The 71489-nt window shown below is 45.5% G+C and overlaps 2 protein-coding genes across 3 annotated transcripts; one reads left to right on the top strand and one right to left on the bottom strand.

The window, feature by feature from the left end:
* Window positions 1-5663: 5663 nt before the first annotated feature.
* Window positions 5664-21555, bottom strand: M6PR (mannose-6-phosphate receptor, cation dependent). Of its 2 annotated transcripts, XM_053303027.1 has the most exons (8): window positions 21414-21552; window positions 19868-20037; window positions 19438-19593; window positions 18436-18605; window positions 18232-18341; window positions 17130-17260; window positions 14055-14181; window positions 5664-7333 (listed from the first exon to the last, which is right to left on the bottom strand). In XM_053303027.1, exons 2-8 carry the CDS (start codon window positions 19870-19872, stop codon window positions 7211-7213), a joined length of 822 nt encoding a protein of 273 aa, XP_053159002.1. In that variant the 5' UTR covers window positions 19873-20037; window positions 21414-21552; the 3' UTR covers window positions 5664-7210. The 2 variants fall into 2 exon arrangements, with proteins under 2 accessions (XP_053159002.1, XP_053159003.1); XM_053303028.1 differs by lacking the exon at window positions 19868-20037 and having other exon boundaries at window positions 21414-21555.
* Window positions 21529-46519, top strand: LOC128343708 (uncharacterized). Its single transcript, XM_053293145.1, has 13 exons — window positions 21529-21671; window positions 23812-23933; window positions 31434-31451; window positions 41219-41251; window positions 41384-41410; window positions 41710-41733; window positions 42135-42188; window positions 42750-42839; window positions 43079-43152; window positions 44097-44151; window positions 44691-44804; window positions 45406-45567; window positions 46467-46519. The coding sequence occupies exons 1-13, from the start codon at window positions 21529-21531 to the stop codon at window positions 46517-46519; spliced, it is 969 nt and encodes a 322-aa protein (XP_053149120.1).
* The last annotated feature ends 24970 nt before the right edge of the window (window positions 46520-71489 follow it).

The raw sequence follows: 71489 nt of genomic DNA on the forward strand, positions 1-71489 counted from the left end.
AGGAAGCTTGTAGGGGAAATCTCACTTGCGGTTCTGACCAGTGGAATTTGTGGATTGACTTCATACAGTTAACTAAAACTGTATGCACCCCACTACAACTTTGGAAGGTGTTGAACAAAATGAGCAATACTCGGAGTAAAAACGTTTGTGGCATCTTAAAATATATTCATTGGCCAAATTCATCCATTGTCTCACAGACATTCATGGTCTAGAAATCATATTATCAAATGCAGTGAGTGACTTGGCAGGGGTGTATATGTATGAAGCTAGCCATGAAACTAGCGTGACTCTGGGCCAGTCACTTCTCTCTCAACCTAACCTACTTCACAGGGTTGTTGTGAGGAGAAACACCGCTCTGGGCTCCTTGGAAGAAGATATAAAATGTGTGTTTTTTTAAAGTAATCTGAGTAAGTACATAGAGCTAATGGAACTTCCTTTCCATCTGTTTTAATAAGGTGACTCTTACCTAGCCACCCCCCACCCGCCTCATGTGCTGTGAATTCTGTTTGCATCTGTTAATACAAAATCCAGTTTGTATCTAACACAAAGGAATGGTGATCTTCTAAGCCTTCTTCCCTTCAGAAAGTAGGTATAAAAATGGCCATGAAAATGCAAAAGGCATAATCTATGGAAAGTCTATAGAATAAAAATATAAAGCTTAAGTAGTGATAACTCACAATAGAAATAATTGGTGGTAATAAAATCCTCCTAGCATTGATTAACTGCCAGGAGGCATTAACTCTCCTGCAGTGGGAGAGAAAATCATTGGATATGTCCAGTTCTCACATGGAGCCATGACTGGGGCTTGTTTAGCAAACCACCAACTATCACAAAATCTTGATTTATTTTGTCATACTGTGTGCATTTAGGTCCCACCCATTCTCCTTATCTCCTATAATTTAGGCCTACAAGAGCCCACCAAGGACAGGTCTACTGAAATATAGCAAGATTAAACCATGATTGTGGCTTCAGACCTCACGCAAGGGCATGGTTAAGATGAACAAACCAACTTCAAGCCATGAAACTTCATGGTTTCACTGCCCAAAATAAACCATGGTTCAGTGTTAAGTTTGGGCCTGTCCATTATCTCAGTTTAAGCCTGAGCAAACAGAATTGAGCCTCTTGGCAAGTTCTAGTTTAGCACATCTGTTTAAAATTGCAGTCATGGTCAGGCTCCTCCTGGGCTGCTTTATTCAGATTAAAAAGGGTTTTCCTTCCTTCTCCAGTTGATTAAGTTAACTTATCTAAAGGATTTTATTTTACTTTTATGGGGATTTTAGCCAGGCAGTCTCTACCATCTGATCCCATCTCCAATACATTGGCATTGCATGGGAGATTCTGTATTGTTGGTAAGGGAATCTGTGTGATTGCTTATTTTCACTTTAAAAAATATAATTCCTCAAAAGGCCTGGGGGGGGGCAGTATTGCCATGATAGTTCTTCTTGTTTTTATATTTGATTTTTATATTTGAGTTGATATGCTTAAGATGGGGGTAAAGGCAAAGTGTGCTGTCAAGTCAGTTTCAACTCTTGGCACCCACAGAGCCCTGTGGTTTTATTTGGTAGAATACAGGAGGAGTTTACCATTGCCTCCTCCCACACAGTATGAGACAATGCCTTTCAGCATCTTTCTATATCGTTGCTGCCTGATATAGTACCAGTGGGGATTTGAACCAGCACTCTTCTGCTTGTTAGTCAAGCATTTCCCCACTGCGCTATTTAAGGTGGCATGTGGCTAAAAATCAATATAAATATGCATTCACAACCTGCCCTGTGTGGTAGGGCAGGCCAACAGAGTTGTGGCCAAAGCCTAATAAAACACTAACCATTGCACTGCATTGTCTGTTTTCAATTGTGTGGGGTATTAATTGCAGAAGACTTCAATCCCTATTTTAGCTGTGGCATTGCTGCGGAACTGATCTCTGCTAATCTGAGCTTGATCTTTTTCATTTCCATATATTAATTGAGGCTGCAATCCCATACTTGCTAACCTTGGAGTAATCCCACTGACCACAAGTACCTAGCCTCACCCTTGGTGGAGTAATGTTTACTGCTGCTTTTTGCAAATGGAAGTGCTCTGTGCCTCCAAAAAAATCCCTAAAAGTTGCATAGCCCTTTTTAGCAGCTACATCATGCTGCTGGCTCATTTTTAACTTGTCCACTAAGACAGCTAGGTCCCTTCCACATGTACTGCTTCCAAGCCAAGTCTCCCCATCAAATGCAAGACTTCACATTTGTCTGCTGAATTCCACCTTATTTCCTTGGCCTAAGCCCTATTGATCACAGCGGGTCTTCCAAGCTGACATGTATAGGATTGCATTGTATTGTAACAGACTCCTTTAAAAAACACAATTATCCTTGGGGAGGGGGCGGGCATGACCCTTGGGCCTTTAATGTGCCTCGCCCCTTCTTTCAGATCAACAGCAAAATGCACACTTATTCTTTTGTACAGCAGCTGACATATTTGTGTTCTTCATCATGGTGGTGAATTGAGTTTGATGGTATTGTTACTATTGAACTTAAGAACAGCCCTGCTGGATCAGGCCCAAGGCCTATGTAGTTCAGCATCCTGTTTCACACAGTGGCCCACCAGATGCCTCTGGGGAACCCACAGACAAGAGCTGAGTGGGCTCTTGTACCCCTGCAACTGCTATTCAGAGGCATCTTACCTCTGAGACCGGTGGTGGCCTATCGACACCAGACCAGACCACTAGCCATTGACTGACCTGCCCATCCATGAATTTAAGCCCCCTTTAAAGCCATCCAAGCTGGTGGCCACCAACACATCCTGTGGCAGAGAATTCCATCTAAGAATTTAAGAGTTTGGGACCTGTGATATTACCGAGTGGATACATGGGACTGTTGGCATATGGACTTCTTGTAGGATCTGATGTGTGTGTTTATGTAGTCTGATATTGGTTTTGTATGTTTGCAGTGGCATAGAGAGAAATAATTCTCCAGGCTAGGTTGCCTGCCACAAGCACTAGTGGTCTATTGCTTTCTTGGCCAGATCCAAACATCTGAGGAAGTGGACATACAAGCTTGTGTGACAATCAGTTTAGGGTGCCACAAAATTCCTTGATTTGCTAAAACCCTTTTAGAAGTGGTTCTTAACATAGGTTAGGACAACTAAGTTAATTCTTAATCATTTTATAGATTTTCCATGTCTTCCTACTGACTCTACAGAGCTGTACACATTTTTGTTCCAAAGATACCATTACAAAGGAAAGGTTAGACAAAGCTTTAAACATTTTTTCTCTTTGGAACAGAAAAATGCTTTTCTAAAAGCATCAATTTTGCAATACTAAGCTTCAACTATTTTTTAAATTGTAAGATCCAAATGATTGTTTAGAAGGGAACCTACAGTACACTAGAACAGGGGTTCTCAACGTTGGGTCCCCAGATGTTATTGGACTTCAGCTCCCATAATCCCGTCCCAGTGGCCTTTGGTTGGGGATTATGGGAGTTGAAGTCCAATAACCTCTGGGGACCCAGCGTTGAGAACCCCTGCACTAGAATACAGTATCTCTTAACCCTCCCTCTGTAATAGCTATGGCTTAGACCACTACATGTTTTTGATAACCCTACCATAATCTGAATGGAAGTTTTCAGACCTGAAGAAAATAGCTCTCCCAACCACAAAGGGGACATCATGTAGAATTCTATATTCATGCTGAGCATGAATATAAAGTACCAAGAACTGGGACTAGTGCTCAGCTAAGAACAGTGTTTCATCTGTTGATAGTGATCAGTGTTTTAAAATCTGAATTGGAATGTTGTCACAGACAGTCAATATAGCTTGTTCAATTTGGTCTTCCTTAGGACTGCCCCTTAAGTTAAAGCAAGTAGCAAAAAATGTTCTGCCATTATAAGCCTCAACATTACTTATGAGATCTGAGCCAATTTGAAACTTTGCACATGGTCTATAAGTGGACCTAATTTCAAAAGTTATCTGCAAGCTAAAGTAGTGAAAAGTGAAACAAACCCTTTTTATCCATTTTTAGACAAGTATCTTTGAAAATGACTGAAATTTTGAGCTACGATTCAAAAATTAGATTTTCCTTCCCCATTAAAGTCTCTGGTTAGCAAGTCCTGGCAGTTATACAGAGCATGGCTTGTTTGTGAGTGAAGCCATGTTTGCAGAGAGCGCCAGCTAGTGGATTCTTTTGCAAGTGCAATGCCCGTTTTGTAAGTGATGGAATGTGAGTTCAGGGAATGGGGGAGGTAGAGATGGAATGGACAAGTGGGGAATAGCACTGTGGGGGAGAACCTGTGGTGGAGAAGCTGTGGTGGTATGAATTTGAAACAAATGCCAACACATGCATACAAACACACAACAAATGTATGCAAAGCACACAAATATGCATGTACATATATGCAAATATGCATGTACATATATGCAAATATGCATGTACATACAAACATATGTAATGTACACAACCAGAAAAACATGCATGCAGACATACAAACAACTGTGTGTACACGATCAGAGCAGACAGGTAGATGTGTACAAATGAAAAAATGCAGATATTGGCTGCAGTCCCTCTGTTCATAAGAGCTTACTTCAGAATTGCAGTATCTCTTCTCTTTCTCCAGCCTACATTGCCAAGCAGAATGACTCCAATCAAAATTACCTCATACTACTTTCACTTTCACAAAGAGCCCTTGGTGGCGCAGTGGTAAAACTGCTGCCCTGTAACCAGAAGGTTACAAGTTCGATCCTGACCAGGGGCTCAAGGTTGACTCAGCCTTCCATCCTTCCGAGGTCGGTAAAATGAGTACGCAGAATGTGGGGGGACAATATGCTAAATCATTGTAAACCACTTAGAGAGCTTCCAGCTATAGAGCGGTATATAAATGTAAGTGCTATTGCTATTTCACTTGATTGTATTTTCGCTCACTATCAGAATGTAACTGTACTGTACTTTATTTGTGATAAGGTCCAATTGACTTAAGGGAGTGAGCCACTAATTTTAAAGCATCTTTTTAAAAAGCCATAGAATAAGTTTGACAACTCATACAAGTACTAGCTTGCTAATTTCTCTCTACTAGACCTTAGAGGGGGAAAGGCTGTACCTGCTGTGAACAAAGTTAAAAAGGACGCTGCCCTCCGTACACTAGCATGGACAAGGTGTGATTTGGATCTCAAAGGCAAAGAAAATGTGGGGGTTGTAGGTGAGCACAATATTACTGATCACATGACATCGGTTGAGGTATCAACCTTGGGTTCCAATTTCTCAGGTTTGTGCAGCTTGACCCAAAACTAAAGCGCTTCAACTGTGGCAAAGCAGCCTGCTGGTTTAAGACTAAAATTAAGGCTAAAACAGGATGGACCTGATCAGCACACAGGAAGCTACAAATTTCATCTAGAATGCCCACTCTGCTAGTTTGAGCTCTTTCCCAACCTTGGGGAAAGGAATCAAGAGTTCTTTTCAACTGAACCTATCAGGAACTGACTCTGAAGTCAACTGCTTGCAAAGTATGTGCTCTACTACTGAGCCATGGGCCCCTTCCCCTAATTTGGCTAAGATGTCACGTAAGCCACTTTCCAAAGAAAGGGCTAACAGCAGCATTAACCTTTAGTAAGAAAGCAGGCTATAGGGATTTTCTCAAAAGCTCTCAAGTCAGTTTTTCATTCACAAACTCAAATTACTGAACACACAGTTTAGGGCTTTCAAGCCATTTTAATTTTAAAGTTGTCTTTGTACAAAGTCTTAAATACCACCACGGGAAGTGACAGTTGCAGTGACCCCTGTCTCACCCCTCTTTTGGAGCAGCAAGACATAAGGCTGCATCAAATCTAATCTCACCCCAGCAAGAGAGCCTGTCTCTGCTCTTCCATTAGTCATGTAGAACAGTAATTTGCCCATATGTATACCCTCCTCTGACAGGTAGCAAGTAGAGATACAAGTGGCATGTTGCTCCCTCACAAAAGAAAGCTGGTCTCACTAGCCAATTCAAGTGAATTCAGGAATCCTTTAAGTTTTATTTGAACTGTAGCTGCTATTCTCCAGCAGCAAGCAGCATCACTGAGCTGCAGCTCTGACCTCTTTATTGGGCAACAGCCCCACACACTCTATTCTTGTAGCTGCCACCAAGAAAAGGAAGCGACCTGCTAAGCTAGCAAACATGCTATGGTCCATCCCTTCAGAAAGCAAAAGCAGAAACAGATTAGTTTTGACATCTCAGCTAAGAGCAGACAGTAGTCCTATCTGAGCTAGTCTTCGAGAACAAAGAAGTCTCTCCAGTTGTTGCAAACAAAACCCTGCCAAAAGGTTCACCTCTTCAATTTGTGCTGTGCTTTCTGAAGCAGCCAGCCAGAAAAGACATACATGTTCTCCATGTTCAGTCTGCCCCCTTTCCCCCCGCTACCTCTACTGCTAACCAAGTTCTGTTGAGCCATATATGTTAAGAGGATCTGCCTTTCCTATATTTTTCAGACTTGGCCACTAGCACATTCATAACTGAAGCTGAATGACTCCTCTTAGTAAAAAGGGGATGTAGTGGTCTTCCACCAGTCTCTTAAATGTATGAACTGGTGTTGGAGAAAAGGAATTTCCTCTTAACCCCTTAAATCTTCACCTTTTTCTGTCAGGCCATTTAAGAAAATATACAATTAGTGGCAGTCATCTTTGCCAGTGTTTACAAAACACAAAACAAAATCTCAATTATCTGATCCAGGCTTTGGTTAGAAATAGACAATGACTATTGCAAGAGGAGGATTTCAAAATGCTACCTGAAGTTAAGAAAATGTACAACTGAATTGTTCAAAATAGAAATCCAGTGTGTTGTAAAATAAAGACAACAGAAAATAAGCAAATGCACTGTGTCCCAGCAGCTCTCTAAACATATCAGTATCACCACCCCCACCTTTGTTTAAACTCCATGTACTGCAGCCCCAGCTACTCCACCTCTGTAGTTAGATCTACAAGGCTCTCTTAGTCAGCAGTGTTCAGAGATTTTGCTACATGGCGTAAGTAGAACCCCCTTATTCCAAAGGTCACTACAGAGCTTTACATTCAATAACAGCACCCCCCGCCCCGCTCAGGATTCATTCATGTCAGAAGGGAGGAAACACAGGGGCAGCCATGGTGAAAGCAAGCAGCTTAAGGGGCAATCGGAAGAGAGAGAAAGGAAGGAAGTTGAGTGGCTGGCTAACACTTATGTGAATGCTGCCAGGGGCAAGGAGAAAGAAAGAAAGAAGAGGCAGATCACATAGGCAGCAAGTGGTCATCCCGCTCTTCAGACTCTTCTCCAAGTTGATCATCACCAACACCACGATATGCAGCTGGCACGTTTTGAGGTCTAGACCGGCACAAAAAGTCACAACCATCCTGCAAACACACGTTAATGAATTAACATCTGCTCACAAGCAATGATTGTGATACTAAACAAAGCCCTACCCCCCTAATCAATTTAGAAAGATTCACTTATATTCAGAATCCCCTAGTCCACTCAATGCCAATTTTCCCCACAAAGAGTGAACAATGCAGCTAGCTCTTCAGTCCTCAAAATACGGGGCAGTACGTAGTACAAGGCAGCATCCTTAGCTTATAGCTTAGCCAACAATATACATTTAATATGGGGAAGTTTTAGAAATTCTTATTTTCCAGTGCAGCCAAAATTTTGAAGGTGAAGCAGCAATGTGTTGTGGTGAAAGCTAGTCTTTCACATTCTTTCTCTAATAATTAATGCCTCATTCAGTCTTGCCACTCTGTTCCTCAGAGCCAGCTCAGAGTTCCCATTCAGCATGAAAGCCAGTGCAACAGGACTTTGTTAGCGACAAAGAAAAGAATCTCACAGACATGGCCCTTTCCTGTCAGACAGTAGGTCACTCTTCCATGTACTCCAAGGCCCTGAGAGTGAGAGATTGGATAAAGCAGAAGCCGACCCCCATCTCTTTGTCACCACTAGGGCTGTGCATTGTGTCAGAACCAACATGTCCTCTGTTGGGCATTGTCAGAGGGAATTCTGCAATGACAGCAGGGAACCTCGAGTCAGAACTGTCCAGAGCCTCCCACCTGTCTTGGTGGAACTCCATCAGAAGTCTGCCAAACCTTACCCTCAACTTTGCTGCCATCTCCTTTACCTGTGACCAGGTGGGGCAAGGGGACAGCTGGTGTTGCTGCCCCTTCACTCCAGAGAACACTTGAACAGCTGCTTTTCCTTCTGCAACTTACGTTTAAGAGGGAACGTTTCTTTAACTTGCCTTCCAGCTCCCTGAAGGACCTTGGTACATCTGGCAAGGCAGTCTGTCTGAACACCACCACCTCACCTTGGACCACATGTGCCTTGGGACTGGAGTGGGGGGGGGGGACTATTAATCCCAGAAGCACCCAAGCCACTCAGGGATCTAGAACGGAGCATTGGTTCACTCATCGTGAAGGCTTTTTCTGGTTGGTGCTGACAGGGACATCTCATGGGTTATCCTTCTCCACTAACTCCAAGGCAGGACAGATCTGATTAGCTGAAAAATATGTACACACCCCCTGAGGCTGAGGAGAATAACCCCGCCCCAGTTCTTTCGGGCCGAGACAGTAACAGCGAAAAGAAAAAACAACTAGCAACAACACAGTAAGGAAAACGTAGTAGTAAACCATAACAATACAGGTAATCAGGACAACAGGAACAGGCCCTGAAGACCCTACAACCAAGGATTTATCTCCTGACACTCCCCTCCTGGTGTAAGATACAAACACTCCTGGAGTGCTATTGAAAACACAGATTCTATAAGGAAGACTTCAGACAGGATCAGGCAAGAGAGCTAAAACAGGCGGGCCGAGATGGTGAGTGAACCAATGCTCCGTTCTAGTTGGTGCTGACAGGGACATCTCATGGGACATACCACAGCTTGGCCGACAATAAAAACCTGGGCGGGAGCACTCTTGCCTAATCTGGTGGAAGTACCTGCTGCAAAACCCTCCTGCCAAAAGCAGCCTCAACGGCCGAATAAGGGTCAACCTTATAGTGCTTGGTGAAAGTAGAAGGAGCTGACCACGTGGCTGCCCTACAAATGTCCTGCACCGAGGCTTGGTGGAAAAATCCGCTGTAGTTGCCGCTGCCCAAGTGGAGTGGGCAGTGACACTGGAGGGCAGTCTTAGATGTTGGACCTCATAAGCCATGGTGATGCAGGCCCGTATCCATTTTGTGATCGTTGTAGATGAAACTGCCGACCCCATCGAACGAGGGTGGAAGGAGACAAACAGAGTCAGTAGTCCAGAAGGACGCCGATCTTTGTACGTATGCCTTGAGGCAGCGCTGAACATCCAGCTTGTGCCAGAGCTTCTCCTTGTGGTACACTGGCCAGGGACAAAAAGATGGAAGGAACACGTCCTGGGACTGGTGAAAAACGATACAGAGGAAAAAATGGGTCAGGGATCAATCTCACCGCTTCCTTTTCAATGATACAGAAAGACCTGTGCACTGACAGAGCTGGTAACTCCAATATATGTCTGGCCGACGTTATGGCCACCAGGAAAGCCAATTTGAAAGACAAAACCTTAATAAGTATTGTGAATATAGGCTCAAAAGGCGGAAGCTGAAGCGCCCACAGGACAACATGCAGGTCCCAAGTAGGGAACTTATGTACCGTTGGAGGAGATAACAACATAGCCCCATGTAGGAATCTTTTTAAGGTGAGGATAATCCTTATTTCCTGGTGTCACCGGAAATAAGGCCTACAAGGGAAGAAGCCTATCACTTACGCGTGTTGGGTCTTAAATCCTGCTCCAAGCCCTCCTGCAGAAATTGGAGAAGGTGGCGCAATGAAGCGGTACCCCTGGACACCAAGTTGCGGGAAGACCACTTCAAAAACGCCCTCCACGTGCACTGATAAATGCGACTAGTGGAAGGCCAGCAGGATATGTAGAACTGCTTCAGAATATCCATGCCTGCTCAGAAGTCTCCGTTCAGTCTCCAGGCAGCAAGCCGCAACCAGCGGAGACTGGGATGCCGCACTGGTCGCTGAGTGATGAGATCTGGCAGAATTGGGAGTTCCCATGGTGGTTCCACTGCAAGCCAGATCAGTTCAGCAAACCATGGGCATCTGGGCCAGAATGGAGCTATTAGAATTACTGACGCACGCAGCAGCCGTATCCTCCATAGCACTCTGAAGAGTAGGGGAGTTGGTGGATAGGCGTAAACAAGCCTATCAGGCCATGGAGAGGACAAGGCATCAATTGCAGCCGCTGTCTTGCAAGGGAAACGGGTCATGAACCTTCTGGTTTTTGCGTTTGCTGGGGACGTGAATAAGTCCATGACTGGGAGTCCCATTCTTTGCACCACCTGAGTGAACACTAGCCTGTTTAAGGACCACTCCCCTGGGTGAAGGTCCTGCCTGCTTAGCCAGTCCGCAATTAGATTCAGATCTCTCTGCAAGTAGTGGGCCATCAATCAGCTGATGTTCTGCTCCGCCCAGGCAAACAGTACCATCGCTTCCTGATGAAGAGATCTGGAGCGTGTGCCTCCCTGACGGTTCACGTGGGCTTGACCAAAACGTGCTTTCCCCGAATTACCCAGTGAAAAGCTAGAAGTGAGAGCCTTATAGCATGGAGTTCCCTCCAGTTGATGCTGTGATGCCTTTCTGAGGAACTCCACAACCCGAGCCAACAGATGGAGACAATAAGCTCCCCAACCCGTCGCTTGCATCGGTTGTAACTATTAGCCTCTTTGGGTCCAGAAATTCCCTTCCTTTGAGCAGATTCTTTGGGAACAACCATTACTGGAGTGCATTGCGGAGATGTACCAGAATTTTGAGATTCAGTCTTTTCTTGTTGGCAATGGCTGTCTGATAGGGCAGTAAGAACCACTGGAGAGCATGAAGATGGAAACGTGCCCAGGGGACCACCTCGATGGTGGCAACCATCAGACCCAGTAGCCTTGCGGGGCAGGAGATGGGAACCTTTTGACATGCCAGGATCTGAGCCACCTCTGAGGTCAGGGTCTCGAAACGAACCTGAGGAAGGAAGAGAAGATCCCTTTGAGTATCGATCAGAACATCCAGATGTTGAAGGATGTGAGTGGGAAACAAGTGGCTCTTTTCACGATTTATCAGGAACCCATGTAGTTCCAGAGTGCTCAGAGTTGTTTGGAGATCTAATTCCACTTCCTGAACCGATTGCGACTTCAGAAGCAGGTCGTCCAAGTAAGCAAAAATCTGAATGCCTTGAACTCTTAGATGAGCCACCAAAGAGGAAAGTACCTTTGTGAAGATAAGTGGCGCGGAGGACAGACCGAAAGGGAGTGCGTAATATTGATAATGTTGGCCTGCATATTTGAAGCAAAGAAATTTGCAGCTTTCTGGATGGATAGTTACATGTAAGTACGCCTCCTTGAGATCGATGGATGTCATTAAGTCTAGATGTTGAAGAGCCTCCGACACCAACCTTAGAGTCTCCATTCGGAAGCGCTCGTGCCGGATCCATTGTTTCAAAAATTTTAGGTCGAGGACTGCCCGGCTTGTTCCGTCCTTCTTGGGAACCATAAACAGAATAGAGTAGACGCCCCCGCCCTCCTGCTCCCCCTCCTCCACAGCCCCAATATCTACAAGATGGCGAATTGCGTGGACAATTTGCGAATGTTTTAAAATAGAGCGAGGTCTTGGGATTGGAAGAAACCTGTGAAGGGAGAGGGCATCCAACTCTATTCTGTATCCGTCTTGGATAATCTTTAATACCCAAGAGTCTGTAGTGGAATTTTTCCAGGCTGGCAGAAAACTGCTTAACTGACCTCCCAGCTTGGCTGGTGATGAGTCATTGTTTAGACTTTGGTTGCTTTTGCTGGCTTGATTGCTGCCGGTTACCCCCATAACTCCTGTAGGAGAAGCGGTACCTATTCCAGGAGCCTCTCTGGCCCCTGCCATCTCTTTCCAATCCCCTAAAGCGACGGTAACCCCAAAAGGGCGGCAGCTGCTGAAAACCCCTCTTTGGATTGTTTCGGTCGGGCTTGCACTGTATGGCCGGCATGGTCTTTTTCTTATCTTTTAAAGGACCAGAATGTCCTTTAAAGCTGTCTCTCCAAACAGCTTAGTGGCATCGTATGGAACTGCTGTCAAATTATTCTTTGAAGTGCTATCCACTTGCCAGTTTTTAAGCCACAAGTGTCTGCGCCCAAGTACCGAAGCCGCTGTCACCCGGAAACAGAAACTGATTGAGTCCAAATTGGAGTCGGCAATGAACGCCTGGGACTTTTGCAGCTTCACCAACAGTAAACGTAGCCTGCCAGGATCGAGAAAGGGTTCAGAAAGGAGGTCATCGAGCCACAGAAGAGAGGCACAGGCCACTATAGATGCTGCAGCAGATGCTCTTGTAGCGAAGCATTATCATGCGCCCGTTTGAATGCTAGCTCTGCTTTTTTATCTGCTGGGTCCTTTAGCGCCATTTCACCGTCCCTTGGGATGACCAGCTATGCGATCGGAGCATCCATGTTAGGAGTTTTTAACAAATCTGAAGCCTCCTGCTCAAAAGAATAAAAACGACTAGTAGTATACATTGGCTTTCTATTAGCTGCTGGAAATAGCCACTCTTGCTTAACAACTTCTGCAAATAAATCGGGAAGAGGCAAGAGCATATCCTTAGGCTTGGCCCTTGGAAAGACGAACAATCCCTTATCTGAGGAAATAGGCTCAGAGGCCACCTTTGTTTGAAGCCCAATAGTCTTTATGACTCTGGACATCAGAGGATTGAAAGTCCTCTGCTAGAAATATGCGCTGAGATATGTCTTTTCTTGGGGGCCGGACCTGATAGATGGTATCCACAATTGCATTGCGGAACCAGTCCTGCCATTCGGGTGGCACTGACCTAGGTAAAGCAGAGGCAGTGCTCACACTAGAAGAATCCCCCCCTTTATTTGCATTAGAGGAATTCCCAATAGACTTATGCTGCTCTGCCATGGTGCCCACTCCCTCCCCTGAAGACAAAGGGAGGATGGGGTGGTGCCACCTGCTGCTCAGACCCAGAGGCCTCTTGTTCCAAAATGGCGCTCGCAACTGTTTTTCGCGCTGTTTTTGGTGCCGCCGCCATTTTTACAGTCTCCCCGAGGAAGGACTCCGTAATGGTGTGGATCTCTGCTGATGAAGGGGGCGGATTGGCTAGGAGGGCTTGGCGGAATACAACCTGGCCACAGCGGCGTGTTGAAGACCGGGTCTCGTAGCCCGGCGGCGGGTTGTCCGTTGCACCCTCAATCGCAACCGGCACAGGCGGCTCTGTGGCAGCCATCGCCGAGGCTGTGCCCTGGAGCGGCCCGGGCAGCAGAACTGCGGCTGTCTCCCAACTGTTCCGCGTTCTGGTCTCTGAGTGGCACGGGTGAATGATTGGAGGCCGTCTCCACCTCAGAGTCTCGCTCCCTGGAAGGCTGGCCCGACAAGAGAGGAGTCGCGGAACTGCCCAGTGGACTGGAAACAGGAGATCCGCCAAAAGGTCTAGATAAGCTGGGACCAAACAAGCTCTGCCGACAACCGCGCAGTACTAGGATCAGCCTGTACCACAGGCCCAACTCCATGCAAGGAGGAAGGGGGGGACAGCAACAGAGGAGAAAGACTAAGAAGAAAAAAACAGGGCTTTTAAAATATATATATTAGAAGTAAAAAGAATGGACTAGAACAGATATAAGAAAAACAGAATAGATATCAGAAATATAAACAAAAGCTATAGAGAGAAGGAAAAAACTGCCTGGAGCTGAGCGAGGACAGAAAGAACTGGGGCGGGGTTATCCTCCTCAGTCTCAGGGGGCGTGTACATATTTTTCAACTAATCAGATCTGTCATGCCTTGGAGCTAGTGGAGAAGGATAACCCATGAGATTTCCCTGTCAGCACCAACTAGAAGGCAAGTTAAAAGGGAACAAAGTTCAAGTCACAGAAAACAGAATAGCTGCTTGAGTAACAGGTAAAAGAAGAGGGGGTTGAGTCACACTCTGAATTTCCGGCATGACAGTGTAGGTGGGGGCACCATAGGCCATTCTGACAGTGTCCGTGTCATTCTGGATGATGGCATTGTGGACCACACACCGCCCCGCCACCATATTGCAAGCTGTGCGATATCCCTGTTTTACCACTTACTGCCACTAGGTTTCCCAGATCTTGCCAGAAGACAAGATGTGGGAACTGCTCCATGCCTTTTGCTCCCACCACCAGACGCTGGTAGAGGAATCCCCCAATGATGTACACAGCAACCAATGAGGCAAACCTGGAAGAGAATGTCAAAATAAGAATGTACCAGTGAAGTAACTGGTGAAGAGCTAAAAGTTATTGCAATAATGAGGTACGGATGGCTACACATTCCTTTAAATTACCATGATGATCATGCCATGACCCCAAATGCTAAAAAAAAACCCCAAAACCCTAAAGATGTGTAAGTGAAGAAATAAGGTTTGAGCCTTCATGTTCTGTGCAAACTGCTTAGAAACTGGTACTAATTCACTCAGTTCAGGGCCCAGTCACTCCCTTCAGTCTCCATGGCACCCCAGTGTTTTAGTCAATTCCTAATCTAAATTCCAGTTTTGAGGAACAAAACCTCTCAAGTCAAGCAACCATAAATTCATCCAATCTGCACAATTTACCCCATCTCCAAATGTAGACCCACTGACATAGAAAAAAAGATTGAGGCTACATTGTAGATCTTGCCTGAATTCTCTGTATCTGTTTGGCATGGCCAAATTTTGTGAAGTTTGCTGGAGCGAATCACAAGCTATATTAGAACAAGGATCTAGATATGCGAGCTGTTGGACATGGCCTCCTTCAATGCACATTACTTTATGTGGCATACTCTCTTGGATTCAGTCCCCAGCATCTCCAGGGTTGCCAGGAAAGATCTCTATCTGAAACTGCAGAGCCCATTAAAGCAGAAAGTTCTGAGCTGATGAATCAACAGTCTGATTTGATAAAGCAGCTTCATATGCTTGAATTTTTTAGTTCCTGCTGGTACTTCCTATTCATAGGCCAGAAAAGCAGACTGGCAGCATGAGGGAGGAACAAGTACCATAATCGAGGACAGCAAGTGCCAGTATTGCTGATAGGATGCACAGACGCCAGGACAGATGTGAATGAATAAAGTGATACCTCTGGTCCCCAGAATGCATAGAAGAACTGACATCAGATTAGGACAAAGAACAGTGTCTAAAAGTACATGAGCCAGCTGGAGTGGTCAGTGCCATTTGGAGGGATGAATGCTCGTTGTGATTTTGGATGAGGTCTATACCACTAGAGATGGAAAATAGGCGATAGAATTGTAGTACTTTCAGTGTGTTACCATGCTTTTATTGTCCTGACCATCAAATTGCAGAAGCCAAGTTTGCAATGGTGCTATAAAAGCTTTAAAAGTTTAATACAAACACTACTATAAAGTTTTATTGATGTTGCCCGAGGAATGGAAATGCAAGTTACAGGAATGTCTCCATGAAGAAAGTGCAATTTGTTCATTGTAACCCTAACTCTTTCCTCTGTGCAAAAATGACTGCAATTTTATTCTAACCGTTTGGGGCAATAATATACAGATATCTGTTAAGTGCAACAATACTGTCACCTATATTCAGTCTCTGCGGTTAGACGTGGCAAAAATCACTTTGAGCCATCATTCCCCTACGATGGTACTGATGGGCAAGGTTTGTGGGCCTGGTTCTTGGACTGCGGTTCCTGTATACGGGAACATGATATACTGCCCTGTCTGCCTATAAATACAAATAGATAACCAGAAATGAAAGGGGCTTACAGAGCTAGATGCAGCTAAAAGGCACACAGCCTCATTTTTCAAAGTGAAGAAGTCAGGGAGGGATGGCATGGCAGTTACAAGTTTGTAACAGGCCCCAAAAAACTATACTTGAGCATTGGCCTTCGCAGTAAAGAAGAAACTTGGCAGTGACAGGAGAATTCCTGCATTCTGTGATAGGGATGTGCAAAAGCCAAGGTTCATGCACCAGTTCAGCACTGCAGGGAGGTGAGCTGACCGTGCAAACGGTGCCGACACATGCATAGATGCCATGTGCATGCTGGCGCCACATGTGGGCTCCTGGACAAGCACCGCCCCAGCAGGAAGCTGCATGGGTCAGCGGAGAGCAGGTAAGGACTTACAATTTTTTTTTTAAAGCTCCTGCTTGCCTCCCTGCAGTGCAGAGCTGGTGCATGAACCTCGGTTAGTGCACATCCTTATTCTATGCAAACTGCACCTCATAGCAACTAAGAAAACCTGACATTTCTTAGCCTTATTTTGGTACTCTAAGAGAGGAATCGCTTTTCCTAATTTTGCACTGTTTGAGCAAGGAAATCTGATACTGTGGTGTGAAGAGATCCGCCAGTGATAAGCCAACACTATTACAGCTTTCAACAGCAGGGTCCAATTGCATTTATGAACTCCTGGGAATAACAGGCATTTTAAGAGCAGCAGACTTATGTGGTTGTAAACTTGAAAACACTGGGCACAATCTAACCAAAGTTAAGCACTTTTAAGCCCTATTGATTTCCATAGTCTGAGTGTCTATCTTGGTCTGGACTACTGTAAATATTTTCTTCAGGCTTAAAACTAGAAAGTGGAGTGGGGTGGTGGGTGACCCATGGATGACACTTTCACTGTATTCTGTCCCTTTCTGTACTGATTAGACTGCTGCAATGCATTGCACATAGGGCTGCCTTTGAAGACTTCTCAGAAATTGCAGCTAGCCCTAAACTATGGCTGTTTATCAGGACGGGTTAGATGGAATTCATCATACCAGTTCCTAAACAGATTAACTGTCTGCTGGTCCTTTTCCCAAGCACAAGCCTTATATGGCTTGAGATCTGGGCATATGAAAGACCACATTCCCACATGCCTTTAGCATTTGGGCAAGATCATCTTGTAAGGCTGCTTTTCCCTGGGCTCTCTTTCAGAGTTTAGGAGGCTGACAACCAGAGAAAATGCCTTCCCTGAATGGTCTTCCCAGGGACTCTTGTCCTGTGCTAAATCTCATTACTTTCTAGTGCCAACTGAGGACTTATTTTGAAAAATACTTTTAATTGCATTATTAGATTGGTTTTATCTTCCTGAATTGGTCTGATGCTCTTTTTTAATAGTATTTTAAAGACTGACTTTTGAACATAGATTGTAAATTGCCTGGAAACTGTTAAACTGAGTAGGGTATTAAATACAAAAAGAAACAAACTTACGTGATGAGTAATATGGAGCCAATGCTTAGATGAGACTCCTCCAGAGGACAGGCCAACTTGCTTTCAAACTCAAAGACGTAAGAACAGTCCTCCTCCTTCTCTCTCTCCTCTGTCACTATGGTGAAGCCACTCTGTGTTTGGGGGAAGATAATTGCCTCAGCTCAAAAACAAACATCCCTCACTCTACAAAGGATAAAGTCCACCCCCAACCAGTACCCTAGTCTAGAGTTGTGTTGGCCACAATCTTCCACCATAGCAGATCTCCTCTGAAGTAGCACAGTCTCCTACTAGTGAGCCACCTAGATAAGAGGCTTCCAAAAGCACATGGTACAACCCACCTGGACTGTGCTACTTTAGAATGCATGTTTGAATATCCTCAAATTCACTGTATGTGGGAAAGTAGTTGGACGGTGGTGGGGTGCACTCCAGTGTAGACTTCAGGTTTATTTTCAATGCAAGGATATGTTCAAGCATGCAGCATGCACACTCACAGTATTCAGAAACTGTAGCATTCCTGTTGGGCTGTATAAACTACCGTTCCTGAACACGTAGCCCGGCTAATGAAGACCAGAAATGTTGTGGCGAGGATGGCTCGCTAAGCCACAGGCTAATTTATTTTTTTAACACTTATTAGATGCCGTGATGTCTCTATACCTACAAAGATTAGAATCGTTCAGACAATGGGTTTTCCCGTAACACTCTATGGATGCGAAAGCTGGACTCTGAAGAAGCAAGATAGAAATATTGATGTTTTTGAACTTTGGTGCTGGAGAAGACTTTTGAAGATACCATGGACAGCCAGGAAAACAAACCAATGGATCATAGAACAAATAAATCCAGAATTTTCACTCGATGCACCAGGCTCACACTATCATACTTTGGAGACATTATGCAAAGACCCAGCTCCCTTGAAAAGTCCATAGTGCTGGGGAAAGTTGAAGGAAAGAGAAGAGGACGACAGCAATGAATGCACCACTGAGAGACCTTAAAGGCCAAGCTGAAAACATATCATCCTGGAGAGAATCTATCTATGTGGTCTCTCAGAGTCAACACTGACTTGCCAGCACTTAATCAATCATTTCCCTCATTAATGGTTACTCACTGAGAGTGTGTTCCGGTTGCAGGTGATCATTATTATGGCTTTTCTCTTCTCGTTGCCACAGTGGTTATTATAGGAGTCACCCCCCTTATAGGTCAGTATAATCCACTTACCTGCCAAGAAAGAAATACAAGAGTCAGTCTGTGAGGAATGACTAGTGCTGGCAGGGCAATGAAGGAGTATTTTTGAGGGAATAGTCTATCTTACTTCCACCAACGATGTGTGTCTCATTGATACGCCCCACCACTGTCCATTTATTCATCTGCTTATTGAACTGCACCAAGCCGGAATTGCTCATATTGCTGAAAACTTCTTGACACATCCGAAATGTGTAGACGTATTGCTCATTTTCACCCACATTATCTGTTATATTAAAACTGTGGGGGGAATAAAGTGATTGTACAATTATCCACATTTACCCTTGAAGTCTTTTTGATAACCTTCGATTGCTCCTTGCATATGAAGAGAAGAAGCAAGTAGTAGCCAGAATCTCTGTTAAATTCCAAACATTGTCAGAAGCTGGGCATGGCTTTTCATCATACTGTTCCACAAACTCTGTTCTAGACCTAAGCAATGCCCCAAGTCTTATACTGGATTTTACTGCCTATTCCAATGTGCATGATTCCTCTGTTATTTTTTGCGATTTTGGGCAGGTGCTGTCATCAAATAGTCATTAGATATGGAGATTCATATATTTATTCCCAATTACCATGTGGAACAGAATCTTGCCACTCTTAAGATTTGGTTGTTTTAAAAAATCTTTATTAAACAAATCTAGAAACACAAACAGCAAAACATAATATGGCAAACCCCAATTCATCAATCCATATACACTTTAATATTGTCTGGGGTAGGAAAACCACCATAATTTTCCCGATTAGTGTAAAGACTAAAATCTGACCAAATTACATAAGAAGAGTCATTTGTAGTCTGGTATTATTTATTTTAAGATTTGTGAAGAAGTTATTAGATCTCCCAGAAATATTTTAGCATCATTAAATGCTAAAATATGCCTGCTGCAGGCATTCTGAGCCAGCAGGAATCTATGATTATTATCAGTCCTAGCTACAGGACTGAAAAGCAGCTAGGGTTATTGTATTTTTCCAAAAACAAATAGCTCAAAAATCCTCTAGCCAGCCTGGTTAGAGTCAACACACCTGCACACCACCCCCACACCCTGAATGGGCCTCTTAGCAACAGGCACTGTACCTGAGGCCCTTAAGTTGCTCCAATCTCTTAAGCAGGGCTAGTTCTTTGGGGGATTCATTGCCTTCTTTTCCAACTGGATCACACTTTTGTTCTGCTATCACAGTAGTTATGATGGCTAGCAGCACAGCATGAAGGCAAGGGTAAGCCAGGAACATGCTATAAGCAGTAGTTCAGAGAAAAGGGATATTAAAAAATAAACACAGACAACAAGTTAACAGTTCTGTCTGACACATGAAACTTAAATTCTAGAAATCAAAAGGACACTTCCAAGTAATTTATAAATATTTATCTTACAAATAAGATAAAGATAAGGTATTTGTCTTATTTTATTTTTCTTATTTATTTAATGGCTTGCGAAGAGAAAGGTGAAGACCCTGGAAACAACATAGGGTGCCCTAAGACAAGTGAGGAAGGCTGGAACATCACTGACCCCATGTAAGTGGCCAGCCAGAATGATCTGGCACAGGGAGAGAACAAAGTATGGTCTTGTACGAGATTTACTGCGTCAGTCTCCAACACAGTTTCTCTGGAATCAGGAGCAGCATGAGATATGAGGTGGTAACCATCAGCACATGAGGCCAATTAGCAATCTGTTCAAGCCTGCAAATAGATAACTGGGGTTAGTCAGACTAGGTTCACTTAAGATGCCTAGATCCCAGTAACTGAATAGTCATTACTCCCCTGTCCTTGCAAATGAAGATCTGAAAGTAATGCACAGAATTACATTGCACAATATTATAATTATGAATTATCTTATTATAGAAAACAGGGAAGTGCAAATAAGAGGGATTATGATGAAATGCCTTCAGTTAGTAAAGAAGCAAGTAGCAGGGCTAAGCAGCCCGACAATTATTGTAGTTTTAAAATTCTACTTGGGATCAGAGGTTTGTACTAGCTCTAACCTAAAGGTCATATGACAAGACATTCTCAAAAGGGAGCATCCTCCTTGCAGAACAGGCATTTTCATTTCATATGTTACCCTTCAGCTAGAATGACTGAAAGTGACTTCTTGTTTGTCAGCAGGAAACACGGAATGCAGGCCTCTTTGGCAGATCAGCCACAAGATTTGGTCATGATTAATAGTTCAGATGGTCTTAAAGAAAAATGAAAATTCATGGGGAACAGACAATGGGCCACAACAACTGAAATAGATCCTCCATCTTCAACAAAAGAATAACTCTAGTGCCAGACTGGGATCAAACTACAAAGGCCATCTTCTTCATGTCCTGCTTGAGAAAAACCAAAAACTAGTGAATCCAAAAACTAGTGACAATTATTCATAAAGGGCCTTCACAGAGCATCCCTACCATTTCAGGACCAGTTACTATTTGCGGTCTTGCACATTTGCTACAGTTATTTACAAGCAAGGCAGCTTATGGCTTTAACAATTTCACCGAGGCCGCTCAGCTGGCAGAAGTACAGGCACAATGGCCATTTCATGGTAAACCCTGATAAAAAGTCCTCCCATTTTTTACTATGCTCAACCAATTCAACCAAGTTTGAGCACTTTTAAGTCTCACCGATTCAGATGGAAAGTTCAGCATCTGCTTGCCAGCTGCTGATAGACATCCCTAGGACATGACAGTGCTCAACTTTGTACGGGTTGATGACTACCTGTGGCAGTCAAAGCAAGGGACAGACTCCGCTGGCAGACACGTGAGTAAGAAGCACGTGGCTTGCTCCGAGGTCTTGGCTTGCTGGGGACACTGAAGGCTACGGGCCTGGAGGCCACGAGCCACTACCCCCCCGCCCAGTCTGACCCTCCACTTGCCAAGCCACACACGGACCACCTGGATGCAGCTCTAAGGCGAGCCCCGTCCTCCAAGGGGCGGCCTCGCCATAAGCCCTTGAACCTCGAGGGAGAGGTGGCGGCGGCATCTTCGTCATCGTCGCCGCCATCCTCCTCCTCCTCCTCCTCCTCTCCAGCACAGGCGACGGTTCCGGGGAGGAACCAGACCCTTCGCTCGCTTGCTCACCTGGGGCTGCACCGACCCAACAGGGCACTTGACCAGGTCGTGGGATGTCTGTCACCGAGGCCGAATCCCGCCGCTCAATCGACGCCGCTCCTACTGCGGAACTACCGCCCTATTCATGCCGCCGTACAAACGACAACTCGCCGGCGATTCTCCTCCCTCCGCAATTCGTGCCTGTCGGAAGAGGAAGCCAGCGCCCCCGACCGGGCCACCTTCTTCCTCTGAGGGGTGCCCGATGGGCCGGAAGCAGGAAGCGCCGAGGTAAGGAAGCAACGGCGATTGGCTTCTGCAGGCTGTATCCGCCAATGGGATAGAACAACAATGCAGGCAGCGCCGCCTTCCAAGTCTTCTTGTCCAATGAGAAATGGAAAGCGGCGGCCCCGGAAACCTTACGGGAACCTCCAGGGAAGACAGACGCTACTGGTGACAAGTATATCTCGAGGTCTGGGCGGCGTGAGGGCTTTCTTGCTCACGCGCTGCAGGAGGAGGAAGATACGAGGCACGCGCTCCGTGTCCTGGGAGCAGAGCGGCAGTCACGCGCTCCTACGTCCCCTTCTAGCTATTTTAACTTTTTTCATGCCCTGTAAAGCAAACCAAAATTTTCCGTTTTTTGGAGTTCGTGACCCCCCGAGCATCCCTGTTGTTGCTGGCGTGTTTGGCCTGCGGTACTTGCTTTATTTTCAAATCTCCCTCCCTTGTGCAATCCCTCAAATCATCCTTGCCACTGCATGGAATTTGGCGGGGTGGCGTTTACTGTACAGATTATATCTCATCTGCCATCAACCTTTGTTTTTGGATGGCAGCTTTCTTGCCACAGAGTTTTTTAAAAAAGGTTTTGGGGTGGGGGAGTGTGGTGTTTTTGGTCAATCAATTCCTTGATCCAGCCCACCTTTTGAATGAATTACTTATCTCGGGGCCGGAGTAGAGGCGGGGCTAACAAACAGCCTGCAGCAAGAGTACTGAAAAGCAGCCTGTACTTGGCTCTCTGTACATCTATCTATCTATCTAATTCTCCTAAACATACTTGTCACTAATCCCATGTGTGGCAGCTCTCCTGAGAGTTTGCAGGCACCTGCCCGGGGAACATAGGAAACTGCCATATACTGAGTCAGACCATTGGTCGGTCTAGCTCAGTATTGTCTTTGCAGACTGGCAGCAGCTTCTCCAAGGTTGCAGCCAGGAATCTCTCTTAGTCCTATCTTGGAGATGCCAGGAGGGAGCTTTGAACTTATATGCTCTTCCCAGAGCAGCTCTATCCCCTAAGGGAAATGTCTTGCAGTGCTCACATTTTTAGTCTCCCATTCATATGCAAGCAGGGCAGACCCTGCTTAGCTAAGGGAACAAGTCATGCTTGCTACCACAAGACCAGCTCTCCTCTCCATAGCAACGGGGATGGGGAGACAATGGCTGTGGCAACCAGTTGGCTGGAGGAGGCGGCCTGGTGGGAGGAGGAGGCAGCGGCAGCAGGCTGCCCTGGCTGGCAGGAGGAGGTAGCCACTACTGGGAGGAGGTGGCAAGCCGGCTTATGGCCGGCCTGCCAGCCAGAAAGCATGGGGTGGGGGAGAGAGGAAGCCGAATGGCCCGCCAGAAAGCGGGGGGGGGGGTGTGTGAGGGGTGGGTGGGTGGGTAAAGCATCCGGTCGGCCAGAAAGCAAGGCGTGGCAGGGAGCAGCGGCGGTGGGTGGGCTGGCCGGAGACACAGATGCTCTGTGCCCGGCCCAGCTAGTAGTATCTATTTCATTAAACTGTTAATATTCCTGATTCCACTCCACTGCCTTGTCCTTTGCAAACTACTTACTCTTTCCCTTAGATTCTACAGGGAATACTACGCACGTCCTACTTCTGGGCCATTGCCATCAGCTCTTCCACTGAGCCATGCTAAGCCATCCACTGCCCCCTCCACTAACCCCAACAGGTGGATTGCCTCCAGGCATGAGGGTCACCTGGCAGTCCCTCCACTCCCTTTCACCACTCTAAACTGGGCTGCTGCTGTGAAGGCCAGAAACCACCCCCTCCACCATGCCTAGTAGGGTCAATACTGGGCATAAGGGCTACGCACCTGCATCCCAACATGTTCATCAACTGGGTTGCTGCTGGGAATGAGAGTTTCAGGCCTAGGGCTGTCCCTTTCGGGTGCAGAGCCCAGACAGTAGCATGGAGATGCAGGACCTTGACAAGACCAAGCGGTGTGGAGATTTCAGCCTGGAATCTCCTGCCAAGCAGCTGCACTGTGCATAGTGTGGTTCCAGGTGGCTTGCTCTCCTTTCTGGGCAAGCCAGACAGGAAAGCTGCCCATCCAGAGCTGCCACTGCCCACAGCAATCCTCGGAGGATCCAGAGGCCTGCAGAAGAAGGTCCCTGTCTGGGCTGGTTGTTTGCTAAGCCTATATTTACTGCTTTCAGACTTCAAGAAGAGGGGGCAGCAACAACAGACTGTATCTCACAGCCACAGCCAAGAAAGAAAGAACTCTCAAACAAACAAGCCAGCAACTGCAACCAAAAACCTCCATTTGGGACACATGCGTGTGAGCAAGTCTCTGTGACTCTTTTTATTTTGCAAATTCTGTTTGTGTTAAGCAAGATAAACTTCAAAGTGCAAATGTATCATTTAATTGTTGTTATAATTGTGTTCATTTCTATGGAAAATTTGAGGAAAAGAAATCTCACAAGGCAAGATTACTCTGCCAATTGTAAAATAACTCATACATAGTGTAAAGAAAGTGTTCTACTAGGAGACAGGAAAAGAAAGAGTCAAGAAGCATGGAACTAGGTCATTGGAGACAAGAGGAAGGAGAAGGAATACGGAAGAGATGGAGGAGAGGGGTTGAAATTATAGAGTTCACACAAATAAGATGTGGTAACGTTCACTAGCTTACAGATGATTCTGAAACAATTAGACAAATTTGTGGAGGCTGGAAAGTGAGACAAGGAGGGCCTGGGGAAGGGGCGAAGGGGCTAGGTAGCTCAGTCTACCATCGAGGTGGTGACTTTCAGTTCCATAGAAGATGGATTCGCTTCTGTTAGTCCAAAGAGGGCAATACAGCTTGAAATATGGCCAGGGGCTGGATTTCGCACAGCCCTCAGACCTGTCAATCACCTGTACCACCCAGCCCACTTTGGTGTCCCTAGCACCTACCCATGGGTTGATTCGAGCTCCCCATTGTTCCCTATAGCAGAGTGCACACAAACCCTGCTGTTTGTGCAGAGGTAGGGCAAGTGATTCCCAACAACCTCGGCTTTCCCTGAAAGGCTCTGTGCAAGCAGAGTTGGGGCTTCACAGTTGGGCCTGATTCAATTCGACCTTGAATTGAATTGCAAAAAAATGATTCGTGCACATCCCTACTTTCCCCTGCCCTGTTCCCTGGAGCTTTGCTGACCAGTTAATTGCTCAGCTAGGTCTGTATATACGGTAAGTAACATCTAAGACAATGAGGACTAGTAATCGTGAAAAGGTGACAATGCACACTAAATGTCGCTTGGTTTTAAATACCTGCGTCTTCATGCCAATGATGATGAGGATTTGCTGCATCTGTCTGTGGCACTAGCCAAAAATATTGGCAGGGAATGACTTATGTTGAATACATGTTCTCGTCCTTTTAAGGGTTTGTGGGCAGGGGAGGAACTATATAGAAAATTATATAGTTTTCTTTGTAGAAAAACACTAAATATTCAAAGGAGTGTGTATGTAGTCAATATATTTATAATTTAGTTAGTGCTAAACCATTCCATTCCTCTTAGAAAGCTAAGGATTAATCTGTGGCTCAGAAACGGACAGATATGAAAGCTGCTGTGATCACGTACATCCCTCAAACATACACATGAAGTGCCGTTTGAAGGTATTTGAGCAGAGACTGGATCGTCAGCTGTGCTGGGGATTCTCTAGCTCCGGATTCCCTGCGCCATGCAGGAGATTGGCCTAGGTGGCCCAGGCCGACAAGGCCCCCTCAAACTCCCCCATTCTACACTCACTCCAGACAGCATCTATGCTTCCCCTTTGGTTACGAATATCTGAAGGCAGGTCTCCTGGTCTTCTTCTGTGTGCCTGATTGGTCTCTTTGTATTATGATACCTCTAGGAGGATGCTTTTTGAATTTTCGGTTCCAAGTCAACCTCAGTGCTAAACTGCTGTTTTTTCAAAATGTACCTTCTCATTTATTCTCTCTACAGAGGAATTTAGTTGTTTCTCAGGGAACCAGTCAAGGCACAGAGCAGAAATCCTGTTTTTTTTTTCTCTGTTACTTCAGTTTGCCAGAAACAGACCCATATTTTAAAAACAAATTCTCTTGCAAGAATCATTGTTGGTGAGGCAATCTCTTTTATTAAACCAACTCCTGTTGGTGAGAGCATACAAGCTTTTGAGTTTCCTTTTGATTTCAGTAAGACTGAAGGGCAACTAACTTTCTTTGGAAAGGAACAGTAGTGCATTTAAAAGTGTGAAACCCTGTCAAGTGCCCATTGCTCCATGCTGGCTGATGAACATTTCAGACTCACGTAAGGACAATGATAACACAAAACCAGAGGTTGCCGAACCGTGATTAATTTTTCTGACTATACCTCTGGTTTCAGGGTGGGATGCCCCCTCTCTCCTCCTCAGCTACCGAGGCCGCCTTCCAGTCAGCTACGTGCCACTCATGTCGCCAGATTGCGGGCTGGTTGTCAGCACATCATCAAGGTGGCTGCCACTGGCCAAGATCCCTGAGGGATCGTGTCCAGCACGGTCAGGCCTTTCCGACTTTGCCAGCCAGCTTCGTAAGGGCCTCGGCAGTTTAACCCCTTCCCCACTCTACTCACAGCTATGGTGGAGATGCCCACTTGCCATTCTCCTGGCCATGGTTGCCAAATATCCTGTAAAAGGATTGTGGTTGTTGTACGGAGAGGAGGATCCATGCCTCCCCTGGTGAGGGTCCTCTTTTGGCTGCCCCTGGGGGATGGTGGACTGCCTTCACAAGTCCACAAGGATGGGGCTTTTGGCCCCCTCCTTCCAACCCCCCTGCAAGAGCAGGGTGTTCCTCTCTCTCCCGGCCTCGAGGGTAGAATTGGAGACTGGATTCATGTTGATTAAGAAGCAATGTCTGCCAGGCACCTCTCCCCCCCCCCCCCCACGTGCGCGCAACGCACTCCACGTCTTCTGGGCCGAGAGGATCTTTTATTTATTATTTATTTATTTGATTTGTATCAGTGCCCTTCCAAAATGGCTCAGGGTGGTTTTGTCCCTCATGGGGCTGCCAAGGAGAGAGGCTGCATGCTTACACCACGGGGCTAAGCCTGCAGCTGTCTGAAGATGGGCAGCTGGGTCCCTTGCGGAATGCACTCTCATCTGCTCCCTGGAATGTTTTCTGTGCTTCCATGACTGCCATCCCAGTACTTGATCAGGGACAGCAGAAAAGGGGCACTAGACCGGTTCCTATGGCGACAGAGTTTCCCACGTAACCCTTCGGTTTCTGACCCATTGATACACCTCCCAGTTCATTTAGAGTAAATTCTCTGTGACCCATGGGCCAGCAGCACCATCCATTCAAAACAGTGCAAGTGGAGGGTGGGCAAAATAGATCCTCCCCAGGTGCATCAACCCCCCTAAACGGTTTATTGGGGGGCCCCCATTGGCCCGTTCGTTTGGGTACAAATAGCATTTGCATTTTGAAAGAGGCACACAGGTTTAATGTGGGCGGCAAAAACTTCATTTAAGATTGATAAACTTGCAGCCTCTCAGTTGGTGCTGCAGAGACAGGTGTTCCCTATCTCTGATTCCGCTGATACTGTAGCTGTGAGCAATGACCCTGTGCTACCATCCCTGGCTTGAAGAGCGGCTGCCCTTCCAGAACCATGCACCTGCCCACCTTAGTGATAGGCTGGTGGGAGATGCTCCCAGGTGTGTTTTGCGAAGGCTGTCCTTCCTGCCCGTGCCTCCCTGCTGCCACCAACCATCATCTGGAGGGGGGCTGTGGGGGCCACCGGCACACCATCTCTGTCTTTCACGGAGGATTCCCCTTTTACAAGTATGTATTTATTATACCATTCTTTATATTAATAATTGATAAACAATATGATTTATTTATTATTTATATTCCACTCTTCCTCCAAGGAGCCCAGAGGCTAGGTTTCATACATACCTACCTAAGTTTCTCCTCATAACAAACCTGTTAGGCTGAGAGAGAAGTGACTGGCCCAGAGTCACCCAGCAAGAACCAAGGCTGAATGGGGATTTGAACTCGGGTCTCCCCGTCTCTAGTCCAGCATTCTAACCACTACTCCACCTGGCTCCCCCACGGTGGGGATCCAGTAAATGTTCAGGGGTGGCTGGGCAGGGGTGGTGAGAGAGGAGCCTCTGCTTCTGCCCCCTGCCCATTGCTGTGCAAAGTGTGAGTGCAGCTCCATTTAGGAGCCATCCCCTCTCAGCTGCCCCTTTGCTGCCCAACTGGTTCACGTGAACTGGGCTTGGTCCAGTTTGATTGTGGACTGAACCACCCCTGCTTCAGTTCAACTTCATGATCAAACCTTCGAAACTTCCCGGTTTCAGGTAAACCGGTTCGGTGGCGAATGGTTCATGCAGACCCCTACCCTCCACTCCTGGAGGCGAATCTGTGCCTCCCCCCCCCGCCCCATCACTAGCTTCATCCAGTCTTCCTAAAGAAGGGGTGAAACTGAGAGGGCTGCTGCATTTCTCTGCAGAGTCACCACGGCAGTCCTTGAGCCTCAGTCCTGGATGCATCAGGCCGTTGCATCTCCTGGAGACCGCAAGGAACTTTGCTGACTCCTTGTGGGAAGCTGCTACCCCCGTGGGCCCAGCCCCTCCCAGCCCCTACAACTGCTGGGCTCTGGGTCTGGCTTCCTCCTCCATGGTACTCCAGACCGTCTCCATAGCGCTGTGCCCAGCATTCCTCCAGTGGCTGTTGCTGGTGTCTATCTTATGGTTCTTTTATCAGATTGTGAGCCGTTTGGGGGCAGGGAGCCATTTTATTTATTCACTTATTCATATCTACATAAACCACTTTAGTGAGCTTTAAAAATCAACAACAGGGTATAAATATTAGGTTGTCATCATCCCTGATGGAGCATGGTTGGGACAGCCTCAGCACAGGGAGCAATAGGCTGAGGCCATGAAGCGGTGATGGGTTTCTCTCGGGTCGCTCATGGTGTGAGCTTGATGAAACACTGAAGCTAGGATTGGAGGGGGGCATCTGTTACTGGCAATGCTTTCCTGCCAGCTCCCAGGAGCCCCGCCCGCCTGCCCGCCCCTTGTATTTGAGTCTCCAGGCTTGGAGATCTCACTCTTGATATGTTCAGGAGAATCACAGCATCATGAGCTCTCCATTTGTGGCACATGGGGACAGGTCACTTAGTTGACAGTGGGCCAGTCACGCCTAGATTTTGTTGGAGATGGAGTTCCAGTGCAACCACCTTTGGCACCAACTATCCTAATGACATTGGGAGTAGAGACAGTGAGTAAGCATCTCCCTAGCTGTTCTACCTGTCTCTGCTCTATGACCCCTGATATGACTCTTCAGGTATTTCCTGTTGAGAGTCAGGAATCCCTTCCTTTCCTCTTAGAGAGAAGATGGAAACATCTCTCTCTCCCCCTACCTATTCATTATGTAGTTCTTTAGATTAAGGATTAGGTCTTTCCTATCCAAAGGTGTACTTCTCCAATAGATCTACTTAGTATTTTATTCTAAAAGAATCTCCATGTGTCTTCTCTAAATAGCTGCAGCAACTAAACTCTGCAAACTGTTCTGTAGCTAGAATGGGTAGCTTCTTTAGTGCTCTGCTAATTAAACTGGGGGATAAAAATTACAACCCCCAACATATTTGGCTGCTAAGAAGCAAATTGGAAAGGGGAGCAGATGCATGCCCTCCCTATGTTGGGATACCCTAAGTAGACCCCAGAAGTTAACTAAAGCAGGTGAACTTCCAGCCAAGCCCACTCTGCACTCCAAGCCAATGTGCCAATTAACTCAGCAGGAAGAATGCAGATAAGGCTCGCAGAGGTAAATCCTGCCCCCCTCACAAAAGAGGTGGAGTCAGCAATAAAGACCTCGAGGTGCACCCATACAAAGTACAGATTGGACCCTCCATCCATGCAGATTTCCCCTTCTCATGTCTATGCAGTAGCTGCTGCCAGTCAGTGTACTGAGCTAGGTAGAACAATGGTCTGGCTTGGTCTAAGGCAGCGTCTTCTGTTCCTATCCAACCCTGAGCAGGAGCCTGTTCTTTGGTAGAAGGCATGGGCATCACAAGAGGGCAACAACACACGTTGGATTTCTTTTTTTTTTTAATGAATTTTTGAAGTGTTTAGATTCTTTGGTGTCTTCTTGACACACCTTCATTTCTTCTGTTCATTTTGACCCCATTGCTTTGCAGGTGAGGGTGGGGAATTAGCCACTGGGTACTACGTTTATATTTTTGGAATTTTTGAGGTGTTTATACTCTTTGGTGTGTAATGAATCCTCATAGGGATTCATTATGAGGAAAGGTTATTAGACACAAAAGAGCCTAAACACTTGCGGCGGGGGGCGGGATCCTAGAACATAAACTGAGTAGTATCCCACTGCCTTGCGGGTAGGAGTGGGTTGTAGTTGGCACATGGCAGTTGACAGTTGGCACTGTCGAAAAGAGTCAAAATGAATAGAAGAAATGAAGGTGTGTAATGAATCCTCATAGGGATTCATTGAGGGGAAGTTATTCTACACCAAGGAATCCAAACACTTGAAAAATAGTGACTACACATTTTGCTCCATATCTCCACTTTGCCAAGGGCTAGAGCTTAGCTTTTTTTAAAAATGAAAGCTGAGAATCTGGGGAAATTAATAGGAGGGATCTAAATCTCGATTCAATTCGAATCAGACCAGGCGCAATTCGATTTGTCCTCAAATCTAGCCAATGGACCACAGGGGTGATTTGTTTTGTCTCCAAATCACCCCAAATCAGCTAGATTCAGGTACAAATAGATTTCTACCCAAATCAGTTTGCACATACCTATTACACTGACCCCAAAACCTGAGGAAAAGAGTGTTCCTGTGAAGACAATCTTTTCTCTGGCATGGCTTTGCTCACTTGGCTTTTCCCCACCCCACTTGCATGTAGCCGAAAGGTCAGCTGTGCACCTGGAGGCTCCCTTTAGCCACCCTGACTAATAGCCATTGAGGGCCCTGTCCTCCATGAATGTGTCTAAACCCCTTTCAAAAGTCACTGACACCATCTTGTGGCAGTGAGTTCTACAGGTTGATTGCATATTGTGTGAAGGAGACTTTATGTGTATCCTGACTAGAGGTAGGGCTCCAGTGCCAAGTGGCAGAGGAATTTCCCCAACTAGGGAATTTCCCCAACTAGGGAACTTCAGCATGAGATTTGGGGGTGCAGGGAAGAAAGCAGGAAGGGGAGAACAAGTGATAGGGGTGACTCACCCCAGGTAGTCTGGAACTTTGATCTGCATCCCTGAGACAGAGATTGGATTCAAACCAAAACACAGCCAGTCCTTTACTACTGGCCACAGGATTCTGAGATCTTGGTTGCCCTTGGAGACCCACGAAGGTTCTGTGGGATGGTCATTCGCCACCATCTTCAAGAGCGCTAAGTTGGCTTGTTCAACTATTCTTAAAGATGAGTGGCTGTTTTGGCTGCTTTCAACCAAGGTAATGACTGGGATGGTGGGATGGCTCCCCTGTGATTGGTGTTGATAGATGTCCTTCCCTTGCCTGGGCTGTGAGATCCAGAGTCCAGCTGGGTGTGTTCACCCATCGCTTTGCTCTCCCCTCTTAACTCAATTTCATCTCCAGTATTCATACCATGCAGCTTCTCCTCAGAAAGAAGGGGGCCCTCAGAGGTTGCCTGCTCGGGTAATTGCCATTTGATTTAGGCAATTAAGGTTCTAGGCTGTGAGAAGCAGCAGCACCCAAGAACCACCTGAGGATTTGTGGGGAAATGAGCCCTCCAGCTGAAGCTGGCTTCAAAAGCTGCCCCTAAGCATCCCCCCTCCATGTGGTTTCCATGACCCTTGCCTAAGTTTGTCTTCTTTTCTCTTCCTCTAGATCCTATGCAGAAGATAGGTGAGTTGTACTTTTTTCCAAATCTTGTCTGTGGGAGTTGGCAATAGCTTTATTTCTGGATCCCAAACTGCCTCTGCCCTGGGACCCTTTCCTTGGGCATCCCAGGTCCACTATTATATAGGGGGATGCTGTGGCCATGCAGGGAATTCTGATAGTCTGCATAAGGAGTAGGCTTGTGCATTTCGATACAAAACGTTTTGTGCCCGAAAATGGTAATTTCGGAGATTTTGTAACCAAAACAAAATCAAGATTAAAAAACAGAGATTTTTGTTTCCAAATCGAAATGACTGTGTTTCGGACAGAATGCTTTGTTCTTTGGAAAAGCATTGCAATTCAAATTGACTTCTCTGATTCTCTCCACTCCAGCTGAGGCACTGAGTGATTAGCAGAAGATAAGATATGCAAAAACTGTTGAGCATGAATAGTTTAGTTAAGTGTTGTATTCAGTGTGATTTGTTGGAAAGTTAAAGGACATTGCGCTGTCTCTTGTCTCAGACAGTGGAGGACAGACTAGTAAGTCAGAGGGCTAGAGGGTCAAGACATTTGTCATCACTTCTCCACTGCTCTGATGCTATCCTTTTGAAATGTAGATTGCTAATCTCAGGGATTCAAACTTCCTTCCTCCTTCTCTCTCTCTCTCTCTTGCTACCTGCCCGCCTACCCTGCAACATGGCAAGTCTCTCTCCCTGCACCAAATGTGCAGAGAGGATGCAGAATCCATCTGCATCCAGTTAGATAGATACAGTGGTCCCTCGACTTACGAACTACTCGACATCCGAAGTTTTTGACTTACGAACGACAAAAATGACCGGAAGTCGTTGCCGGTTTAGATGCGGCTTTCTCGACTTACACATTTTTAGATGCGGTTTCCTCGACTTACGAATGTTTCCAGACCTCCGTGGTGCGCTTTTCGACTTATGAAAATTTCGACCTACGAACGTGCGTTCGGAACGGATTAACTTCGTAAATCAAGGGACCACTGTAGATTAGAGATCCTAAATCCTCACTTTCCTATCTAGAATGGAATTCCTTAATAAATGCCTTTTATATTGATTTGAAACTATGAATTGGCTCCAAGTTACTTTACTCTCAGCACATATGCATGCCTAACTAATCTACCGCTGTGTTGTGCCTCTGTGCACTCTGCTATATTGAGAAAGGGATTCTCTCACCACAGAGAATTTCCAACAGGTTATGGGAGCCCAGTATTGCTGCGTGTGCTGCAACTAGAGAGTTAGGTTTGTTCCAGGAGATCCATTGAGATCTAGCGTGGACACTTTGAATTGCTAATCTACAGCAACTGCCTTTTGGAGCCGGTGAGAATGGCCACTTACCTAGAGGGAAAAACTCAGGCTTACGATCCTGGATGCAGACAACTATTTGGAATGGAAGACTCGACTGAGGATTGCACTGAAAGCAGAAGGACTCCAAAATGTTATTGAGGAGACCCCCCGCCAGATGGATCCACAAATGCTGAGAAAACTCTCAAAGAGAAATGGTTGCGCCAAGATGCAAAAGCTGGAGCGATGATTACAGCTTCTGTGAGTAAAAATTACCTTTATTCTATTTGTGAACTTGGAACCTCAAAGGAAATACTAAGCAAGCTAGATTCCTTGCATATGAAAAAAGGGTGGGCATACACCTTTAATTTACAAAAGAAAATTTAGGATCTTCAGTATAAAGAGGGGGACTGTTTTTCTACTTTCGTGGGAATTTTGGAAGATTTCTTTTTTCAATTTAGAGAGGCAGGAGAACGATTTTCAGATAGTCAGAGGCTGGAAGCTCTGTTCCTGAGCATGCCTCCCAGCTATAGCAGTATAATCGGCCAACTGGAAACCCACACCAATCTAAGCTTTGAAAAGGCTGTGGAAACATTGTGTTCCGAAACAAGCACAAGGAGAATTTTGAACTCATGCTATGAGAGTGAATTGGCAAGTAACTTTGCTCTTAAAGCAACAATTGATCATTCTAGACGTAACCCGAGATGGGGAGGGAATGCTGCAAGAGGAAACCACATGGGGGCCCCATATTTACATACAAAGAGATCTGACCAAAGAAACTCAGCCCAGAGAGAGAGGTCACATGACCGCCAGCAGGTCAACTGGGACTAATGCCTTTAGATGTTTTCTATGTAACGAATTTGGCCACAGGGTGGCGAACTGTCCCAAGAATCAGACAAAGGCTTTTGATCAAACAAAGGGTTCTAATCAGACAAGAAGGACTGATTCTACTGAAAGAAATGTGGATCATTTTAATACAGAAAGATATTCCAACAGGAACAGAAATTATAATGTTAATCTAATACAAGGTGATGAAAAGTTCATTTTAGATTCTGGGTCATCTGTGCATATCTCTAAACATCTAAGTTTCTATACTGAACTGTTTGATATTCCTGAAGAGACTGTTTTTTGGGGCAATAATACTACAATTAAAGCCAAGAAGAAAGGCGAAGGAATTTTGTATTGCAAATTGCTGGATGGATCTGTTAAACCATTTTTTCTTAAGGATGTTTTGTATATCCCTGACTTCTCAAGCTCCTTGATTTCATTTTCCAAGCTAGAGAAACAAGGCTGTGAACTGTATATTAAAAATGGACAATGTGTTGTTACCCAGAATGGAGAAGTTTGCCTTGTAGGCTCTAATTTGAAAGGTCTTTATTGTGTGGAATCTACAGACAGAGAAAGACCAGCCCATTCTAAACCTAACGAAGTGAACCTTGCCAAGTCATGCCTACATGAGAACTGCTCGTGACTATGGCATAGACAGCTAGGACACAGGAGTTTTGAATCAATCCAGAACATGAAGGAACAGGGATTAGCTAATGGGATTGATTTTGTACCATGTGACATTGTAACTAACTGTGTTTCTTGTCTTGAGTTCAAAGCAGCTGACAAGCCATATCCAAAGCAAAGTGAAAGGAAAACTGAAAAACCTCTGGAATTGATCCACAGCGACATATCTGGACCACTACCAGCAACCATAGGTAATCAAAAGTATTTTCTAACAATAACAGATGATTTCTCACGATACACGTGTGTTTTTCTACTGAAGGAAAAAACAGAGATGCTGGAGAAATTAAAAGAATATGTGCTGATGGCAAGCAACAAATTTGGCTGGAAGCCAAAGATCCTACGCACAGACAATGGAGGAGAATATATGTCCAACGCCACACAGCAGTTCCTGAGAGAACATGAAATCGTGCATCAAACTACAGTACCTTACTGCCCGTCCCAAAATGGAATCGCAGAAAGAAAGAACAGAACTCTACTGGACATGGTATGATGCATGCTTGCTGATGCACACCTCCCACAGAAATTCTGGGGAGAAGGCATCATGACATACAAAACAGAATGCACACAAAGCCTGTAGGAACAACACCTTATGAACTTTGGCATGGTCATAAGCCGTCAATGATGCACCTGCGTGTCTATGGAAGCACGGCTTACTCATACATCCCAAAGGAAAAAAGGACTAAGTTAGGGGCTAGGGCCACAAAAGGGATTTTTGTAGGCTACGCAGCACAATCCAAAGCCTACAGAATTCTGGATCCTGACACCAACAGGATAACCATAAGCAGAGCGGTGTGTTTTGAAGAGAATGAAAGAGCTACACCTTCAGAGGGGGCCTATACCGAAGCAAGCAACCAGACCAAGCACCCTGATGACTGGATTATGCTTCCTGATCTCAGAGGAATTGAGGAGGGGGAGACAGCAGATCCAGAACCAACCACACTCGACACAGAGACCCCCAGCGATCCACCAGACGCACCCAAGGTAATGGAAGAGACCACAGAGGGTGAGGTGAGGCGATCAATGCGCTCAAACAGAGGTGTTCCAGCTCCGAGGCTGTCCTACCTCGCAAGAACGGCGGAACAACCAGAACCTTCATCATGGGAGGAAATATCCCAGCTACCACAACCAGAAGATTATGATGAAACCTTTGCACCAGTGGTTAAGCATACCACAGTAAAGACTCTGTTATGTATTGCTGCTAGCAAAGGAATGTATGTTGAACACCTAGACGTGAAAACTGCATTCTTGCATGGTGAACTAAATGAGGACATTTACATGCAACAACCATGGAATATAAAACTGAATGATATGCTGCTTCAAGCAAACTTCAAAAGAAGCAACGCGGATCCCTGTCTATACACGAGATGCATAGATGGCAAGTGGACTTACATTTTGGCGTATGTTGATGATTTGATTCTTCCCTATGAAAATCCAGATGACAGCAAGGAAATAATGCATCATCTGAACAGAGAAGTGGAAGTCAAGCAACTTGGCAACATTGCACACTACTTGGGCATTCAAGTACAAAGAGAGAAAGATGGAAGTTTCCTAATCAACCAAGAATAGAAAATTAAAGATTTGATAAACTTGCTGAGACTGGAAAATGCAAATCCTACACCAACTCCAATGGAAGTGAACTACATAAAGCAAGAAGATCAAACTGAGCCACTATCTGACAACCATAGATATCGTGAAGCATTGGGTAAGCTTTTATACATTAGTACACTCACTAGGCCAGATGTTAGCACAGCAGTTGGCTTACTTTGTAGAAAGACTGCATCACCAACAGTCAAGGACCAGAATGCAATTAAAAGACTTGTTAGGTACCTAAAGGGTACTGCACACTTTAAGCTCAAGCTGCCAGCTAACAGTCAACCAAAACTAGAAGCATATGTAGATGCAGACTGGGGTGGAGATATAACAGACAGGAAATCCACCCGTGGTTACATAATTTTATATGGAGATGGAGCGATAAGCTGGTCAAGCAGAAAACAAGACATAGTAGCATCATCAACCACTGAAGCGGAATATGTATCCGCTGCACAGGGCAGTCACGAGATACAATGGCTGTGTCAACTACTGAAGGACCTAGGTACAGATGTACCACAGCCCATACCGATGTATGACGACAACCAAAGCTGCATTCAACTCTCCAAACAAGAAGATGTAAAGAGGAGTACCAAACATATTGATATGAAGTACCATATAGTGAGAAGTCTGCAGAAAGATGGACTAATCAAGCTGATCTACTGCCTGACAAATGAAATGCTTGCAGACATACTCACTAAGCCACTACCAAGACCCTGCTTTGAAAAGCTGAGAGAGAAAATGAATCTTGTGAGCTGAGTCACGAGACATCGAGAGGGGATGTTGGAAAGTTAAAGGACTTTACACTGTCTCTTGTCTCAGACAGTGGAGGACAGACTAGTAAGTCAGAGGGCTAGAGGGTCAAGACATTTGTCATCACTTCTCCACTGCTCTGATGCTATCCCTTTGAAATGTAGATTGCTAATCTTAGGGATTCAAACTTCCTTCCTCCTTCTCTCTCTCTCTCTCTCTTGCTACCTGCCCGCCTACCTTGCAACATGGCAAGTCTCTCCCCCTGCACCAAATGTGCAGAGAGGATGCAGAATCCATCTGCATCCAGTTAGCTAGATAGATTAGAGATCCTAAATCCTCACTTTCCTATCTAGAATGGAGTTCCTTAATAAATGCCTTTTATATTGATTTGAATCTATGAATTGGCTCCAAGTTACTTTACTATCAGCACATACGCATGCCTAACTAATCTACCGCTGTGTTGTGCCTCTGTGCACTCTGCTATATTGAGAAAGGGATTCTCTTACCACAGAGAATTTCCAACATGATTGAAATGCAAACGGACCTTGCAAAGGGATTTGGAAGACAGCACTTTGAGACAGAAATACCCAAATATCTTTGGGAGCTCAATGCAATTCCAAAGCTCTTGCAAAAAGCCGTGGTATAAATTGTGTGGAGAAGCTTTTTGAGAAACTGGTTAGGAAAGTTCTGAAATTAAACAGGTTTTTCTTTCCAAAGGTTTAGAAAGAATCTCTTGACTTGTTCAGGGCTCTTTTGAAGAGCTATTTGTTTTTTCTTCTGATTTTTATGAGTTATAGTGGTGTCTAAGTTTTGTTGCCCAAGTTGAGCAGTCTAATGTAATTTAGGCCACAATGTAATTTGGTGGGACATGATGTCTAAGCCAGGGGTTCACAACTTTTGCCATTGCAGGGACAGGTCATCCACATGGGACTACAAGAGACAAAAGGAGGGGGGTGGGGAACACACCTGTCAATCTATTGACATCCCCAGGAATCTTAGTTGCTTCTCTCTTTCTTGTAACCGTGATCCATGGTTTTGCACTTTCTTAAATGCAGTGATGATAAATCTCAACAATTCTGAACAGTAGGCTGATTTGTTTGGGCTACGGCTCACTCCAGTTCAGTTAAATGAACATTTGAAGCTGTTCCATAGTACCAAGGCAGTTTTATTTAATTTTTTTACATTTTATATCCCGCTTTTCTTCCAAGGAGCCCAGAGCAGTGTACTACATACTTAGGTTTCTCCTCACAATAACCCTGTGAAGTAGATTAGGCTGAGAGAAGTGAGTGGCCCAGAGTCACCCAGCGAGTATCATGGCTGAATGGGGATTTGAACTCGGGTCTCCCCGGTCCAGCACTCTAACTACTACACCACGTTGGCTCATTGGTCATTCTCTTCACTCTTTCAACTTGTTTATGTGGGGCTTCAGGGGCAAAACATTGGGTTAGGTGGCAGTGCCCCAAGGGTGGTGCACCCTGATTACAAATAGGGCAAAGGGCTGGTTTCTTAGGAATTTTTGAGGTTTATGTATCTTTTCCCCCATAGGGAATAATGGAGGTTTCAGCAGCCCCATAACTCCACCTGGGGGGCACTGGGATGGCCCAAAGCGAGTGGTGGTGTAGTGCATAGAGGGTGCCAACCAACCCCCTGGATTGCTAACCCATTGGGGTACTGGGCTTTGTTATTTCTGAGGTGTTGAGTTTAGATTCTCTGGTAGCAAATGAGATTTTTAATGAAAAACCATGAATCCACTCTCATATGCTACCAGAGAATCTACTCTCAGAACACCTCTAGAACAAAACCCTGTACTTCATGGGTTGGCAACCCATGTGGGTGGTTGGCACCCTATGTGCACTACACCGCCAATTGCTCTGGGCAATTGCTCCTCAAGTAGAGTTATGGGACTGCAGAAATCTCCATTATACCCTACAAGGAAAATCTGAAAGACACATAATTTCATTAATTCTTTAAAAATCAGCCCTTTGCCAAATTCCTCTGAAAAAATTGTGGTAGCTTCCTTGCACCAACTGGGTACTACCACCAACCACACTCCTTTCCCCCCACCCCGCGTAAAGCTATGCTTTTCCTGAAACCTCCATCATACCCTATGGGGAAAATCTGAAAGACACGCAAACTTCAAAAATGAACCAAAAATCAGCAGTTTGCCCAATTCCTTTGAAATTTTTGTGTTAGCTTCCATTCATTGGGCACTATAACCCCCACCCACTCTTTTGACCACATGACCCATTTTTAAATCTGAATTAATTCGGATTCAGATTCAGATTAATTTGAACACAAAACAAAACTGGGCTGATTTGGAAGGCTTAATTTTGGACAAAATACAAAATGGGGTTGATTCAAATTTGGTACAAATCAAAACACAAAAAATACAAAACACACAACCCTAATAAGGAGCCTTCAGCCAACCAGGACGTAACCCTGACCACATGAGGGCATCGTTCATTAGGAAATTCCTAGAGGTTACTAAACTTCCAGCACAGTCTGCAAATAGAGTTCTTCGTGCCAAAACGTAGGTTCCGTAATGTGCCCCACCTTGAAATGTCTTGGGCCAAACATGGTCAATCTCTAGGCCATCCTCCCTGACCCCACCTAATATTACAGGCAGAAGACCATATGAACAGTTTCTGCAGAATAGATCATTTGGATGCTGAGGCGTAGACATCGCAGCCATAATCTACAACCGATCTGATAAACCATCAAGTTTGTTTATCTATGTGCTACCTGAAATACTCCTTTCCAATCTCACTTTACACCTGTTTATTGCATATAAAACGTGTGAGGCCCATTTTAGCCCAGTATCAAAAATAACTCCCAGGAACTCAAACTCCAAAGCCCTTTGGTACCATACAGTACTATACAGAAGTACCATACAGAAGCCAAGAAACGTTGCCCATTGATCACTTTCTTACCATACCCAAAGAGAACCAAAAGCCCCAAGAGGTACCCCATGTCCCCAGCTTGCATAATGTCTCATTTAATTTGCTCTCTGCCCAGTCAAGATTCCTACCATGCACCCCCTCAACCCAGAATTTGTGCCACAGATTTCCAGGAAACACCAGGAAAATGTTTCCCTGGAGGGAATCTCATCCAGATTGGAGTGTGCCAGTCCAAATATTAGCTGCATTTATCCCGACATCTCTGCGGGCTATCAGGGCCCAGTACAGACATGACTCTGTTCCCCCCCCCCGAATCAAGGCTGTGCGTTCTGGCTTAGCCCAAAGTATATCCAGCTTTCAAAAATCCTCTAGTTTCAGCAGCTTTGGGGGGGAAAACAAAACTCCAAGGCTTCTGTTGTGCCCCACTGCTTTTCCTTTGATGTGTGTAGTGGCCATTGCCAGTAATTAGGAGTTTTTCAAAACTCAGTGAAGGGGAGTTTGACAGTTGTGTTGGGTATGGTCTGCTCTGAGTGATTTGCAATTGCAAGTGCTGGTGTGTGTGTGTGTGTGTGTGTGGCAGGGGCATTGAAGCAGATTGGTGAAATTCTGTGGAGGGAGTCCAGAAGGGGAGGGAGAAATTCCTGAGTTAAATGCAAGCACAAGCTGCGAAATGTGGGTCTTAACGTAGGCTTTAGATATGCAGAGTGGAGGCTACAGCTTGATGTAACCTGAGACCTTTTTGAAACTTCCCTTATTCTGATGGTCTGGGATGTGTGGGGGGTGGGTTCTGAGGTGATGAAGGCATTCAATCACAAAGGCAAGTTCATTATAAAAATCAGCAAAGTTTTGGGTCAGATTCAGCAGGCTTAGGTTAAGCGTTTTGCTGTTTGATCCACCTGCTTGGCAACACTCATCATCCAGATCTTCCATTCTTAGCTGTCAAACTAACTAACTAACAACAACAACAACAACAACAAAAGCTCTCTTGCTCTCCTCCTCTCTGATGTGATTTGTGATTGGTTGGAGGAAAAACTCGGAGTAAGCCAGTGGGAACGCACTGGAGAAAGATCTACCAGGGATTGCGGAGAAGAGCCAACCCTATGTGAACTGTCCCTTTAATCCCCTGAATTAAATGTCTTGCGAATCTGCTGCGAAGCGGATTCGCTCTTCAGATACGCGACATGAAGGCATGTGTGAATAACTCCCTGCTGTGGCAAAGGGGTGCCTTCCTGTGGCCATTTATTGCACTGCAGATAGCTGAGGCTTTGGTGTACCTACTGTACTAATGACAAAGGGTTCTATATTTTCCTGGGGTGGCAAAAGAGTGCCCTCCTGTGGCCACATTTCACTTTGCAGGAAGATGTATCATTGCAGGAAGCATCAGAAAGCCACCGCAAAGGATGATGGAGGTGGGCATGTTAGAAGAGGGGGCCGGGGGCACACAGCACTCCCTAGCATCCCTGAAAGATCCCTCAGTTTCCTGTGATTTACTAACAGGAATGTTTCTGTTCCTCTCTACAGCATTCCAGCTGAGGAACAAGGTACTGATACCAGTGGAGGCCCCGAGATCCTGGGTAGCAAGGAAAAGACCTTCTTTGCCCGATACCTTTGGGCTGTGTGTGGGCGAGTGGAGGTCCCCCTCTGAAGGGTTCTGGGTCTCTCATGACCAGGGTGGGCTTGGCTTCAGTTCGTCAGAATTGGCTCCATTCTGACATTCCACGTTTGTATTACTTTTCAGCTGAACATCGGGCGCCTTGTTCACCAGGGGAAGGTAAGACTATCTTGTGGGTCTCTTCTCCACCCCACCCCACCCGCCGCCATTGCCCGCTGTTGACTTCCAAGTTTTGCATCAGTGCACTGAGCACTTCATTCTAATATTCTGCTTTGGTTTTTCCCCCACCAGTGCACATCTGCCTCTCACCAGGCGAAGGTAAAGAATCCCTGCCCCCCTCCACCCGATCGGTGTTCACCCAGGGAAGCTGGCGATGCCCTTTCCCAGTCGGAAGTGTGCTGGATAGCTCCCCGAAACAGCCCTGGGTGGAAACATTCTCCTCTTCCCCCCGCAAGAGGTTGTCCTGGGCCCTCTAGTCCCCAGGGTTGGCCTGGCCGCTAACATCTGGAACCCCCTCCCTTTGAACCCTCTCATTTCACATTGCTTGTTCATCACTTGTACGTGGTGCAGGGCACGTTTAATTTTGACATGCTGTTTTTCTTTTCTTTTTTCAACAGTTCGCTTCCCCTTCTGTCTTGGAGGTAAAAAAGATCCTGTTGCTTCCTGCCCCTCCCCACACACCCCACTATTTAAGATCTGGAGGGGGCCCTTTTGCAAAAGGAGGCATTTGTCTACATGACTGAAGGGACATGCAAGGCAAACGTCTCTCTCTTTTGAGTCCAGTTTATGTTGAGGCCCACAGAGTCCAGAATGCCCAATTCTGCCCATTTTGCCCTGGAGGACTTCAGCCCCTCCTCTTCCTTGGAAACCTGATGGGGTCCCTCTGCCATAAAACACACAGGCAAACAGTCCCTCCGTGTGGGGCCAAGCCCTCAGAGCGCCTTCTGGTCGCTGCCTTCTTGGCTGCGTATTAATAGGCTCCTGTGGCTTCAGACTTTTGATCATGGTTCCTCTCTCCCCCCACTCCTGGTCTCCAATGCAGCTGAGATGATGGGGAGCATGACCAGCCTCAGTGGGTCTTATTCAGACTCTTTAGGTAATGTAAAAATAATAGACATTTTTGTTTCATTCTCTCTCTTTTTTGACATTAGTATTTTTTAAAAAAGATATTATTAATTTATTGAAACGGCCATTCCATAGGTGTCTCTCCTTCCCTCTCCACAGTTACCCCCACACACACATACACAAAGCTTGCCATGATGTCAACAGCCCCCTCCCCCACCTGTGCCCCCTGTGGGTGCTCAGCTCCACAGGTGGTGAGGGTCTCTTGTGGGAAGTTGAGTGAGCTTGCTTAATAATGGCTAGTGTGAGCTATTTGGGGTGCTCCAGGCCTGGACGGTCTTTTGGGAGTTGATCCCGGCTTTTGATGTCCACTCCAGTGGATGGGTGGGTGGTGGATGCTGCCCTCTGGCCCTCCCGCTGGGGAGAGCGGCCCGGATGGTGAGCCCCCCTCTGCCCTTTGTAAGCCCTCTCACCCAGCACATGGAGGATGGCCAATGCTGTCCACATCGCTCTATCAGGGAAATGAGGAAGCGCGCGCACACACACACACACACAAACAGAGCAACTTACTGCCTTTGTCTTTCCCCCCATCGAGAATTCCAGATCTGCCAAGATCTCCATTGCTTTTCGGAGGAGGAGCAGGAGGAGGAGCAGGAGCAGCAGCTGCATCACCAAAGCCATACTGGTATGACTTGAATGAAAGGGGTCCGCTCTGGGTGCAAAGTGAAGAATCAGGCTGCCCACTCCCTTGCACCTTGGCTGGCCTCAGAGTCAAAGGGAAGGTGGCTTACAGCACCCCAGTCTGAGCTGACCCTTCCTTCTCCCCCTCCCGGCCCACATGCAGGTGACTATCCCGCCCGCCCCCCGCTCGCAACCCCCCCCCAACCTTCTCTATTCAAATACTAATCTGATCTCTTCTTCCAGCAGACAGCAATGGGGAGGTTCAACCTATCGGCCAGGCATGGGACCTCCTGGACACCAAACGCCGGAGAATAGAGGTGAGGCACTCCTTGGGCAAGCCAGGGAGTGACCCCTTCTTGCTGGTGGGGGTGGGAAGCCCTCGCCTTCCATCTTGGGGTCAAGGGGAGAACTGCCTTGACGGGGCCTGCCAGTCCTCGGTGAGGGTCTCCCTCCAAGCAAGCCAGTGTGAGGTTCAGGACGGGCAGGACATGAGAGCGATGGGTGCATCCTGCTGGGGTCAGACTCCAAGGCAGGGATTGGGGAAGAGGAGGAGGAGGAGGAGCTCAGCCAGGCAGGGTGCTCACACTGGAGGGGAGCTGCTTGGATTGAGAAGCAAGGTGTGGGGCCGGGCCTTTTTCTGCCTGCCTTCAGCTTCCATGTGAGACAGGGCAGTGAGAGAATGGGGTAGGTGTGTAGGGAGAGAGATGCAACCCTGCCCCCCCCCCCAGATGGGAACAGCAGAGAGTATGTTTGTACCTGTCAGAGTGAACGAGTGGGTCATATTGAAAAGGAGGGGTGCCTAGAGGGAGCAAGGGATCTGCGACTAAAAGAAAACTCCTCTTCAGCGAGCCAGCGTGGTGTAGTGGTTAGAGTGCTGGACTAGGACCGGGGAGACCCGAGTTCAAATCCCCATTCAGCCATGAGACTTGCTGGGTGACTCTGGGCCAGTCACTTCTTTCTCAGCCTAACCTACTTCACAGGGTTGTTGTGAGGAGAACATTAAGTATGTAGTACACCACTCTGGGCTCCTTGGAGGAAGAGCAGGATATACATGTAAAAAATAAATAAATAAATAAAAGAGTGAGTCTGCCTTTTACCGCCTGCTTTGCATGCCCAAAGGCCCTGGTTCACCCTGTGGCATCGGAGAACTGCTGCCAGTCGGGGGGTGAGGGTGAGGGAATCTGCTAGCTGGGTCGCTCAGGGTCTGGCTTGGCAGAAGGCAGCTCCAGGTTCATCTCCCTCCTTGGCTTTCTTTTTGTAGGAGCTCAGGATGGAGCTGAGAAGGGCGACGGAAGCCATCCTGACTGCTGAGCCAGGTAAGGAGCAGGGCTCTGTCTCTAGAGTGCCCTCCACTGCCCTCTGGTGTGGGTGCCACTCCCACCACCACCCCATCTGCCTGTAGGGCGTTTGGAGCCCTGCCTTTGCCTTCCCCCACCCTAGAGAAGCTGGAACTGCAGCTCCAATGCAGGGTTTGAATGGTGGCTGGAATGTGCAGCAAGTCTGGGGCAGAGAGATGCTGTGGAGGGTCTCATTCTGTTAATGCTTAGACGTCTCTCCTTCCTTCTCCACAGTTGCACGCCCCCCCCACACACACACACAAGCTTGCCATCACGTTAGCAGTCCCCTGTGCTCTCTGCTGCCCCAGGATCTGTGCATTGGTGCTCAGCTCCACAGATGGGCCTGTCCAGATGGAGGGCTCTTTTGTGGGAGGGGGAGTGAGCTTGCTCAGGATTTGCCTGCGTGAGCTATTTGCCAGGCTTCAAGAGGCACTTTGCGCACACCCCAGCAGCGTAAGGAGTGGTAGGCTTCTGCTTCCTTGAGAGTTAGAGCTGCCATCGTCTTTCCCCCCATCCAGTATCCCAGTCCCGCCAGCTGGAGGATAGACACTGCCATGGGGAGGAAGAGGAGGTGGAGGAGAAAGTAGAAGAAGATGCAGAGTGGCAGGACGGGGACCATCAGAACCACTATGGTATGATTTGAAAGGGGTCTGATCTAGGTGGAAGAGCAGGGGGGATTTGAATCGGAAAGCCAGTCTGATGAGAACAGAGCCCACAGATGAGATTGGAAAGGCTTATTCCGAGAAGTTCCACACTTGGACAGAATGCCTGTGCCCTGTACTAGCTCCATGGCGGTGGGAGGAAGGACTGGAGGAGGGAGGGGGAGAGAGCACTGTGAAGGGAGAGTCCTAAGAGGATCAGTCCACCAATCACAGAAGAGTTCGAGCAGGAATGCAAGAATGGGAGGGAACCAGGGGCATGCCTGTACGCTCTACTTCGTGGCCAGCAGAGGCATAGTGGCGATGCCGATGGAGTCAAATCTTCCTTGCACCTTGGCTGGCCTTGAGTCAAAGGGAAGGTGCCTCACAGCACTTAAGTCTTCGGGCTCCCACCTCTCCACCTTGCAGCTCTGCTCCAGGCAGGGTGGGGAGTGCGGGGGGAGGGGGTCCGCTCCATCCTGCCCTCCTCATCAGCCCCAGTGTGTTTATTTCTCAACACTCAGACCCTGCCCTGTCTCCCTGCCTCTGACCCCTCTTTCTTTCTTTCCTTCCGTCCGTCCCTCCCTCCCTCCAGCTGCTGCCAATGCCTTCGGAAGCCCAAAGGCCCTTATGCCACTCCAGGATGTGGACAAGCTCTCCTGGTCCGCTGGACCACTGCCTCTGGGAGGCGCCATATTGTCCATGGCACTGGGCCCGGCCATGTTCCATACACTCTGGGTGGCAGACCCTGGAGTCAGTAAGTCTTCCCTCTTTCCCAAGCGGGCGCCCCTTGGGCAAAAAGACCTTCAGTGTGAGGGCCATTTCCTATTACTGGGTGGACCTCCACACAGGGCTGCACTTTTCTCAGTAGTGGGAGGGCCCTTCAGGAGAGACGGAGGAGCCCTCTCCTAAGAGCTCCTGGAGGGATGCCCGGGGACCCCGTTGGAATGTAATAGGCTTCCTCCAAACATGGCGGTCTGGGCAAATGGTCCCTCCTGGTCATGCCCCAGCCTACCCTGCTGGTAGCAGCCCTCTTTGCTCCCAGCTGGGCTCGTCCAGAGGATGAACACTTGTCCCTCGTGTTCAGCCGGACAGTTGGCTTTTTCTGTTGAAGGTATGCTGGATACATCCCTGTAACAGGCCTGAGCAAAGGCTCTATTTCTGAGGAAGGGCGGGGGCAGGGCTGCACAACTTAGGCCCTTTGGCTGGTTTTGGACTACAGATCCCATCATCCCTAGCCACAGCTGCCAATATGGACGGTGGGAGTTGTAGTCCAGCATCTGCACGAGGGTCAAAGTTGTGCAGCCCTGGGTTAGGGCGATTGGATGCCAAGTGGGATAAGCAAGGAGCCTGGAGCCTTAACAGTTGGGCCCAAGGGAGGGATTTTGGTCGATCCTGCTTTTCTCACCCCTCACCTGGGATCCCTCCAGGGTGCTTTTCAGATTGCAAGCTTTACACTGGTAAAAAGTGGTGTAACCTGTGTCGTCTTGCTGGATCGGGTTGAAACCATGAATAAAGGGTGGTTTCAATGGTTCGTGGTAGGGCTGTGGTAGGCCACAGCCGTATGGCTGTCCGTTGCAATGTGTTTTCCAGGCAGGGGCTATTCAAATTCCCCTTAAAATGTATTCTCCGCTCTTTCCTCCTGTTCTATTTTAGGCCAATGGGGTCTCAGAGGGAGCGAGAGCTCATCCCCCTTGCCAATGACGTGACGAGGTGTGTGTGTGTGTGTGTGTGTGTGTTTTAAACAATTCTTGACACAACTGCCAACAGAGGGAGCAACATTCCACTTTTCTAGCTTGCGCAAACTTGGGCAGTGCCCAGAGCCCAGCACACATCAAAGCATGGGGCGGGGGAGGGCACCAAGGGTGCTTCTAGGAGCAGAGTGTGTGCATATCACCAAGAACCTCCCTGCCAAGAGATCCATGTGTGCAGAGCTCACGACTTACTGGGGCCAGTTTCAGTCCCTCAGCTCTCCACACAGCAGGCAGCATCTCCATGATAAGGCTGAGAGAGACTCTTGCCGGCAACCTTGGAGAAGCCAATCTGGGTAGATGCTAATACTGAGCAAGATGGACCAATGGTCTGACTCTGTATAAGGCAGCTTCCTATGCTCCTAGCGAAGTCCCTGTGTTCCCACACAATCCACAGCCTACAGCCAGGCCCTAAGAGTTTGTCATCTTGGTGCTCCCACCGTTGATTCCTGAGTAATCTCAGTGGTCCTGCTGTTCCATTGTGCTTGTGCAGAGCGAGCTTCACGCACATTTTTGAGGCAGGAAACATAAACAGAGAGTTCCTGCCCTGCACAATTCACTTGGCAGAGGCACAATATGTGGGATTGGAACTAATTTATTGGGTGCATTTGTTACAGGGCTAATTCTTTAGTACTGTGTGTAAAACAGCAACAGCAGCAGCAACAAATATTTATATACCGCTTTTCAATAAAAGTTTCCAAAGTGGTTTACACAGAGAAATAATAAACAAGAAGGGAGCGCTACCGCTTTGAAACAAAAAAATAGTTCCGACTGCTGTAGTCCACCCTTGCGCAGGGGCACAGTTTCTGGAAGCACACGGTTTCCTGGGTTCTCTTTGCGCAAGTCCCTCGCTTCCTTGAGAAAATGGCGGCCAGGAAAGGCCAGGCCTGGCTCCTTGAGGAAGTGGAGTGCATGCTCTCCCTGTTCCTCAGGCAGAAGAAGCATGCCGGTCAGTTCATGGGCAGCTCCTGCCTCCCCTCTGAGGCCATATCCTTCAGGGTTCTGGACCAATCACAGATACGGTCCAAATTTAAGAGGCTGAAGGCCTCCTTCTGTGATGCCCTGCAGGGCTTCCAAGGTCCATCTGCCCCTCTCCCCCCGCACTACTGCACCATGAGGCAATTGTGGGATCTGGCAGGGAAGCCAACTGGGAGTATAGGTGCCCAGAAAGTACGTGTGATTCACTCTTTGCTTTTGAATGTTGGTCTGGGCCCTTGCCACTTGGCCCACCCCACTTAACAAGAAACCCATCAGAACATTTAGAAATCAACATTCAACCAGGAAATGGAATGCAGACCTGTCTGGCATGTTGCCACCTATCCCCCTTTCCCTGCCCTCTCATATATTTTCTGAAAAAGAGTGCTGTCAAAATGCATCCACTGTGCATCCTGCACAATTTCCCACCATCTTTGGTCTTGATTACCACATGGTGGTGGTCTTTGTGCTCAGGCTCTCCTCCCTGGGTCCCACCAGATTTATGCCAGATTTGGGGCATTTGGAGCGACATGAGAGGCTGATAAAGGGGTGGGGGGTTGAGAGGGGGAGAAGGGAGGTTGGCACTCAGGCGGATAATTTAAATATTTGTTGAGTGCACAGCCTCTTGGCACACACCTTGTTGCATGTGGCAAAGCTGGCAAACTGCTGGCCTTTAGAATCAAACAAATACAAAATCGCTACCATATAGCAGGCATCAAAGACAGTAATGGGCATTTACATACTGATAATAAGGCAATTAACCCAGCATTTGAAAAATTTTACTTAGCACTATATAATCATGTCCCCTACTATGGGTGTGAAGAGATCCAACACTTCCTAGATAAAATTCAGTTTCTGACCCTCACAAGCCACACATCTTGCCGCACACATATCCTTGGCTGAAATCCAGGAAGCAATTAAAAGAATTAAACCTGGAAAGGCCCCAGGCGAGGATGGGTACCCATCTGATTGGTACAAACCATTCTCTGATAACCTAGCCCCACTACTGGGTGAGGTGGCCACAAATGAATTGCCTAAAACGATGTATGTAGCAAATGTGTCTCTTATACCAGAACCACAAAGGAACCCGCAGAAATGTGAAAATTATAGACCAATATCATGACTGAATGTTGAGAGCCCCTGGTGGTGCAGTGGTAAAACTGCCGCCCTGTAACCAGAAGGTTAAAAGATCGATCCTGACCAGGGGCTCAAGGTTGACTCAGCCTTCCATCCTTCCGAGGTCGGTAAAATGAGGACCGAGAGTGTTGGGGGGCAATATGCTAAATCATTGTAAACCGCTTAGAGAGCTTCCAGCTATAGAGCAGTATATAAATGTAAGTGCTATTGCTATTGCTATTGATGTCAAAATCTTTGCTACAATCTTGGAAACCGGTCTTAATAGCTGTGTACATACAATTATACATCCAGGGAAGGTTGGCTTTTTCCCTAAGCGGCAGGGAGCAGACAATATAAATTTGGTTCATAATCTTATGCACATGTCCTGTAGGACCAACCAGGTCCTGCTTCCTCCGCTGGGCTGACCTTCCGCTGAGTTTGTTGTACAAATGAAAGCTGTTGTACAAATGAATGCCGCTCGGCTTACTCACGAGTAGACCCCTGTCAGTTTACTCACGAGTAAATCCAGGTAAGTTTCCTCATGAGTAGACCCAGGCGGCTCCCTCGTGTGTACCCCTCCTCGGCTTACTCACGAGTAGACCCCACCAACTTACTCGTGAGTAGACCCCTGTCGGCTGATTCGCAAGTCGACTTATGGAATTACTATACCAATTTGGGAAAACTCTCTGAATGCAAAATTAATTGTGCAATGTGCTTTGGGAAATGGCCCCACTCTCAAAGGGATATGCTTTGGCCCTTTACTTGGAAAACAGACTCTGTGAAAGACTTTGGTATTCTAATTACTAAACAACCTATTCTAATTGTCAAAACTAGCTTACATCATTAAGATAGACTTCCTCCGCTGTGCTGACCTTCCGCTGAGTTTCTGGGATAAGAAAACAGTTGCACAAATGAATGATGTATTTATACTTTTAGTTCACTGAACTAGTTTGAACTAGTTTTCAGCTTTTAGTTACAAGTCGAAGTACACAGTGGTTGCAAGAACACGTCAGAAAGCACACTAGATCAGATTGGGGTGGCACTCAGTTACCCAGTTGCAAAAAACATGCCTGTAAGAAAATACAAAAAGATCTTTAACAGAGTAGAGTGGGCCTCTCCATCAGCTACTCAGGAGTAGACAACCCCCGCCCAATGATAAACGAATAGAACCTGTTGGCTTACTTGCGAGTAGACCCATGTCAGTTTACTCACGAGTAGGTCAGGGTAAGTTTACTTATGAGAAGAACCGGTCGGCTCTCTCACGCGTGTACCCCCTCGGCTTACTCACGAGTAGACCTCCCAACTTTCTCGTGAGTAGACCCCTGTCGGCTGATTCACAAGTAGAATTATGGAATTACTATACCAATTTGGGAAAACTCTCTGAATTCAAAATTAATTTTTCAATGTGCTTTGGGAAATGGCCCCACTCTGACAGGCATATGCTTTGGCCCTTTACTTGGAAAACAGACTCTGTGAAAGACTTTGGTATTCTAATTACTAAACAACCTATTTTAATTCTCAAAACTAACTTAGATCAGTAAGATAGATTTCCTCTGCTGGGCTGACCTTCCGCTGAGTTTGTGGGATAAGAAAGCAGTTGCACAAATGAATGATGTATTTATACTTTTAGTTCACTGAACTAGTTTGAACTAGTTTTCAGCTTTTAGTTACAAGTCGAAGTACACAGTGGTTGCAAGAACACGTCAGAAAGCACACCAGATCAGATTGGGGTGGCACTCAGTTACCCAGTTGCAAAAAACATGCCTGTAAGAAAATACAAAAAGATCTTTAAAAGAGTAGAGTAGGCCTCTCCATCGGCTACTCAGGAGTAGACAACCCCCCCCCAATGATAAACGAATAGACCCTGTTGGCTTACTCGTGAGTAGACCCCTGTCAGTTTACTCACGAGTAGGTCCGGGTAAGTTTACTCACGAGTAGACCCGGTCGGCTCTCCCACACGTGTACCCCCTCGGCTTACTCACGAGTAGACCCCCAACTTTCTCGTGAGCAGACCCCTGTCGGCTGATTCACAAGTCGACTTTGGGAATTACTATACCAATTTGGGAAAACTCTCTGAATGCAAAATTAATTGTGCAATGTGCTTTGGGAAATGGCCCCACTCTGACAGGGATATGCTTTGGCCCTTTACTTGGAAAACAGACTCTTTGAAAGACTTTGGTATTCTAATTACTAAACAACCTATTCTAATTGTCAAAACTAACTTAGATCCTTAAGATAGACTTCCTCCGCTGGGCTGACCTTGCGCTGTTTGTGGGATAAGAAAGCAGTTGCACTAAAGAATGATGTATTTATACTTTTAGTTCACTGAACTATTCTGAAGTAGTTTTCAGCTTTTAGTTACAAGTAGAAATACTCAGTGGTTGCAAGAACACGTCAGAAAGCACACCAGATCAGATTGGGGTGGCACTCAGTTACCCAGTTGCAAAAAAACATGCCTGTAAGAAAATATAAAAAGATCTTTAAAAGAGTAGAGCAGGCCGCTCCATCGGCTACTCAGGAGTAGACCAACCCCCACAGTGACAAACAAATAGACCCTGTTGGCTTACTCACGAGTAGACCCCTGTAAGTTTACTCACGAGTAGATCCGGGTAAGTTTACTTACGAGTAGACCCGGTCGGCTCTCTCACGCGTGTACCCCCTCGGCTTACTCACGAGTAGACCCCCCCAACTTTCTCGTGAGTAGACCCCTGTTGGCTGATTCACAAGTAGAATTATGGAATTACTATACCAATTTGGGAAAACTCTCTGAATGCAAAATTAATTGTTCAATGTGCTTTGGGAAATGGCCCCACTCTGACAGGGATATGCTTTGGCCCTTTACTTGGAAAACAGACTCTGTGAAAGACTATGGTATTCTAATTACTAAAGAACCTATTCTAATTGTCAAAACTAACTTAGATCAGTAAGATAGACTTCCTCTGCTGGCCTGACCTTGCGCTGAGTTTGTGGGATAAGAAAGCAGTTGCACAAAAGAATGATGTATTTATACTTTTAGTTCACTGAACTAGTTTGAACTAGTTTCCAGCTTTTAGTTACAAGTAGAAATACTCAGTGGTTGCAAGAACACGTCAGAAAGCACACCAGATCAGATTGGGGTGGCACTCAGTTACCCAGTTGCAAAAAACATGCCTGTAAGAAAATACAAAAAGATCTTTAAAAGAGTAGAGTAGGCCTCTCCATCGGCTACTCAGGAGTAGACAACCCCCCCCCGATGATAAACGAATAGACCCTGTTGGCTTACTCGTGAGTAGACCCATGTCAGTTTACTCACGAGTAGGTCCGGGTAAGTTTACTCACGAGTAGACCCAGTCGGCTCTCTCACGAGTGTACCCCCTTGGCTTACTCACGAGTAGACCCCCAACTTTCTCGTGAGTAGACCCCTGTCTGCTGATTCACAAGTCGACTTTGGGAATTACTATACCAATTTGGGAAAACTCTCTGAATGCAAAATTAATTGTGCAATGTGATTTGGGGAATGGCCGCACTCTCAAAGGGATATGCTTTGGCCATTTACTTGGAAAACAGACTCTGTGAAAGACTTTGGTATTCTAATTACTAAACAACCTATTTTAATTCTCAAAACTAACTTAGATCAGTAAGATAGATTTCCTCTGCTGGGCTGACCTTCCGCTGAGTTTGTGGGATAAGAAAGCAGTTTGCACAAATGAATGATGTATTTATACTTTTAGTTCACTGAACTAGTTTGAACTAGTTTTCAGCTTTTAGTTACAAGTCGAAGTACACAGTGGTTGCAAGAACACGTCAGAAAGCACACCAGATCAGATTGGGGTGGCACTCAGTTACCCAGTTGCAAAAAACATGCCTGTAAGAAAATACAAAAAGATCTTTAAAAGAGTAGAGTAGGCCTCTCCATCGGCTACTCAGGAGTAGACAACCCCCCCCAATGATAAACGAATAGACCCTGTTGGCTTACTCGCGAGTAGACCCCTGTCAGTTTACTCACGAGTAGGTCCGGGTAAGTTTACTCACGAGTAGACCCGGTCGGCTCTCCCACACGTGTACCCCCTCGGCTTACTCACGAGTAGACCCCCAACTTTCTCGTGAGCAGACCCCTGTCGGCTGATTCACAAGTCGACTTTGGGAATTACTATACCAATTTGGGAAAACTCTCTGAATGCAAAATTAATTGTGCAATGTGCTTTGGGAAATGGCCCCACTCTGACAGGGATATGCTTTGGCCCTTTACTTGGAAAACAGACTCTTTGAAAGACTTTGGTATTCTAATTACTAAACAACCTATTCTAATTGTCAAAACTAACTTAGATCCTTAAGATAGACTTCCTCCGCTGGGCTGACCTTGCGCTGTTTGTGGGATAAGAAAGCAGTTGCACTAAAGAATGATGTATTTATACTTTTAGTTCACTGAACTATTCTGAAGTAGTTTTCAGCTTTTAGTTACAAGTAGAAATACTCAGTGGTTGCAAGAACACGTCAGAAAGCACACCAGATCAGATTGGGGTGGCACTCAGTTACCCAGTTGCAAAAAAACATGCCTGTAAGAAAATATAAAAAGATCTTTAAAAGAGTAGAGCAGGCCGCTCCATCGGCTACTCAGGAGTAGACCAACCCCCACAGTGACAAACAAATAGACCCTGTTGGCTTACTCACGAGTAGACCCCTGTAAGTTTACTCACGAGTAGATCCGGGTAAGTTTACTTACGAGTAGACCCGGTCGGCTCTCTCACGCGTGTACCCCCTCGGCTTACTCACGAGTAGACCCCCCAACTTTCTCGTGAGTAGACCCCTGTTGGCTGATTCACAAGTAGAATTATGGAATTACTATACCAATTTGGGAAAACTCTCTGAATGCAAAATTAATTGTTCAATGTGCTTTGGGAAATGGCCCCACTCTGACAGGGATATGCTTTGGCCCTTTACTTGGAAAACAGACTCTGTGAAAGACTATGGTATTCTAATTACTAAAGAACCTATTCTAATTGTCAAAACTAACTTAGATCAGTAAGATAGACTTCCTCTGCTGGCCTGACCTTGCGCTGAGTTTGTGGGATAAGAAAGCAGTTGCACAAAAGAATGATGTATTTATACTTTTAGTTCACTGAACTAGTTTGAACTAGTTTCCAGCTTTTAGTTACAAGTAGAAATACTCAGTGGTTGCAAGAACACGTCAGAAAGCACACCAGATCAGATTGGGGTGGCACTCAGTTACCCAGTTGCAAAAAACATGCCTGTAAGAAAATACAAAAAGATCTTTAAAAGAGTAGAGTAGGCCTCTCCATCGGCTACTCAGGAGTAGACAACCCCCCCCCGATGATAAACGAATAGACCCTGTTGGCTTACTCGTGAGTAGACCCATGTCAGTTTACTCACGAGTAGGTCCGGGTAAGTTTACTCACGAGTAGACCCAGTCGGCTCTCTCACGAGTGTACCCCCTTGGCTTACTCACGAGTAGACCCCCAACTTTCTCGTGAGTAGACCCCTGTCGGCTGATTCACAAGTCGACTTTGGGAATTACTATACCAATTTGGGAAAACTCTCTGAATGCAAAATTAATTGTGCAATGTGATTTGGGGAATGGCCGCACTCTCAAAGGGATATGCTTTGGCCATTTACTTGGAAAACAGACTCTGTGAAAGACTTTGGTATTCTAATTACTAAACAACCTATTTTAATTCTCAAAACTAACTTAGATCAGTAAGATAGATTTCCTCTGCTGGGCTGACATTCCGCTGGGTTTGTGGGATAAGAAAGCAGTTTGCACAAATGAATGATGTATTTATACTTTTAGTTCACTGAACTAGTTTGAACTAGTTTTCAGCTTTTAGTTACAAGTCGAAGTACACAGTGGTTGCAAGAACACGTCAGAAAGCACAAGAGATCAGATTGGGGTGGCACTCAGTTACCCAGTTGCAAAAAACATGCCTGTAAGAAAATACGAAAAGATCTTTAAAAGAGTAGAGCAGGCCGCTCCATCGGCTACTCAGGAGTAGACCAACCCCCACAGTGACAAACAAATAGACCCTGTTGGCTTACTCACGATTAGACCCCTGTCAGTTTACTCACGAGTAGATCCAGGTAAGTTTACTTACGAGTAGACCCGGTCGGCTCTCTCACGCGTGTACCCCCTCGGCTTACTCACGAGTAGACCCCCAACTTTCTCGTGAGTAGACCCCTGTCGGCTGATTCACAAGTCGACTTTGGGAATTACTATAGCAATTTGGGAAAACTCTCTGAATGCAAAATTAATTGTGCAATGTGCTTTGGGAAATGGCCCCACTCTGACAGGGATATGCTTTGGCCCTTTACTTGGAAAACAGACTCTTTGAAAGACTTTGGTATTCTAATTACTAAACAACCTATTCTAATTCTCAAAACTAACTTAGATCAGTAAGATAGACTTCCTCCGCTGGGCTGATCTTGCGCTGAGTTTGTGGGATAAGAAAGCAGTTGCACAAAAGAATGATGTGTTTATACTTTTAGTTCACTGAACTATTCTGAAGTAGTTTCCAGCTTTTAGTTACAAGTAGAAATACTCAGTGGTTGCAAGAACACGTCAGAAAGCACACCAGATCAGATTGGGGTGGCACTCAGTTACCCAGTTGCAAAAAAACATGCCTGTAAGAAAATATAAAAAGATCTTTAAAAGAGTAGAGCAGGCCGCTCCATCGGCTACTCAGGAGTAGACCAACCCCCACAGTGACAAACAAATAGACCCTGTTGGCTTACTCACGAGTCGACCCCTGTCAGTTTACTCACGAGTAGATCCGTGTAAGTTTACTTACGAGTAGACCCAGTCGGCTCTCTCACGAGTGTACCCCCTCGGCTTACTCACGAGTAGACCCCACCAACTTACTCGTGAGTAGACCCCTGTCGGCTGATTCACAAGTAGAATTATGGAATTACTATACCAATTTGGGAAAACTCTCTGAATGCAAAATTAATTGTTCAATGTGAATTGGGGAATGGCCGCACTCTCAAAGGGATATGCTTTGGCCATTTACTTGGAAAACAGACTCTGTGAAAGACTTTGGTATTCTAATTACTAAACAACCTATTCTAATTGTCAAAACTTACTTAGATCATTAAGATAGACTTCCTCCGCTGGGCTGACCTTGCGCTGTTTGTGGGATAAGAAAGCAGTTGCACAAAAGAATGATGTATTTATACTTTTAGTTCACTGAACTATTCTGAAGTAGTTTTCAGCTTTTAGTTACAAGTAGAAATACTCAGTGGTTGCAAGAACACGTCAGAAAGCACACCAGATCAGATTGGGGTGGCACTCAGTTACCCAGTTGCAAAAAACATGCCTGTAAGCAAATACAAAAAGATCTTTAAAAGAGTAGAGTAGGCCTCTCCATTGGCTACTCAGGAGTAGACCAACCCCCCCCCCAGTGATAAACGAATAGACCCTGTTGGCTTACTCGCGAGTAGACCCTTGTCAGTTTACTCACGAGTAGGTCCGGGTAAGTTTACTCACGAGTAGACCCGGTCGGCTCTCCCACACGTGTACCCCCTCGGCTTACTCACGAGTAGACCCCCAACTTTCTCGTGAGCAGACCCCTGTCGGCTGATTCACAAGTCGACTTTGGGAATTACTATACCAATTTGGGAAAACTCTCTGAATGCAAAATTAATTGTGCAATGTGCTTTGGGAAATGGCCCCACTCTGACAGGGATATGCTTTGGCCCTTTACTTGGAAAACAGACTCTTTGAAAGACTTTGGTATTCTAATTACTAAACAACCTATTCTAATTCTCAAAACTAACTTAGATCAGTAAGATAGACTTCCTCCGCTGGGCTGATCTTGCGCTGAGTTTGTGGGATAAGAAAGCAGTTGCACAAAAGAATGATGTGTTTATACTTTTAGTTCACTGAACTATTCTGAAGTAGTTTCCAGCTTTTAGTTACAAGTAGAAATACTCAGTGGTTGCAAGAACACGTCAGAAAGCACACCAGATCAGATTGGGGTGGCACTCAGTTACCCAGTTGCAAAAAAACATGCCTGTAAGAAAATATAAAAAGATCTTTAAAAGAGTAGAGCAGGCCGCTCCATCGGCTACTCAGGAGTAGACCAACCCCCACAGTGACAAACAAATAGACCCTGTTGGCTTACTCACGAGTCGACCCCTGTCAGTTTACTCACGAGTAGATCCGTGTAAGTTTACTTACGAGTAGACCCAGTCGGCTCTCTCACGAGTGTACCCCCTCGGCTTACTCACGAGTAGACCCCACCAACTTACTCGTGAGTAGACCCCTGTCGGCTGATTCACAAGTAGAATTATGGAATTACTATACCAATTTGGGAAAACTCTCTGAATGCAAAATTAATTGTTCAATGTGAATTGGGGAATGGCCGCACTCTCAAAGGGATATGCTTTGGCCATTTACTTGGAAAACAGACTCTGTGAAAGACTTTGGTATTCTAATTACTAAACAACCTATTCTAATTGTCAAAACTTACTTAGATCATTAAGATAGACTTCCTCCGCTGGGCTGACCTTGCGCTGTTTGTGGGATAAGAAAGCAGTTGCACAAAAGAATGATGTATTTATACTTTTAGTTCACTGAACTATTCTGAAGTAGTTTTCAGCTTTTAGTTACAAGTAGAAATACTCAGTGGTTGCAAGAACACGTCAGAAAGCACACCAGATCAGATTGGGGTGGCACTCAGTTACCCAGTTGCAAAAAACATGCCTGTAAGCAAATACAAAAAGATCTTTAAAAGAGTAGAGTAGGCCTCTCCATTGGCTACTCAGGAGTAGACCAACCCCCCCCCCAGTGATAAACGAATAGACCCTGTTGGCTTACTCGCGAGTAGACCCCTGTCAGTTTACTCACGAGTAGGTCCGGGTAAGTTTACTCACGAGTAGACCCGGTCGGCTCTCCCACACGTGTACCCCCTCGGCTTACTCACGAGTAGACCCCCAACTTTCTCGTGAGCAGACCCCTGTCGGCTGATTCACAAGTCGACTTTGGGAATTACTATACCAATTTGGGAAAACTCTCTGAATGCAAAATTAATTGTTCAATGTGCTTTGGGAAATGGCCCCACTCTGACAGGGATATGCTTTGGCCCTTTACTTGGAAAACAGACTCTGTGAAAGACTATGGTATTCTAATTACTAAAGAACCTATTCTAATTGTCAAAACTAACTTAGATCAGTAAGATAGACTTCCTCTGCTGGCCTGACCTTGCGCTGAGTTTGTGGGATAAGAAAGCAGTTGCACAAAAGAATGATGTATTTATACTTTTAGTTCACTGAACTAGTTTGAACTAGTTTCCAGCTTTTAGTTACAAGTAGAAATACTCAGTGGTTGCAAGAACACGTCAGAAAGCACAAGAGATCAGATTGGGGTGGCACTCAGTTACCCAGTTGCAAAAAACATGCCTGTAAGAAAATACAAAAAGATCTTTAAAAGAGTAGAGTAGGCCTCTCCATCGGCTACTCAGGAGTAGACAACCCCCCCCAATGATAAACGAATAGACCCTGTTGGCTTACTCGTGAGTAGACCCATGTCAGTTTACTCACGAGTAGGTCCGGGTAAGTTTACTCACGAGTAGACCCAGTCGGCTCTCTCACGCGTGTACCCCCTCGGCTTACTCACGAGTAGACCCCCCAACTTTCTCGTGAGTAGACCCCTGTCGGCTGATTCACAAGTAGAATTATGGAATTACTATACCAATTTGGGAAAACTCTCTGAATGCAAAATTAATTGTTCAATGTGCTTTGGGAAATGGCCCCACTCTGACAGGGATATGCTTTGGCCCTTTACTTGGAAAACAGACTCTGTGAAAGACTATGGTATTCTAATTACTAAAGAACCTATTCTAATTGTCAAAACTAACTTAGATCAGTAAGATAGACTTCCTCTGCTGGCCTGACCTTGCGCTGAGTTTGTGGGATAAGAAAGCAGTTGCACAAAAGAATGATGTATTTATACTTTTAGTTCACTGAACTAGTTTGAACTAGTTTCCAGCTTTTAGTTACAAGTAGAAATACTCAGTGGTTGCAAGAACACGTCAGAAAGCACACCAGATCAGATTGGGGTGGCACTCAGTTACCCAGTTGCAAAAAACATGCCTGTAAGAAAATACAAAAAGATCTTTAAAAGAGTAGAGTAGGCCTCTCCATCGGCTACTCAGGAGTAGACAACCCCCCCCAATGATAAACGAATAGACCCTGTTGGCTTACTCGTGAGTAGACCCATGTCAGTTTACTCACGAGTAGGTCCGGGTAAGTTTACTCACGAGTAGACCCAGTCGGCTCTCTCACGAGTGTACCGCCTTGGCTTACTCACGAGTAGACCCCCAACTTTCTCGTGAGTAGACCCCTGTCGGCTGATTCACAAGTCGACTTTGGGAATTACTATACCAATTTGGGAAAACTCTCTGAATGCAAAATTAATTGTGCAATGTGATTTGGGGAATGGCCGCACTCTCAAAGGGATATGCTTTGGCCATTTACTTGGAAAACAGACTCTGTGAAAGACTTTGGTATTCTAATTACTAAACAACCTATTTTAATTCTCAAAACTAACTTAGATCAGTAAGATAGATTTCCTCTGCTGGGCTGACATTCCGCTGGGTTTGTGGGATAAGAAAGCAGTTGCACAAATGAATGATGTATTTATACTTTTAGTTCACTGAACTAGTTTGAACTAGTTTTCAGCTTTTAGTTACAAGTCGATGTACACAGTGGTTGCAAGAACACGTCAGAAAGCACACCAGATCAGATTGGGGTGGCACTCAGTTACCCAGTTGCAAAAAACATGCCTGTAAGAAAATACGAAAAGATCTTTAAAAGAGTAGAGCAGGCCGCTCCATCGGCTACTCAGGAGTAGACCAACCCCCACAGTGACAAACAAATAGACCCTGTTGGCTTACTCACGATTAGACCCCTGTCAGTTTACTCACGAGTAGGTCCGGGTAAGTTTACTCACGAGTAGACCCAGTCGGCTCTCTCACGCGTGTACCCCCTCGGCTTACTCACGAGTAGACCCCCAACTTTCTCGTGAGTAGACCCCTGTCGGCTGATTCACAAGTCGACTTTGGGAATTACTATAGCAATTTGGGAAAACTCTCTGAATGCAAAATTAATTGTGCAATGTGCTTTGGGAAATGGCCCCACTCTGACAGGGATATGCTTTGGCCCTTTACTTGGAAAACAGACTCTTTGAAAGACTTTGGTATTCTAATTACTAAACAACCTATTCTAATTCTCAAAACTAACTTAGATCAGTAAGATAGACTTCCTCCGCTGGGCTTATCTTGCGCTGAGTTTGTGGGATAAGAAAGCAGTTGCACAAAAGAATGATGTGTTTATACTTTTAGTTCACTGAACTATTCTGAAGTAGTTTCCAGCTTTTAGTTACAAGTAGAAATACTCAGTGGTTGCAAGAACACGTCAGAAAGCACACCAGATCAGATTGGGGTGGCACTCAGTTACCCAGTTGCAAAAAAACATGCCTGTAAGAAAATATAAAAAGATCTTTAAAAGAGTAGAGCAGGCCGCTCCATCGGCTACTCAGGAGTAGACCAACCCCCACAGTGACAAACAAATAGACCCTGTTGGCTTACTCACGAGTCGACCCCTGTCAGTTTACTCATGAGTAGATCCGTGTAAGTTTACTTACGAGTAGACCCAGTCGGCTCTCTCACGAGTGTACCCCCTCGGCTTACTCACGAGTAGACCCCCAACTTACTCGTGAGTAGACCCCTGTCGGCTGATTCACAAGTAGAATTATGGAATTACTATACCAATTTGGGAAAACTCTCTGAATGCAAAATTAATTGTTCAATGTGAATTGGGGAATGGCCGCACTCTCAAAGGGATATGCTTTGGCCATTTACTTGGAAAACAGACTCTGTGAAAGACTTTGGTATTCTAATTACTAAACAACCTATTCTAATTGTCAAAACTTACTTAGATCATTAAGATAGACGTCCTCCGCTGGGCTGACCTTGCGCTGTTTGTGGGATAAGAAAGCAGTTGCACAAAAGAATGATGTATTTATACTTTTAGTTCACTGAACTATTCTGAAGTAGTTTTCAGCTTTTAGTTACAAGTAGAAATACTCAGTGGTTGCAAGAACACGTCAGAAAGCACACCAGATCAGATTGGGGTGGCACTCAGTTACCCAGTTGCAAAAAACATGCCTGTAAGCAAATACAAAAAGATCTTTAAAAGAGTAGAGCAGGCCGCTCCATCGGCTACTCAGGAGTAGACCAACCCCCACAGTGACAAACAAATAGACCCTGTTGGCTTACTCACGATTAGACCCCTGTCAGTTTACTCACGAGTAGATCCAGGTAAGTTTACTTACGAGTAGACCCGGTCGGCTCTCTCACGCGTGTACCCCCTCGGCTTACTCACGAGTAGACCCCCAACTTTCTCGTGAGTAGACCCCTGTCGGCTGATTCACAAGTCGACTTTGGGAATTACTATAGCAATTTGGGAAAACTCTCTGAATGCAAAATTAATTGTGCAATGTGCTTTGGGAAATGGCCCCACTCTGACAGGGATATGCTTTGGCCCTTTACTTGGAAAACAGACTCTTTGAAAGACTTTGGTATTCTAATTACTAAACAACCTATTCTAATTCTCAAAACTAACTTAGATCAGTAAGATAGACTTCCTCCGCTGGGCTGATCTTGCGCTGAGTTTGTGGGATAAGAAAGCAGTTGCACAAAAGAATGATGTGTTTATACTTTTAGTTCACTGAACTATTCTGAAGTAGTTTCCAGCTTTTAGTTACAAGTAGAAATACTCAGTGGTTGCAAGAACACGTCAGAAAGCACACCAGATCAGATTGGGGTGGCACTCAGTTACCCAGTTGCAAAAAAACATGCCTGTAAGAAAATATAAAAAGATCTTTAAAAGAGTAGAGCAGGCCGCTCCATCGGCTACTCAGGAGTAGACCAACCCCCACAGTGACAAACAAATAGACCCTGTTGGCTTACTCACGAGTCGACCCCTGTCAGTTTACTCACGAGTAGATCCGTGTAAGTTTACTTACGAGTAGACCCAGTCGGCTCTCTCACGAGTGTACCCCCTCGGCTTACTCACGAGTAGACCCCCAACTTACTCGTGAGTAGACCCCTGTCGGCTGATTCACAAGTAGAATTATGGAATTACTATACCAATTTGGGAAAACTCTCTGAATGCAAAATTAATTGTTCAATGTGAATTGGGGAATGGCCGCACTCTCAAAGGGATATGCTTTGGCCATTTACTTGGAAAACAGACTCTGTGAAAGACTTTGGTATTCTAATTACTAAACAACCTATTCTAATTGTCAAAACTTACTTAGATCATTAAGATAGACTTCCTCCGCTGGGCTGACCTTGCGCTGTTTGTGGGATAAGAAAGCAGTTGCACAAAAGAATGATGTATTTATACTTTTAGTTCACTGAACTATTCTGAAGTAGTTTTCAGCTTTTAGTTACAAGTAGAAATACTCAGTGGTTGCAAGAACACGTCAGAAAGCACACCAGATCAGATTGGGGTGGCACTCAGTTACCCAGTTGCAAAAAACATGCCTGTAAGCAAATACAAAAAGATCTTTAAAAGAGTAGAGCAGGCCGCTCCATCGGCTACTCAGGAGTAGACCAACCCCCACAGTGACAAACAAATAGACCCTGTTGGCTTACTCACGATTAGACCCCTGTCAGTTTACTCACGAGTAGATCCAGGTAAGTTTACTTACGAGTAGACCCGGTCGGCTCTCTCACGCGTGTACCCCCTCGGCTTACTCACGAGTAGACCCCCAACTTTCTCGTGAGTAGACCCCTGTCGGCTGATTCACAAGTCGACTTTGGGAATTACTATAGCAATTTGGGAAAACTCTCTGAATGCAAAATTAATTGTGCAATGTGCTTTGGGAAATGGCCCCACTCTGACAGGGATATGCTTTGGCCCTTTACTTGGAAAACAGACTCTTTGAAAGACTTTGGTATTCTAATTACTAAACAACCTATTCTAATTCTCAAAACTAACTTAGATCAGTAAGATAGACTTCCTCCGCTGGGCTGATCTTGCGCTGAGTTTGTGGGATAAGAAAGCAGTTGCACAAAAGAATGATGTGTTTATACTTTTAGTTCACTGAACTATTCTGAAGTAGTTTCCAGCTTTTAGTTACAAGTAGAAATACTCAGTGGTTGCAAGAACACGTCAGAAAGCACACCAGATCAGATTGGGGTGGCACTCAGTTACCCAGTTGCAAAAAAACATGCCTGTAAGAAAATATAAAAAGATCTTTAAAAGAGTAGAGCAGGCCGCTCCATCGGCTACTCAGGAGTAGACCAACCCCCACAGTGACAAACAAATAGACCCTGTTGGCTTACTCACGAGTCGACCCCTGTCAGTTTACTCACGAGTAGATCCGTGTAAGTTTACTTACGAGTAGACCCAGTCGGCTCTCTCACGAGTGTACCCCCTCGGCTTACTCACGAGTAGACCCCACCAACTTACTCGTGAGTAGACCCCTGTCGGCTGATTCACAAGTAGAATTATGGAATTACTATACCAATTTGGGAAAACTCTCTGAATGCAAAATTAATTGTTCAATGTGAATTGGGGAATGGCCGCACTCTCAAAGGGATATGCTTTGGCCATTTACTTGGAAAACAGACTCTGTGAAAGACTTTGGTATTCTAATTACTAAACAACCTATTCTAATTCTCAAAACTAACTTAGATCAGTAAGATAGACTTCCTCCGCTGGGCTGATCTTGCGCTGAGTTTGTGGGATAAGAAAGCAGTTGCACAAAAGAATGATGTGTTTATACTTTTAGTTCACTGAACTATTCTGAAGTAGTTTCCAGCTTTTAGTTACAAGTAGAAATACTCAGTGGTTGCAAGAACACGTCAGAAAGCACACCAGATCAGATTGGGGTGGCACTCAGTTACCCAGTTGCAAAAAAACATGCCTGTAAGAAAATATAAAAAGATCTTTAAAAGAGTAGAGCAGGCCGCTCCATCGGCTACTCAGGAGTAGACCAACCCCCACAGTGACAAATAGACCCTGCTGGCTTACTCGTGAGTAGACCCCTGTCAGTTTACTCACGAGTAGGTCCGGGTAAGTTTACTCACGAGTAGACCCGGTCGGCTCTCCCACACGTGTACCCCCTCTGCTTACTCGAGTAGACCTCCCAACTTTCTCGTGAGTAGACCCCTGTCGGCTGATTCACAAGTAGAATTATGGAATTACTATACCAATTTGGGAAAACTCTCTGAATTCAAAATTAATTGTGCAATGTGATTTGGGGAATGGCCGCACTCTGAAAGGGATATGCTTTGGCCCTTTACTTGGAAAACAGACTCTGTGAAAGACTTTGGTATTCTAATTACTAAACAACCTATTCTAATTCTCAAAACTAACTTAGATCAGTAAGATAGACTTCCTCCGCTGGGCTGATTTTGCGCTGAGTTTGTGGGATAAGAAAGCAGTTGCACAAAAGAATGATGTGTTTATACTTTTAGTTCACTGAACTATTCTGAAGTAGTTTCCAGCTTTTAGTTACAAGTAGAAATACTCAGTGGTTGCAAGAACACGTCAGAAAGCACACCAGATCAGATTGGGGTGGCACTCAGTTACCCAGTTGCAAAAAAACATGCCTGTAAAAAAATATAAAAAGATCTTTAAAAGAGTAGAGCAGGCCGCTCCATCGGCTACTCAGGAGTAGACCAACCCCCACAGTGACAAACAAATAGACCCTGTTGGCTTACTCACGAGTCGACCCCTGTCAGTTTACTCACGAGTAGATCCGTGTAAGTTTACTTACGAGTAGACCCAGTCGGCTCTCTCACGAGTGTACCCCCTCGGCTTACTCACGAGTAGACCCCACCAACTTACTCGTGAGTAGACCCCTGTCGGCTGATTCACAAGTAGAATTATGGAATTACTATACCAATTTGGGAAAACTCTCTGAATGCAAAATTAATTGTGCAATGTGATTTGGGGAATGGCCGCACTCTCAAAGGGATATGCTTTGGCCCTTTACTTGGAAAACAGACTCTGTGAAAGACTTTGGTATTCTAATTACTAAACAACCTATTCTAATTGTCAAAACTTACTTAGATCATTAAGATAGACTTCCTCTGCTGGGCTGACCTTGCGCTGAGTTTGTGGGATAAGAAAGCAGTTGCACAAAAGAATCATGTATTTATACTTTTAGTTCACTGAACTATTCTGAAGTAGTTTCCAGCTTTTAGTTACAAGTAGAAATACTCAGTGGTTGCAAGAACACGTCAGAAAGCACAAGAGATCAGATTGGGGTGGCACTCAGTTACCCAGTTGCAAAAAACATGCCTGTAAGAAAATATAAAAAGATCTTTAAAAGAGTAGAGTAGGCCTCTCCATCAGCTACTCAGGAGTAGACAACCCCCGCCCAATGATAAACGAATAGAACCTGTTGGCTTACTTGCGAGTAGACCCATGTCAGTTTACTCACGAGTAGGTCAGGGCAAGTTTACTTATGAGAAGACCCGGTCGGCTCTCTCACGCGTGTACCCCCTCGGCTTACTCACGAGTAGACCCACCAACTTACTCGTGAGTAGACCCCTGTCGGCTGATTCACAAGTAGAATTATGGAATTACTATACCAATTTGGGAAAACTCTCTGAATTCAAAATTAATTGTTCAATGTGCTTTGGGAAATGGCCCCACTCTGACAGGCATATGCTTTGGCCCTTTACTTGGAAAACAGACTCTGTGAAAGACTTTGGTATTCTAATTACTAAACAACCTATTTTAATTCTCAAAACTAACAGATCAGTAAGATAGATTTCCTCTGCTGGGCTGATCTTGCGTTGAGTTTGTGGGATAAGAAAGCAGTTGCACAAAAGAATGATGTATTTATACTTTTAGTTCACTGAATTATTCTGAAGTAGTTTTCAGCTTTTAGTTACAAGTAGAAATACTCAGTGGTTGCAAGAACACGTCAGAAAGCACACCAGATCAGATTGGGGTGGCACTCAGTTACCCAGTTGCAAAAAAACATGCCTGTAAGAAAATATGAAAAGATCTTTAAAAGAGTAGAGCAGGCCGCTCCATCGGCTACTCAGGAGTAGACCAACCCCCACAGTGACAAACAAATAGACCCTGTTGGCTTACTCACGAGTCGACCCCTGTCAGTTTACTCATTAGATCCGTGTAAGTTTACTTACGAGTAGACCCAGTCGGCTCTCTCACGAGTGTACCCCCTCGGCTTACTCACGAGTATACCCCACCAACTTACTCGTGAGTAGACCCCTGTCGGCTGATTCACAAGTAGAATTATGGAATTACTATACCAATTTGGGGAAACTCTCTGAATGCAAAATTAATTGTGCAATGTGATTTGGGGAATGGCCGCACTCTCAAAGGGATATGCTTTGGCCCTTTACTTGGAAAACAGACTCTGTGAAAGACTTTGGTATTCTAATTACTAAACAACCTATTCTAATTGTCAAAACTTACTTAGATCATTAAGATAGACTTCCTCTGCTGGGCTGACCTTGCGCTGAGTTTGTGGGATAAGAAAGCAGTTGCAAAAAAGAATGATGTATTTATACTTTTAGTTCACTGAACTATTCTGAAGTAGTTTCCAGCTTTTAGTTACAAGTAGAAATACTCAGTGGTTGCAAGAACACGTCAGAAAGCACAAAAGATCAGATTGGGGTGGCACTCAGTTACCCAGTTGCAAAAAACATGCCTGTAAGAAAATATAAAAAGATCTTTAAAAGAGTAGAGTAGGCCTCTCCATCAGCTACTCAGGAGTAGACAACCCCCGCCCAATGATAAACGAATAGAACCTGTTGGCTTACTTGCGAGTAGACCCATGTCAGTTTACTCACGAGTAGGTCAGGGTAAGTTTACTTATGAGAAGACCCGGTCGGCTCTCTCACGCGTGTACCCCCTCGGCTTACTCACGAGTAGACCCCACCAACTTACTCTTGAGTAGACCCCTGTCGGCTGATTCACAAGTAGAATTATGGAATTACTATACCAATTTGGGAAAACTCTCTGAATGCAAAATTAATTGTGCAATGTAATTTGGGGAATGGCCGCACTCTCAAAGGGATATGCTTTGGCCCTTTACTTGGAAAACAGACTCTGTGAAAGACTTTGGTATTCTAATTACTAAACAACCTATTCTAATTGTCAAAACTTACTTAGATCATTAAGATAGACTTCCTCTGCTGGGCTGACCTTGCGCTGAGTTTGTGGGATAAGAAAGCAGTTGCACAAATGAATGATGTATTTATACTTTTAGTTCACTGAACTAGTTTGAACTAGTTTTCAGCTTTTAGTTACAAGTCGAAGTACACAGTGGTTGCAAGAACACGTCAGAAAGCACACCAGATCAGATTGGGGTGGCACTCAGTTACCCAGTTGCAAAAAACATGCCTGTAAGAAAATACAAAAAGATCTTTAAAAGAGTAGAGTAGGCCTCTCCATCGGCTACTCAGGAGTAGACAACCCCCCCCAATGATAAACGAATAGACCCTGTTGGCTTACTCACGATTAGACCCCTGTCAGTTTACTCACGAGTAGGTCCGGGTAAGTTTACTCACGAGTAGACCCCCAACTTTCTCGTGAGTAGACCCCTGTCGGCTGATTCACAAGTCGACTTTGGGAATTACTATACCAATTTGGGAAAACTCTCTGAATGCAAAATTAATTGTGCAATGTGCTTTGGGAAATGGCCCCACTCTGAAAGGGATATGCTTTGGCCCTTTACTTGGAAAACAGACTCTTTGAAAGACTTTGGTATTCTAATTACTAAACAACCTATTCTAATTCTCAAAACTAACTTAGATCAGTAAGATAGACTTCCTCCGCTGGGCTGACCTTGCGCTGTTTGTGGGATAAGAAAGCAGTTGCACAAAAGAATGATGTATTTATACTTTTAGTTCACTGAACTATTCTGAAGTAGTTTCCAGCTTTTAGTTACAAGTAGAAATACTCAGTGGTTGCAAGAACAGGTCAGAAAGCACACCAGATCAGATTGGGGTGGCACTCAGTTACCCAGTTGCAAAAAACATGCCTGTAAGAAAATATAAAAAGATCTTTAAAAGAGTAGAGTAGGCCTCTCCATCAGCTACTCAGGAGTAGACAACCCCCGCCCAATGATAAACGAATAGAACCTGTTGGCTTACTTGCGAGTAGACCCATGTCAGTTTACTCACGAGTAGGTCCGGGTAAGTTTACTCACGAGTAGACCCAGTCGGCTCTCTCACGAGTGTACCCCCTCGGCTTACTCACGAGTAGACCCCCAACTTTCTCGTGAGTAGACCCCTGTCGGCTGATTCACAAGTCGACTTTGGGAATTACTATACCAATTTGGGAAAACTCTCTGAATGCAAAATTAATTGTGCAATGTGCTTTGGGAAATGGCCCCACTCTGACAGGGATATGCTTTGGCCCTTTACTTGGAAAACAGACTCTTTGAAAGACTTTGGTATTCTAATTACTAAACAACCTATTCTAATTCTCAAAACTAACTTATATCAGTAAGATAGACTTCCTCCGCTGGGCTGATCTTGCGCTGAGTTTGTGGGATAAGAAAGCAGTTGCACAAAAGAATGATGTATTTATACTTTTAGTTCACTGAACTATTCTGAAGTAGTTTTCAGCTTTTAGTTACAAGTAGAAATACTCAGTGGTTGCAAGAACACGTCAGAAAGCACACCAGATCAGATTGGGGTGGCACTCAGTTACCCAGTTGCAAAAAAACATGCCTGTAAGAAAATATAAAAAGATCTTTAAAAGAGTAGAGCAGGCCGCTCCATCGGCTACTCAGGAGTAGACCAACCCCCACAGTGACAAACAAATAGACCCTGTTGGCTTACTCACGAGTCGACCCCTGTCAGTTTACTCACGAGTAGATCCGTGTAAGTTTACTTACGAGTAGACCCAGTCGGCTCTCTCGCGAGTGTACCCCCTCGGCTTACTCACGAGTAGACCCCACCAACTTACTCGTGAGTAGACCCCTGTCGGCTGATTCACAAGTAGAATTATGGAATTACTATACCAATTTGGGAAAACTCTCTGAATGCAAAATTAATTGTTCAATGTGATTTGGGGAATGGCCGCACTCTCAAAGGGATATGCTTTGGCCCTTTACTTGGAAAACAGACTCTGTGAAAGACTTTGGTATTCTAATTACTAAACAACCTATTCTAATTGTCAAAACTTACTTAGATCATTAAGATAGACTTCCTCAGCTGGGCTGACCTTGCGCTGAGTTTGTGGGATAAGAAAGCAGTTGCAAAAAAGAATGATGTATTTATACTTTTAGTTCACTGAACTATTCTGAAGTAGTTTCCAGCTTTTAGTTACAAGTAGAAATACTCAGTGGTTGCAAGAACACATCAGAAAGCACAAGAGATCAGATTGGGGTGGCACTCAGTTACCCAGTTGCAAAAAACATGCCTGTAAGAAAATATAAAAAGATCTTTAAAAGAGTAGAGTAGGCCTCTCCATCAGCTACTCAGGAGTAGACAACCCCCGCCCAATGATAAACGAATAGACCCTGTTGGCTTACTCGCGAGTAGACCCCTGTCAGTTTACTCACGAGTAGGTCCGGGTAAGTTTACTCACGAGTAGACCCCCAACTTTCTCGTGAGTAGACCCCTGTCGGCTGATTCACAAGTCGACTTTGGGAATTACTATACCAATTTGGGAAAACTCTCTGAATGCAAAATTAATTGTGCAATGTGCTTTGGGAAATGGCCCCAATCTGAAAGGGATATGCTTTGGCCCTTTACTTGGAAAACAGACTCTTTGAAAGACTTTGGTATTCTAATTACTAAACAACCTATTCTAATTCTCAAAACTAACTTAGATCAGTAAGATAGACTTCCTCCGCTGGGCTGACCTTGCGCTGTTTGTGGGATAAGAAAGCAGTTGCAAAAAAGAATGATGTATTTATACTTTTAGTTCACTGAACTATTCTGAAGTAGTTTCCAGCTTTTAGTTACAAGTAGAAATACTCAGTGGTTGCAAGAACACGTCAGAAAGCACACCAGATCAGATTGGGGTGGCACTCAGTTACCCAGTTGCAAAAAAACATGCCTGTAAGAAAATATAAAAATATCTTTAAAAGAGTAGAGCAGGCCGCTCCATCGGCTACTCAGGAGTAGACCAACCCCCACAGTGACAAACAAATAGACCCTGTTGGCTTACTCACGAGTCGACCCCTGTCAGTTTACTCATGAGTAGATCCGTGTAAGTTTACTTACGAGTAGACCCAGTCGGCTCTCTCACGAGTGTACCCCCTCGGCTTACTCACGAGTAGACCCCCAACTTACTCGTGAGTAGACCCCTGTCGGCTGATTCACAAGTAGAATTATGGAATTACTATACCAATTTGGGAAAACTCTCTGAATGCAAAATTAATTGTTCAATGTGAATTGGGGAATGGCCGCACTCTCAAAGGGATATGCTTTGGCCATTTACTTGGAAAACAGACTCTGTGAAAGACTTTGGTATTCTAATTACTAAACAACCTATTCTAATTGTCAAAACTTACTTAGATCATTAAGATAGACTTCCTCCGCTGGGCTGACCTTGCGCTGTTTGTGGGATAAGAAAGCAGTTGCACAAAAGAATGATGTATTTATACTTTTAGTTCACTGAACTATTCTGAAGTAGTTTTCAGCTTTTAGTTACAAGTAGAAATACTCAGTGGTTGCAAGAACACGTCAGAAAGCACACCAGATCAGATTGGGGTGGCACTCAGTTACCCAGTTGCAAAAAACATGCCTGTAAGCAAATACAAAAAGATCTTTAAAAGAGTAGAGCAGGCCGCTCCATCGGCTACTCAGGAGTAGACCAACCCCCACAGTGACAAACAAATAGACCCTGTTGGCTTACTCACGATTAGACCCCTGTCAGTTTACTCACGAGTAGATCCAGGTAAGTTTACTTACGAGTAGACCCGGTCGGCTCTCTCACGCGTGTACCCCCTCGGCTTACTCACGAGTAGACCCCCAACTTTCTCGTGAGTAGACCCCTGTCGGCTGATTCACAAGTCGACTTTGGGAATTACTATAGCAATTTGGGAAAACTCTCTGAATGCAAAATTAATTGTGCAATGTGCTTTGGGAAATGGCCCCACTCTGACAGGGATATGCTTTGGCCCTTTACTTGGAAAACAGACTCTTTGAAAGACTTTGGTATTCTAATTACTAAACAACCTATTCTAATTCTCAAAACTAACTTAGATCAGTAAGATAGACTTCCTCCGCTGGGCTGATCTTGCGCTGAGTTTGTGGGATAAGAAAGCAGTTGCACAAAAGAATGATGTGTTTATACTTTTAGTTCACTGAACTATTCTGAAGTAGTTTCCAGCTTTTAGTTACAAGTAGAAATACTCAGTGGTTGCAAGAACACGTCAGAAAGCACACCAGATCAGATTGGGGTGGCACTCAGTTACCCAGTTGCAAAAAAACATGCCTGTAAGAAAATATAAAAAGATCTTTAAAAGAGTAGAGCAGGCCGCTCCATCGGCTACTCAGGAGTAGACCAACCCCCACAGTGACAAACAAATAGACCCTGTTGGCTTACTCACGAGTCGACCCCTGTCAGTTTACTCACGAGTAGATCCGTGTAAGTTTACTTACGAGTAGACCCAGTCGGCTCTCTCACGAGTGTACCCCCTCGGCTTACTCACGAGTAGACCCCCAACTTACTCGTGAGTAGACCCCTGTCGGCTGATTCACAAGTAGAATTATGGAATTACTATACCAATTTGGGAAAACTCTCTGAATGCAAAATTAATTCTTCAATGTGAATTGGGGAATGGCCGCACTCTCAAAGGGATATGCTTTGGCCATTTACTTGGAAAACA

The sequence above is a fragment of the Hemicordylus capensis genome, chromosome 2, assembly GCF_027244095.1.
Source record: "Hemicordylus capensis ecotype Gifberg chromosome 2, rHemCap1.1.pri, whole genome shotgun sequence".
Lineage (NCBI taxonomy): Eukaryota > Metazoa > Chordata > Lepidosauria > Squamata > Cordylidae > Hemicordylus > Hemicordylus capensis.

Bases quoted from the DNA above. Each gene is read 5' to 3' on its own strand.
- M6PR (XM_053303027.1), bottom strand. The intron at 14,182-17,129 runs GTAAGTTTGTTT...ATTCTCTTCCAG, and splicing joins GGCTCCATATTACTCATCAC to GTTTGCCTCATTGGTTGCTG. The intron at 7,334-14,054 runs GTAAGTGGTAAA...GTGTGTTTGCAG, and splicing joins ATCTGGGAAACCTAGTGGCA to GATGGTTGTGACTTTTTGTG.
- LOC128343708 (XM_053293145.1), top strand. From the start codon at position 21,529: ATGCCGCCGTACAAACGACAACTCGCCGGCGATTCTCCTCCCTCCGCA. The intron at 21,672-23,811 runs GTAAGGAAGCAA...TACTGCTTTCAG, and splicing joins CGGAAGCAGGAAGCGCCGAG to ACTTCAAGAAGAGGGGGCAG. The intron at 44,805-45,405 runs GTATGATTTGAA...CCCTCCCTCCAG, and splicing joins GGACCATCAGAACCACTATG to CTGCTGCCAATGCCTTCGGA.